The 72,089-nt window shown below is 32.5% G+C and overlaps 2 protein-coding genes across 4 annotated transcripts in view; one reads left to right on the top strand and one right to left on the bottom strand.

Moving 5' to 3' along the window:
• The first annotated feature begins 14,239 nt into the window (after window positions 1–14,239).
• On the top strand, window positions 14,240–38,084 carry LOC145270946 (uncharacterized). 3 transcript variants are annotated; one of them, XM_080126493.1, is made up of 3 exons: window positions 14,241–15,321; window positions 27,091–27,269; window positions 29,563–38,084. In XM_080126493.1, the coding sequence occupies exon 3, from the start codon at window positions 32,438–32,440 to the stop codon at window positions 34,175–34,177; it is 1,740 nt and encodes a 579-aa protein (XP_079982619.1). In that variant the 5' UTR covers window positions 14,241–15,321; window positions 27,091–27,269; window positions 29,563–32,437; the 3' UTR covers window positions 34,178–38,084. The 3 variants fall into 3 exon arrangements, with proteins under 3 accessions (XP_079982620.1, XP_079982619.1, XP_079982621.1); XM_080126494.1 differs by lacking the exon at window positions 27,091–27,269 and having other exon boundaries at window positions 14,240–15,321; XM_080126495.1 differs by lacking the exons at window positions 14,241–15,321; window positions 27,091–27,269 and adding an exon at window positions 28,760–28,884.
• A 24,088-nt stretch (window positions 38,085–62,172) lies between these two features.
• The window catches only part of LOC145271333 (uncharacterized), a 13,213-nt gene continuing 3,296 nt past the window's right edge, over window positions 62,173–72,089 (bottom strand). Inside the window, exon 3 of the mRNA XM_080126881.1 lies at window positions 62,173–68,059. Within this exon, the coding sequence (XP_079983007.1) occupies window positions 63,996–65,738 (1,743 nt within the window). The 5' untranslated portion in view covers window positions 65,739–68,059 and the 3' untranslated portion in view covers window positions 62,173–63,995. The remainder of the gene's footprint in view (window positions 68,060–72,089) is intronic.

Genomic DNA, 72,089 nt, shown 5'->3' with positions numbered 1-72,089 from the left:
ACTTCGAACTTTACAGATAAATTTCTAAAAAAAACACTACTTTTTTTGTTTTAAATTTGAATATATCATTTATTGACCTTTTCTCTTCAATTTGTGATATATAAAACTTTGGTGAGTAAATTAATTATTTACTTTTTAATAGACACTTGAAAATGGGGAGGGTCAATTTAAAAAAAAAAACATTTGTCTAAAATATTATATTCAGTTTATTGGAAAGAGCATAAAATTTCACATTGACCCTGAAAATATCGTAAAAATAGGATCAATAGAAACATTTTGATAGATTTTTGAAGTTTAAAAATTGAAAAATATTGAGTTCGTAAAATTCATTACTGTTTTTTAAAAAATAAAAAAAAAATATTTCTATTACTTTTAAAACAACTTTAATAGTTTATTTTGGAAGTATAATCCATAAAGAAAATAAACAACCCACTTTTAAAAGAGAAATTACGAGTTTTTTATATTTTATTCGCAGTTTCGTGTTAGGGGTGTGAAAAATTCCTGCAAAAATTCTGATACACTTAGCGAGGGGGTGCCGTTAAACGAAAAGTGATCAACAAAGAACAAAATGAAAAAGAAATTTTAAAAAGGATAAATAAACGCTGTAAAATAAGTGAAAAAAAACCCCTAAAATATTTACCCAAGTATTTATTCTGCTCACGTTTCAAAATAATCTCATCAAATTTGGACAAGCTTTAAGCAGTGATTAGAGTTATCTCCCCAGGCGCCCCCTCCTCACCCGTGAAATAAACAAGATGGCCGTGACACGATCAGTCTCATGAAAGTTTGGATAATGTCCTTCATGCCTGCCGTTTTTTAGTTGCACTTCTTGTGTTATCAAAATAAATATTTTATAAAACGTTTATTAAAATGAATAACTGCAAGGGTTGCAGCAAAGCATTTGCGCTGAATGTATTTGGACCCACTCTTTCTCGCCACATGAGTTCGTTTAGATATGACGGAAATAAAGCTTCGGATGTACCGTAATATGGGCACAGTTTTCTCTTTGCCTTAATTAATGTATTTTTGATTAATTGGGTGTTAATCGTGGATATCCGGCATAATCGCGTTGACACACCGGTTCTAGTCAGATCACCGAAGTTAAGCAACGTTGATCCTGGTTAGTATCAGATGGCTGACCATTTGGGAATTCTAGGCGCTGTATGTGCTCTCCGCTTATCTCGGCATTTGTTTCCAGTTGTCCTGTACTTCACTTGCCGCTGGTATTAAACAAAGTCGTCTCAGGATAGTTGTGGTTGGAGATTGCGCACCCCCTGCCACAAAAAATTTCATGTGCAAGCAACCCTTCGTGGGTATCCGTAGTCTGTCCAAGACTGAAGGAGCCTGTTTTTTTAATCATGGAATCATTGGGGGTCTACAAAATTCCCGTCGTGAACAACAATGTTGTTTCGTAATAACACAAGTAGTGTTAAAACTAAAGTAATTTTTTTAAATAAATATACTAAAGTAATTTTAAAAAATAAATATACTAAAGTAATTCTAAAAAATAAATATACTAAAGTAATTTTAAAAAATAAATATACTAAAGTAATTCTAAAAAATAAATATACTAAAGTAATTTTTTAAAATAAATAAACTAAAGTAATTTTTTAAAAAAAGTATACTAAAGTAATTTTTTAAAATAAATATACTAAAGTAATTTTTTAAAATAAATATGCTAAAGAAATTTTTTATATAAATATACTACAGTCATTTTTTTACATAAATATACTATAGTAATTATTACATAAATATACTAAAGTAATTTTTTAAATAAATATACTAAAGTAATTTTTAAAAATAAATATACTAAAGTAATTTTTTAAATAAATATACTAAAGTAATTTTTAACAATACATATACTAAAGTAATTTTTTAAAATAAATATACGAAAGTAATTTTTTGAAATAAATATACTAAAATAATTTTTAAAAATAAATATACTAAAGTAATTTTTTGAAATAAATATAGTAAAGTAATTTTTTAAATAAATATACTAAAGTAATTTTTTGAAATATATATACTAAAGTAATTTTAAAAAATAAATATACTAAATAAATTTTTTAAAATAAATATACTAAAGTGTTTTTTAAAAAGAAATATACTAAAGTAATTTAAAAATAAGTATACTAAAGTAATTTTAAAATATAAATATACTAAAGTATTTTTTGACATAAATATACTAAAGTAATTTTTGAAATAAATATACTAAAGTAATATTTTGAAATAAATATACTAAAGAAATTTTTGGAAATAAATATACTAAAGTAATTTTTTGAAATAAATATACAAAAGTAATTTAAAAATAAGTATACTAAAGTAATTTTAAAATATAAATATACTAAAGTAATTTTTTAAATAAATATATTAAATAAATTTTTTGAAATAAATATACTAAAGTAATTTTTTAAAATAAATACACTAAAGTAATTTTTTGAAATATACTAAAGTCATTTTAAAAATAAATATACTAACTTAATTAAAAAAAAATATACTAAAGTGTTTTTTTTAAATAACTATACTAAAGTACTTCTAAAAAATAAATATCCTTAAGTAATTTTTTTAAATATACTAATGTAATTTTTTTAAATAAATATACTCAAGTATTTTTTATAATAAATATACTAAAGTATTTTTAAAAAAATATACTAAAGTAATTTTTTGAAATAAATATACTAAAGTAATTTTGAAAAATAAATATACTAAAGTAATTTTTTGAAATAAATATACTAAAGTAATTTTTTGAAATAAATATACTAAAGTATTTATTTATAATAAATATATTAAAGTATTTTTTATAATAAATATACTAAAGTAATTTTTTGAAATGAATATACTAAAGTAATTTTTTAAATAAATATACTAAAGTAATTTTTAAAATAAATGTACTAAAGTAATTTTTTAAAATAAATATGCTAAAGTAATTTTAAAAATGAGTATACTAAAGTATTTATTTTGAATAAATATACTAAAAGTAATTTTTTGAAATATATATACTACAGTAATTTTTTCAAATAATTATAGTAAAGTAATTCTTTGAAATAAATATACTACAGTAATTTTTTAAAATAAATATACTAATGTAATTGTTAAAATAAATATACTAAAGTAATTTTTTTAAATAACTATACTAAAGCATTTTTAAAAAATAAATATGCTACAGTAATTGTTAAAATATAAATATACTAAAGTAATTTTTTTAAATAAATATAATAAAGTAATTTTTAAAAATAAATATACTAAAGCAATTTTTTTAATAAATATACTAAAGTAATTTTTTGAAATAAATATATTAAAGTAATTTTTAAAAATAAATATACTAAAGTAATTTTGAAAAATAAATATACTAAAGTAATTTTTTGAAATAAATATACTAAAGTGATTTTTTTACATAAATATACTAAAGTAATTTTTTTTAATAAAAATTCTACAGTAATTTTTTTAAATAAATATATTAAGGTAATTTAAAAAATATATATACTAAAGTTATTGTTTGAAATAAATATACTAAAGTAATTTTTAAAATAATATACTAAAGTAATTTAAAAAAATAAATATACTAACTTAATTTTTAAAAATAAATATACTAAATAATTTTAAAAATAAATATCCTTAAGTAATTTTTTTAAATATAGTAAAGTAATTTTTTAAAATAAATATACTCAAGTATTTTTTATAATAAATATACTAAAGTATTTTTAAAAAATAAATATACTAAAGTAATTTTTTGAAATTAATGTACTAAAGTAATTTTTTGAAATTTATGTACTAAAGTAATTTTTTTAAATAAATATACTAAAGTAATTTTTAGAAATAAATATGCTAAAGTAATTGTTAAAAAATAAATATACTAAAGTAATTTTTTGAAATAAATATACTAAAGTAATTTTAAAAAAACAGATACTAAAGTAATTTTTTTAAATAAATATACTTCAGTAATTTTTAAAAATAAGTATACTAAAGTAATTTTTTAAATAAATATACTAAAGTAAGTTTTTAAAATAAGTATACTAAAGTAATTGAAAAAATATACTAAAGTAATTTTTTGAAATAAATATACTAAAGTAATTTTTTAAATAAATATGCTAAAGTAATTTTTTACATAAATATACTAAAGTAATTCTAAAAAATAAATATACTAAAGTAATTTTTTACATAAATATACTAAAGTAATTTTTAAAAATTAGTATACTAAAGTAAGTTATTAAAATAAATATACTATAGAAATTTTTAAAAATAAATATACAAAAGTAATTTTTAAAATACATATACTAAAGTAATTTTTAAAAATAAATATACTAAAGTAATTTTTTAAAATAAGTATACTGAAGTAATTTTTAAAAATCAATATACTAAAGTAATTATTTGAAATAAATATACTAAAGTAATTTTTTGAAATAAATATACTAAAGTAATTTTAAAAAGTAAATATACTAAATAATTTTTTTTAAATAAATATACTAAAGTGTTTTTATAAAAATGAGTATAATAAAGTTATTTTAAAAATAAATATACTAAAGTTATTTTAAAAATAAATACACTAAAGTAATGTTTTTAAAAATAAATATACTAAAGTAATTTTTTAAATAAATATACTAAAGTAATTTTTTAAAGAAATATACTAAAGTAATTTTTTGAAATATACTAAATAATTTTAAAAATAAATATATTATCTTAATTTTTTAAAATAAATATACTAAAGTATATATTTTTAAATATACTAAAGTAATTTTTTAAAATAAATATACTCAAGTATTTTTTATAATAAATATACTAAAGTATTTTTAAAAAATAAATATACTAAAGTAATTTTTTGAAATTAATGTACTAAAGTAATTTTTTGAAATTTATGTACTAAAGTAATTTTTTTAAATAAATATACTAAAGTAATTTTTAGAAATAAATATGCTAAAGTAATTGTTAAAAAATAAATATACTAAAGTAATTTTTTGAAATAAATATACTAAAGTAATTTTAAAAAAACAGATACTAAAGTAATTTTTTTAAATAAATATACTTCAGTAATTTTTAAAAATAAGTATACTAAAGTAATTTTTTAAATAAATATACTAAAGTAAGTTTTTAAAATAAGTATACTAAAGTAATTGAAAAAATATACTAAAGTAATTTTTTGAAATAAATATACTAAAGTAATTTTTTAAATAAATATGCTAAAGTAATTTTTTACATAAATATACTAAAGTAATTCTAAAAAATAAATATACTAAAGTAATTTTTTACATAAATATACTAAAGTAATTTTTAAAAATTAGTATACTAAAGTAAGTTATTAAAATAAATATACTATAGAAATTTTTAAAAATAAATATACAAAAGTAATTTTTAAAATACATATACTAAAGTAATTTTTAAAAATAAATATACTAAAGTAATTTTTTAAAATAAGTATACTGAAGTAATTTTTAAAAATCAATATACTAAAGTAATTATTTGAAATAAATATACTAAAGTAATTTTTTGAAATAAATATACTAAAGTAATTTTAAAAAGTAAATATACTAAATAATTTTTTTTAAATAAATATACTAAAGTGTTTTTTTAAAAATGAGTATAATAAAGTTATTTTAAAAATAAATATACTAAAGTTATTTTAAAAATAAATACACTAAAGTAATGTTTTTAAAAATAAATATACTAAAGTAATTTTTTAAATAAATATACTAAAGTAATTTTTTAAAGAAATATACTAAAGTAATTTTTTGAAATATACTAAATAATTTTAAAAATAAATATATTATCTTAATTTTTTAAAATAAATATACTAAAGTATATATTTTTAAATATACTAAAGTAATTTTTTGAAATAAATATACCTAAGTTTTTTTTATAATAAATAAACTAAAGTATTTTAAAAAATAAATATACTAAAGTAATTTTTGGAAATAAATATACTAAAGTAATTTTGAAAAATAAATATACTAAAGTATTTTTTTTAAATAAATATACGAAAGTAATTTTTTTAATAAATATACTACAGTAATTTTTTGAAATAAATATACTAAGGTAATTTTAAAAATATATATACTAAAGTAATTTTTTTAAATAAATATACTAGAGTAATTTTTAGAAATAAATATGCTAAAGTAATTTTTAGAAATAAATATGCTAAAGTAATGGTTAAAAAATAAATATACTAAAGTAATTTTTTAAATAAATATACAAAAGTAATTTTTAAAAATAAATATACTCAAGTAATTGTTAAAAAATAAATATACTAAAGTAATTTTTGAAATAAATATACTAAAGCATTTTTTAAATAACTATACTAATGTAATTTTTAAAAATAAATATACTAATGTAATTTTTAAAAATAAATATACTAATGTAATTTTTAAAAATAAATATACTAAACTAATTTTTAAAATTAAATATACTAAAGTAAGTTTTAAAAATTACTATACTATTTTAAGTAATTTTTTGAAATGAATATACTAAAGTAATTTTTAAAAATAAATACACTAAAAAAAAATTTGTAATAAATATACTAAAGTGTGTTTTAAAAATAAGTATACTGAAGTAATTTTTAAAAATAAATATACTGAAGAATTTTTTTAAAAATAAATATACTAAAGTATTTTTTTTCAAATAAATATACTAAAATAATTTTTTGAAATATACTAAAGTAATTTTTAAAAATAAATATACTGACTTAATTTTTAAAAATAAATATACTAAAGTTTTTTTAAAAATAACTATACTAAAGTAATTTTAAAAAATAAATATCCTAAAGTAATTTTTAAAATAAATATACTAAAGTATTTTTTTAAATAAATAATTGAAAGTAATTTTTTTAAAATAAATATACTAAAGTAATTTTTGGAAATAAATATACTAAAGTATTTTTTAATAATAAATATACTAAAATTACTAAAATGCTATACTTGAAAAATAAATATACTAAAGTAATTTTTTTAAATAAATATACTAAAGTAATTTTTTTAAATAAATATACTAAAGTAATTTTTTGAAATAAATATACTAAAGTAAGTTTTTAAAATAAATATACTAAAGTAATTTTTTGAAATAAGTATACTAAAGTAATTTTTTAAAAATAAATATACTAAAGTAATTTTTTGAAATAAATATACTAAATTAAATTTTTTAAAATAAATATACTAAAGTAATTTTTAAAAATAAATATACTAAAGTAATTTTTTGAAATAAATATACTAAAGTAATTTTTAAGACAATCTCCAAAGTAAACGTTAGGATTATCTATTAAAAAAGAAATAATTCTGTGTCGGCAGTAAAAATGTTTTTTTGTTAAATATTATGACATGAGAAGTCATTTCGATTTTAACAAATTCGGTACTTGTACAGTTTAATCAATGCATTAAAAATGAAAATATATAAAAAAAAAAGAAGGTTATATTGAACATTGTGAGAAATTCCATACACAGTTGCCATCTTTCTTTTTGTTCAGCCGCCCACGCAGTTTAGTGATTGGCCGTCATTGGCTAAATTTTAATGTGTCAGGTGATTTCCTTGGCGCGCGCGCGTTTTGTATCATGTTTTACATTCCGGTCCACACAGAACTCGGCACTGGGATGGACTCAAACCCAGCAGCTCGCACTTGAGAGAGCTATGACAATTCCATCATATTGTAACACCAAACAGATGGTGAACAAGCAATCACGTCTCTACAAGCAGAGACTACCTCATACTGCTGAAACCATCCAAATAAAGGATGACATCCAAGAACTGTTCTTCATGTTTATTTACCAAATATTGGATCTTATCTCAATTCATCTTGTCCTCAGTGACTCACATTCTGCCTAATTATAGGTGCCAACATTCCCGCCGAGTTTACCGTGAACATTCATGGAACCTTTCGAGGAAGAAAGAACTAACATTCCAACAATAGGAATTCATACTACTGGCTCCAGGCGTATGGAGGCAAAACAGGCCACCGTTTTGCAAAAGGACAACACCAGAAGCAATAAAAATTTTAATTGCTGTTACTTCTTGGCTTGACCATTACTCCTGATCTTAAATGGAACACGTACATCAAAACTGTTGCCAAGGCCGCTGGAAAAATGGTGGGATCTTTCTATCGATCCTGTAGATATCTCACTGCTGATGCTATTCTCTATCTATATAAGAGCCAGGTATATCCAAGGATGGAATACTGTTGCCACATCTGGCTGTTACTGTTAGAAAACAACCGAATATATGTCAACTTATGTCACGGTAACATATATTGAGCGAATTTCTAACAGTATTTTGTCTAGTTTATTATCTATAATACCTTTTCCCAAACGTACCCTCTCCGAGAGACAGTCGGCTGCCATTTTGAATTTTCCAATACATCGGTAAACATTGCATGTTTTTCGAGCTGAATAAACATGTTACACTGAATAAAAACACGTGAATTATATCCAGTTAGGTAGAAAAGTAACTTATCTTGCCTTTGATAACATTTATTTGTTCTATATTTGTTTTTTGACAACTTTTTCGAATCTATGTGTACAGTAATACAAACCCAAGAACGGTTTTTTAGAAATTTACCTGTAAAGTCCGAAGTTTAAAACCTTTTTTTTAAAAAAAAAACACGTTTTTTTTTGTTTTGTTTTTTTTTTAATGAAACCTTGGTCCTTGCTCCTTTAATTAAAAAAAAAAAAAATAGGGGTTGAATTACATTTTTCGAGGAGTTATAAGCTTGGAAAGATGGGTAGAATTATTCACTATTTTCACGAAATTTCTGACACACCTAGCGAGACGATGCGGAAGAAATAGATGAGACACGCGATGAGAGGGTTTAAGAAAGCCCCCCCCCCATCTCCTTTTTTTTTCTTCTTTAAATATGAAAGTAAAGTTTGTAATCGATGAGATTAACGTGAACAACAAACAAAAAAAAAAGGATAAATTGTGGAATTTAGAGGTGGGGGCCAATTTCCTAAACGTCCGCCAAAATAAATTAATGACTTTTAAGAAGGGGGTTCACTTTCTCGTTCTGTCAGGGGTCAAATAAGTAGAACGTTATAACGAGAAAGTGAACCCCCTTCTTAAAAGTCATTAAATTTATTTTTTTTATCAATATTTTTTCTGGTTATATGAGATAGTTAAATCCGTATGATCATCATCGGGAAAAAAGTTAAAAAAAAAACAAAACAAAACAAAAAAAAAAACGCATGGCACTTCCACAGAATTGGGACGATATTTTGTAGTCGATAAATGGAATTTTCAGATAAAAAAGGGTTTGTTTTACCGTACACATAGATTCGAAAAAATTGTCAAAAACAAATATATAACAAATAAATGTTATCAAAGGCAAGATAAGTTACTTTTCTACCCAACTGGATATGTTTTTAGTGTTTTTTATTCAATGTAACATGTTTATTCAGCTCGAAAAACATAGTGTTTACCGATGTATTGGAAAATTCAAAATGGCGGCCGACTCTCTCTCTCTCTCTCTCTCTCTCTCTCTCTCTCTCTCTCTCTACCAAACACTCTATAGCAGGCACGACAGGAAAACAAATGAACATATATCTAAAGTAATGGCAGAAACACTAGAGGATGACCTCCAATCAGTAGTGGAATGGGGACAAAAATGGATGGTCACGTTCAATGCCGCCAAGACAAAACTGGTTTCATTCAATAATTACAAGAAACCTTCTCTACCACCTAACGACTCTTTATCTGAGAGTACGTCTCTCAAGCTCCTTGGCCTAACGTTCACAGGAAACATGAGCTGGAACAATTACATCGAGAGCATTGCCAGGGCCGCTGCGATGAAGGTGGGCTCTCTCTACCGTGCTAGAAAACTACTGACACCCGAAAGTATCCTGTATCTCTACAAGGCCACTATTCGCCCATGTATGGAGTATTGCTGTCATATTTGGGCTGGTGTATCGGCTACTAGTCTCTCGCTCCTTGACAGGGTTCAAAAGAGAGTCGCAAATCTGATAGGCCCTGAACTGGCATCTAAGCTTCAGCCTCTGTCCCATCGTCGAAACGTTGCATCCCTCTGCCTGTTCTACAAGTATTATAATGGTGAATGCTCTGATGAACTGCAAGCACTTGTGCCCCCACGACGTAAACACCCTCGACAGACCCGACAAGCTGCAAAATCCCACCCCCACACTGTAGAGATCCCTAGATGTAAAAGATCTTTCTACTCCAGTAGTTTCTTCCCCAGAACTGCTAGACTTTGGAATTCCATTCCAGGTCACTGCTTCCCCAACTGTACTGACATGCATAAGTTCAAGTGCAACGTGAACCTACATCTCGCTGCCCAAATCCCTACATAGTACCCCAGTAGATGTTTCCCCTGATAGTAGCCCCCTACACCAAAGTGGCAATGTGCCTTGTTTAGGGTGAAAATGTAATAAAAAAAAACAAAAAAAAAACAAAAAAAAACTTACCGCCTCAAAGAGAGAGTCGGCTGCCATTTAAAATTTTCCAATACATCGGTAAACACTGTTGTTTTTCGAGCTGAATAATCATGTTACATTGAATAAAAACACTAAAAACATATCCAGTTTGGTAGAAAAGTAACTTATCTTTCCTTTGATAACATTTATTTGTTATATATTTGTTTTGTGACAACTTTTTCGAATCTATGTCTACAGTAAAACAACCAAAAAAAAAACAATGGTTTCAACTGATTTTTTTTTTTTGTCAATTCTAATAAGGGCACTTCTGCATGACAGTGACATGTGAAGTGAATGTGTGTATTTTAGTTTCAAGAACGGCCGGTAGAGGGCGTGTGTCAGTCGAACAAGTGGTTAATAACTCATACCTTTCTAAAAAATCTGTGCAAAGACAATCCCCTAGAGGGGATTTTTGGACAAATAAGGCAACGCTATCCCTTGTAATTGTGCAAAAACACTATGTCCCAAAAAGGTTTAAATGAAAATCACTCATTGAAAATAAATAAATAAATAAATAAATAAAAATGAAAACAATATTATTTTAAAAAATTCTATAAATTTTTATTAATAATTTTTTTTTATTAATAAATAAATAAGTAAATAAATAAATAAAAAAACTTCTATATTAAAATTATATTTTGCCACATTGACAAACAAAAATTATATTTTGATGTATGGTTTGATTATTGTTTATACAATCTGACTGTAAAAAAACTATCTTTGTGTAAATCGTATTTCCATGTTTATTTAAAGTTTTATATGTTTTTTTTTTTATTATTATTCAATTGTAAGGTTAAAGTACAGAATAGGTACAACACACCCTCCCCATGTTAAGAATGGCTTTTTAAATAATAACGTTATTATTTCAGCATGGTCACTCTCTGCATGAGTACCAAAAAATAAATAAATAAATAAATAAAATACTTGATGAAATTAAGTGAAATTTTTTTTCCGGAGAACTTCGTTCCATAACGGATACGTACAATATAACCTTTTTTTTTTTTTTTCTCGATATTTTCATTTTTTAATGTCTTGATTAAACTGTACAAGTATCGAAATATATATATATTAATATAGGCACCGCCAAAACTGGGGGGGCAGGTCAGTACTTTTTGACGGACCGTCTTTTTAAAAATCTACCAAAAATCAGGTAATTATCCGATCAATACGAAATTTTCAGCGATTATTAGGAGAAGAATGAACTTTATAACAGTGTACTTATTTTTCATAAACGATATTTATATATATATTTTTTTTTGCTTACAAAACCCCCCCTTGTTTTGAAGTGGGAACAAATATGCTTAAAATAATCATCTGAAACTGAAATCAACATATTGTGTTGTTGTAAGGGACAGAATTATAGATTAAAAAAAAAAAAAAAAAAAAAAATTGTTTGCATACCTTATTTTGACGTCTGAATATCAGAACTTCGATTGTGTTTAATTATCCCGCTTTTGAGTTTTGAAGTGTGAAATTCGGTGAATATGTTAAGTAAAATAATTAATTTAAGTTAAGCAAAACAAAAAAAAAAAAATTTTAATATTTATACGAAAAAAGCTATTTTAAAATTTTTGATAAATAAATTAACAATTTTTTTTTAGCGAGCCGAATAATGCATGACCATTATTAAACAGGGCATGCTTTGAATAATCGATACCAAAAAAAAAAATTCGATAAATATTGTGCCCTTTGTGTTAAAAATAGCATCATTTTTTTCGATCCCGTTTGAAAACGTTTGCCGCCTTTCGACTACGGTGGACCAAACGCACTGAAATAATTTTTTTTTATTCAGCTTTAAATTGCCCCCCCCCCATTTTGGGGAGCCTGCCCCCCACACACATACACATTAAAAACCAAACGCATACAAATGGTCACCCATCTGGTACTGGCCAGCCTCAGCTTAATAATACATTGAAATTTTCGTCACTGAAAAATAAGTTTTTTTTGGCCTGTTTGGTCTTCCATAGTTTTTTTATCATCAAAAGAAAACGTAAACAGACTCGATCTGAACTCTACGTCAACGCGAAATATTTGGTTACCTATATGAATAAGTGGAATTATTTGAAATTCAGGTACTTATATTATAATATTTTTGCATATTCTCTTAGAAAATCATCCTAAATCTTAGTTAGATAATAAATAAATTAATTAATTATTTCAAAAACCCTTTTTTTTAAATATTTAAGTACGTTTTTTGTGCAAGCCAAAAAATGTTAATTGTTAACTTTTTGGGAAAATTTAACATTTAAAATTGAATTAAAAATAGTAGAAAAAGTTTTACATTATTCTGTTTTCTATATGATAAAATTCAGGGTTTTATCTTTCTGGAAAAAAAAAGTTACTCAGAAATAATGGATTTTAATAAATGTAATTTCGTTTTAAAAAACAACAACAACTTGATTTTGCGGCCATTTTTGGCGGTGCCTATATTAATACATTAAAATTATATTTTGATACATTTTTTTATTCAATAAATGTTTCAATTTTCATGTATTTTTGTGTTATTTATTTCGTTATATATTTTTGCGTTATCATAAACAATTTTTTTTTATATTTGAAGTTCACATAATGACCGCTAGATGTCATTTCTCTTCCGACGAACGGGAATCGATAACTCGTCTCTCTTGCTAATATGTCACTCACTGTCATACAGAAGTACCCTAATAAGGTAGCTTCCAGATTATGCAGTCGAAATTACCTGAATATTACTGAATTATTAAATAAAACAACTTTAATCGTGTTAACAAGTGCAAAATTGCCGCCTTTTTGTTTAAATCAAAACGGAAAATTACCCGCTTTTTGAACTCTCCCTGTGTCACGATCGTTTTCATCAAATTCTATTCTCTTTATTTTCTTGGTCGATGTCAAGTTTCTTTCCAACTCCTCAAAAAACTTTAAAATGACGACTCCGGAGGTTTTCGGTGGTGTGCGCTCGTGCTGAAAACGAATATCACATTTAAATTTAGGTCAGATAAGTAGTTTTCATGATATGAAGAAATTACTTTTTCTAAAAGTGAGGGATCATTTTCTTATATAAATTTGACGTAAAATGAGCCCCCACTTTATGTCCACCTAGTAATTTCTTCATATCATAAAACAAATTTAAATGTGATATTCGTTTTTAGCAACCCCGAAAACTGGCGCTGTTTTTTTTTTTTTTTTGTTTTTTTTTAATTTTTTTTACTAAGAGATTTTTCATAAGTTAGGACGCTAATTAATGCCTTCAGTAAGCTTACACAAGCGGTTTACAAAAATATACTTTTGTTTTTCGTTCGTTTTTTTTTTTTTTTTTTTTACACAGTGATCACCACTTATCAAGGTCCGGAAGCCACTCAGGGATAAGGGTTATTGCAAGTACATTACGTTAGTGTGGAGATTTGATGAAGTGTTTACTTAAGGGGGCGGTTGGTTCATTAGGAATTTGTTAACATTGGACTTGAAGACATCCAAGTTGTAGTCCGGTGGGAAGCAGGCAGACGGAACAGAGTTCCACAGGCGTGCGTGCAGTTATTATAGAACTTTTATAGTTTTTAATAGCTGCTTCTGTAGTTTAATTAACCGTTTTTCCGTAAGTAACGTGCCGACATTAACCATTAAAGCAGAATCGTTAAATATTTCACAAAAATTCTGTTTACATAGGGGGCAGTAGAGGGGGTGGGTGTTGCGGCCGCCACAACACCACCCGCCCCTCCAGTGTCCCTAATGTAAACAGAATTTTTGTGAAATATTTAACTGCAGAAATACTTGTTAACAACTATACAAGTTCTATAATGAAAAAAGAACGAAAAACAAAAATATGTTTTTGTAAACTTACTGACAGCATAATTAGCGTATTAAATTATGAGATAAAAAAAATGAACGAATCGCTTAATAATAATAATAATAATAATAATAATAATAATAATAATAATAAAAACAGCGCCGGTTTTCGGGGGTGCTGAAAAAGAATATTACAGTTCAATTTGTTTTATGATATGAAGAAATTACTAGGTGGCCAGAAAGTGGGTGCTCATTTTACGTTTAATTTAAATAGGAAAATGATCCCCCACTGAAAATAGGAAAATGATCCCCCATTGAAAAAGTGATTTCTTCATATCATGAAAACTACTTATCTGCCCCAAATTTAAATGTGATATTCGTTTTCAGCACTACCGAAAACCTTCATAAATCGTCATTTTAAAGTTTTTTTGAGGAGTTGGAAAGAAACTTGACACTGACCCTTTTCTTTTTAATAAATAATTTTCTACCTTATCGATTTTCGTAATTCTTGGCTATTATCACCTTAAAAATACGAGTATTACGTGGATACCATTGTTTTCATGTGAAATTCGGTATTACGATTTCCGAAATTTCGTCCCAATAGTGTAGAAGTGCCAAACACATTTTTAGGGGAGGGGCACTCTCGTACAGGTCCGCAAAAAAAAAAAAAAAAAAAATGTTTTTTTTAATTAGGTTTAATTCTAAATAACCAAAATAATAATAGGTGTATTTATTTGCTTCCCCACGAAAGCAAATTAGACACAAGGTCGTTTTTAATGTGGGGGGACTGGGGGGAAAACCAGCTCCTCCACAAAAGGCAGTATCCCAAAATAGTAATTGTCTCAGTATAAAGGGTTTCCCCTACATTGAATAATTAACTTAATTGAAGTGAAGAATCAGAACAGATACTACACTCTGACCCGAAGGCCAAGAACAATACACGCGCCACCGAGGTAATAAGTTTAAATTAGAAAAAGAAAGAACTTGTCTGTGAGAGAGAGAGAGAGAGATTGGTTTGCTGATTGACGCAATGACGCATGCGCTCTAAAAAACATGAATCTAACGTCAAATACGCTCTGTTATTCTGCCATCCACACCGACCGACCGACCGACCGATGTAAAAAACCGGCAAATTACAACACACAAATCGAAAGAAGATTATATAAAAGTAAGTATAATGTTAATTGGGTACTTGTGTATAAATTGAACCAGACGTAACTCAGCTTCCGATCGACTTTGCTCGGAACAGGACGTAAAAAAAATTAAAAAAATAAAAAATTGCTTATCTGTTTTTTTTTTTTTTTTTGGTATTTTTTTTTTTTTTTACGAACTGCTCCAGCGTAGTATAAACCACCCCAAACCACCACATGTTAAGAACGGCTTTCGGAATAAACACTCCCTCGCCCCCATGTTAAGAACGGCTTTCGAGGTTGGCAAGTGTATATTCCGAAAGCCGTTCTTAACAGGGTGGGGGGTGGGGAGATTGGGGCGTTTATAATACGCTGGGCAGTGGGAGTGGGGTACGTGGTAAAAGTTTACCTTTTTTTGTTTGTTTGTTTATTTCTTCTGTTAAAATTATTATGTTTACATGTTTCCTTTATTTTTATTTATTTATTATTTATTTATTTTTTTTTTAGTAGCATTTGTTCCGTTTTCATAATCGGCGACGCTCGGCAGTTTCCGCCATGTTCCGAGCAAAGCCGATCGAACGCTGAGTTTACGCCTGGTTCAAATTATGCACAAGTACTGCGAATTGAATTAGTTTAGCTTTTTGCACTTATGCAGAATACGGATTGTGCTGAAATAATAACGTGGTTATTCAGAAACACATTCTTAACACCGGGGGGGGGGCGTTTGTAAAAATATTCTGTACTTTCACCTAACAATTTTATAAACAAAATACATAATAAAAATTGAATTTAACTTGAAAACTCGGGCATTTTTTTAATGTCCACAGCCCTTCGAAAATGTGGTAAAAAAACAAAACAAAAAAAAAAACTCAAATATATAATAAATAAATGTCACCAAAGGCAAGATAAGTTACTCTTCTACCTAACTGGGTAGGTTTTAATATTTTTACTTACTGTAAAATGTTTATTCGGTTCGTTTTCAAAGAGTACGCGACTACAAAAAAAAAAAAAAAAAAAAAAAAAAAATGGCCGCATAAATACATTGTGGACAGTTTTTTCTTGTGCTCGTGAACCCTTTGAACTTGTTTTTTTTCCGAGCCGATTAAACATTCTACGTTTTAGTAAGAACACTAAACTAAAACCTACCCAAAAACCCTATCTAAAAACAACAGGGTCCGTATTTTGTACGCACATGCACATACACACACACACACACACACACACACACACTATATATATATATATATATATATATATATATTTTATAAATTACTATATATATATGTATATATTTGAGTGTGTGTTATAATTGAATTTATCTTGAAAATCCTATCATAAAAAATAAACTGTTTTCTGCATAAGTAACTAAAAATAAACTCCAAAGAGTTGATATGCCGTTAAAACAGATAAGTCATAAACTTTTAGGGTACCAGCGCACTTATTGATCCGTGCTGAAATAATAACCTTATTATTTAGAAAATCATTCTTAACATAGGGAGGAGAGGGTGTTTTGTACCTATTCTGTACTTTAATCTTACAATTTAATAACAATAAAAGATATCATGAAACATGAAAATACTATTTCAAAAAAAAAGCACGGATCAATAAGTGCACTTAGGAATCACTTCTACGTTTTTCGGGGCTTATGCAGAATACGGACCGTGCTGAAATAATAACGCACCGTTCCGAGATTTAAAAAAAAACTACCGTAAAAACAACAAACGGATTACCTGATTATCTCTCCCAGCAACAACATGGGGGGGGGGAGACATACTGATGATGAAGCTTTGCCTCGAAATATATTTATGAATTTCAACATAATTTTCAAACAAAATAAATGTCTGTTTATTTTGTAATAATGCGTTGTTTTTGGTTTCAAACGTATATAATACATATTTGGGTTTGTATTACTGTACACATAGATTCGAAAAAGTTGTCAAAAAACACACATATATATATATATATATATATATATATATGTTATCAAAGGCAAGATAAGTTACTTTTCTGCCAAACTGGATATATTTTTTGTGTTTTTATTCAATGTAACATATTTATTCAGCTCGAAAAACATACAGTGTTTACCGATGTATTCGAAAATTCAAGATGGCGTCTCACACCCTCTTTAACACCGTAAGTATGGAAAAAGGTGTTATAAATAAAAAACTATACAAAATACTATTAAAAACCCGCCGAATATATGTCAACCTATGTCACGGTAACATATATTGAGCGAGTTTTTAACAGTATTTTATCCGGTTTTTTATTTATAACATCTTTTCCCACACTTACCCTGTTAAAGAGAGTATAAGACGCCATCTTGAATGTTCCAATACATCGCTAAACACTGTATGTTTTTTCTAGCTGAATAAACATGTTACATTGAGTAAAAACACGAAAAATATATCCAGTTTGGTAGAAAAGTAACTTATCTTGCCTTTGATAACATTTATTTGTTATATATTTGTTTTTTGACAACTTTTTCGAATCTATGTATACAGTAATACAAACCCACATATTTATTTTATTAATAACGTTATTATTTAAAACTCCATTCGTAAACTGGGGGTTGAGGGCGTTTTGTAACAATTCCGGGTGGACCTGAATGAGAATCCCCCCACCTTCCCAAGAACGACTCGGAATAAACCCCCTCCAACCTCCCCATGTTAAGAACGGCTTCTTTTGGAATAAACTCTTCCAACCTTTCCATGTTAAGAATGGCTTTCCGTTTTTTTTACCATTTTTTTTTTCAATGGATTATTATTGAATGGATACTAATGTATGGGGGGGGGTTCTCATTCATGTCTGCCTAATTCTGTACTTTCACCTAACAATTTTATAAACAAAATATATCCTAAAAATCGAATTTAACTTGAAAGTCCTATCTAAAAACAAACAAAAAACAACAAAAGCAAATTCATATGTTTTTATTCTCTGTAAAGATATCAGATTTTTACTTTTAATTTTTGGGCGATGTTTCCTTATTTTTTATTTTTTTATTTTTACAAAGTCGTCACCACTTATCAAGGCTCGAGGGCCACTCGAGAATAAAGGTTAATAAGTGTACAGTCGTCAAGAGGAACATGTCAGTCATCGATAGTAGTGGAAATTTGATAAATTGGATTACTTAACTGCTCATCAAGAATTTGTTTACATCAGACTTGAAGACAATCATATTGTAGTCAGTTGGAAAGCAGGCAATCGGAACAAAGTTCCACAGCTGTGCTGCCGTTCTAAGAAAAAAAAAGCCTTTGTTCATGGAATCTACATTTAGATTTAGGCACAGATAAAGAGTGGGTCAAATTATTGATAGTGGTTTCAGCTAGACTCCTTTATGTCTCTATGGCAACGTGCCTGACTTAATTAATTAGTCCACAAGATGGCGGCCGTAAACGGATGGAAAAAGTGGAAGGGAATGCAAATTTTAGCAAAACGAAATTAGCGAGTTGACTAGCAAAAAAAATAAAATAAAATAAATAAAAAAAAAATAGCAACAGCTCGACTGCTGATAACAACAATAGTTTCTTTAACCGATTACTAGGGCTATGACAACAGCATATTCTTTTCCTTGTTTTGATTCTCAGGTATATATCCATTGATATCTTATATGTTTTTATGTAGAGTGATGTGGTTCTCGGTTGATTAACTGTATCGGATATATACTCTAGAGTAAAAACAATGAAAAGAATTTCGTTTTTCTATTAGTCAATGTGCGTTCGGCATGTACGATAACTGTCTTTAACTTGAACTGGCATCTCAAATTAACACATATTGAATAGTATGTTTATGAGTTATCTCCTATTTGGCCCCTTCATTGTTTTTATGTTTTTCTTTCTAGCAAATCTATATATCTATAAAAGTGCGTCTGTGTACATTTCCCTACGCAATAACTCTGTCAATTTCTAGTCTACAGACTCCAAATTTGATATTCAGGGTACTGAGAGTTGGGGAAAATCGATGTGATCGGTTTTTGGCCAGAAATTTGGCGATTAAGAGGGTCAAAGTTCAACGATTTGACCTTTGAGAACTCTACCAAACTCCTCCGAAAATGTTGGGTCTACATACTTGAAATTTTAGATATAGGTTCCTTGGACATGGATCTAACTTAATAACTCGATTTGAGCCCAAAACAATAAATTTTAAGGGATCATAATAGGGGTCAAAGTTTTAAAAAATTTACCGCTTTTTTTTTTTTTTTTTTGCTCAACATACATCTCCAAATACCCGGGCAATGCCGGGCACCCATGCTAGTATATATATAAATGAAAAGTTGAATGCTTCACTATAGATAAAAGCTGATTTGAGTTATTTTCATTACAAAAAATATGCAAACTGGTAAAAACTGACAATTTATTTAGGAAAAATGGCTTGTGACAATTCCTTTAAAAAATAAATAAATAAAATTTTTATATATTTTCCATATTATATTCGTGTGCGTGTTTTTTTTTTTTTTAGTGAATATGTTTATAAGTTGAATGATTCACTATAAATAAAAGCTGATTTGAGTTATTTTTATTACAAAAAATATGCAAACTGATAACAAATGACAATTCCTTTGTGACGTGACCGTCCCAAGGGGCGATTGGGCTCCCCATGGGGGGGGGGGGTCAAGTCTTCTGAAATGCTGGAGAGGCCAGGCAGATATGACTTGTTTTAATCTTTAATTATCATTGGTGTGCCTGAGTGATGGCAAAAGACCTTGCTGAGAGAAAGATTGGTTTTGTGATTTTCATTATGACAATCGACAACAATATCTTTTTTTTTTTTTTTTTTTTTTTTGTAAATTGTAATCCGAAAATGGAATGACTCAGGGTGCGAGACTAAGGATGTTTCTAGTTTGAGTACAAGGCGTGCAACCCAGAGGTTGCAGGAGTGACTATTCAGGGCATGAGAATGCTTGCAGACCCACAGGTGCACTCTGGGAGGCAAGGATCTCCCTTGGGGTGACATAACTGGATATGATTGGTCCAGGGAGAATATGAACAGGATGCAGAGTCGAAAGGGTCAGTTGGAGCAGAGTTAAAGCACAGTTGAAGTTGAAATTGGAGTCCGACTGTATCTCAACTTGTAAAGAGTCGCCACACCCCTTTCTTCCTGCATCAGCCCTACTGCAATACTAAATGATAAATTTTGAAGTATTTATCAACGCACCGTGCTGGTTTGTGAGGGCAAGCAGTACATACATATTGAGTCTTGCGTTTTTGTTTTTTCTTTGTACAAACTCTGCATGGTTTTGTTGACCTTTGTTTTTATTCTGTACTTGGAATAGTTTCCAAATAATGACATCTGTGATGGACTAAGGCTTGATTTTGGAATTCTATCACCAATAAGATAAACAACTTTGAATTCTAGGAATGATATTTTGCCATTTTGTTTGCAATATAACAGATGTGCATTATGCAGCAAAATATCCAAGATGGGAAGACCTAACTTCTTGTCCCATTGTATGGTCTTTCTCAGAGGGGAATAATATGAAGATCATCTGGTCTGCTCTATCAATTGTCATTGTTATAGTCTCGAATAGTATTGTTTTTTTTTTTGCCAGTTTACCATTTCTGTTTGTAATATCTACTATTTCAATTTTTACACGTATTGCTGATCGTCAAAACATCTCGTTTATCTTTCAATTTGCAGAGCACAACTTCATCTGATCTCATCCAATCTGCTTTTCCAAGTTTCTTATTCACTAAATCTTTGGAATTCTCCTTTCTCTCAAATCTCAAAGTTCCTCATAAGTATGTAGAATGACCAGTTTACTCGTTAGTTAAGGACACTGAATTGTAATAATTGTAAGTAGATATAATGTATTCTTTGTTCAAAAATTTGTCCATTACGCGAAGAACGACTTGAGCTGCATGGCTAAGATTTAATTTCCGTTCACTTGATTTTCCTGCATAAACCATAATTTTTAGAACCAAGCCCCTTGATTTGCCGAGTTAATACCACTTTATACCATATTTGTGAGCCTTATATGTATATAATATTTTGATTGCAGAAATTCCCCTCTAGACCAAATTACCATAGGTGCCACATACAAATTTATTGTGTCCATACTATTAACACTACATTATCTAAGTTTACAACTTCATTAGTGACAGATTTAGATCTTATAATAAAATCCTACAATTCATCCTAGGAGAGAAATCATCACTATCGCCAACACTATTAGAGGAAGTATTTCCTATTTTTCTCTTTTTTAGAATCTAGCCCTTTGACTTGCAGAGTTCGTGCAATTTTATACCATATTTGTGAGCTTTATTTCTGATATATTGCTTGAATGATAAGCATCCATACCAAAGAACCATGAAATGGGGGTTCTGGGGTTGGTATGTCCACGAAAGGCTTTTTGGCTGGGGGTTCTCGGGTTGGTATGTCCACAAAAGGCTTTTTGGCTGGGGGTTCTGGGGTTGGTATGTCCACGAAAGGCTTTTTTTGGCTGGGGGTTCTCGGGTTGGTATGTCCACAAAAGGCCTTTTGGCTGGGGGTTCTGGGGTTGGTATGTCCACGAAAGGCTTTTTTTGGCTGGGGGTACTCGGGTTGGTATGTCCACAAAAGGTTTTTTGGCTGGGGGTTCTCGGGTTGGTATGTCCACAAAAGGCTTTTTGGCTGGGGTTCTGGGGTCGGTATGTCCACAAAAGGTTTTTTGGCTGGGGGTTCTGGGGTTGGTATGTCCACGAAAGGCCTTTTGGCTGGGGGTTCTGGGGTTGGTATGTCTACGAAAGGTTTTTTAGCTGGGGGTGTAATTCAGGGAGTATTTTTGTTATCCTTCCTAGATTGTAATATTTCAGATTTGCAAACGGACATTGTCTCTGTCTTCTTTTTTTGATCGAGTTTTAAAAAAGTTTCCTCCATGCAATCATTTTGAGTGTTTGTTTTTTTTTCATATAAATAAAGCGAAACTAATCAAATGCAACTACCAACTCCCGGCCTCCACCCAGGTAGTATCTGTTCTGTAATTGGTCCTTGGTCAATGTAGAGGAAACCCTTCATACTGAGACAATTGCTATTTATTTGGATACTGCCAGAGTGACCCCACATTAAAACGACCTTTGTGGGAGGCTTAAAAGCAATGCCATTTCTGCAAGTCATCTTTTTGATAACGCTTTACACTTTCGGATGCGTCATGAAGTAGGTGTTAGATATCAGATTTTCTTTCACTTTCTTTTCTGCCTTCACATCATGGGTTTGAGCCTTCCTGCCTACTACCACTTTTTTTTACACGCGGGCAATGCCAAGCACTCAGGCTAGTCTATACATAAGTCTCGCTCAGGAGAGTAAATATGTGGTACTATCGCTCCCCAGGAGGGTTACTTGGTTATGGAACGTCTTGGGAACGCAACCAGCTCCCCGGGTAATAAACGATATTCAACGATATCTAAATGATAGAGACATGCTGGAAATATCAACGAAAACGGGTTGATACGTCGTCGACTATAACTGTCTGGCATGGGTCGCATTATGTGTGGTCATTGCAGGCATCTTCCCATTGTCGGCATTAATGGCATGCTGAAATCGAATACTTGTATAAAAATAGCGACAAATGCATTTTTATAAAAATTATACAATTTATTTAACAGTTAACAAGTAGGAAGCATATTTAGTCGACCCATCACGTATAGAGAGCAAATCTCAACTGTTTAAAACAATACACTCATATTTTAATTCTCTCTTTCTTCATTGAAAGAGAGAGAAAGGGAGTGAATGAGAGAAATAGAGAAAGAAAGAGAGAGAGCGAGAGAGAGAGAGAGGGACATAAAAAGAGAGAAGATATATTCATACAGGTTAAACATTGTTTTGTTTTCGAATGCCTCTTTGACGAGTTCCCCTAGTTTGACCTTTCAATCTCTAAGGTTTTATATCGTTTTGCCTTGATTCAATTTTATAAACAAACTCATTTTTGGCTTGAGTCATTGCAGAACATTTTCAAAATCACAAACACCTGTTTTACACAATTGCACCGCACTGAAATGTGTGTGTATGTGTGTTTGCCTCCACATAATTGCAGGCCAAGTTAGACACAAGGTTTATTAATATAGAAGCCCTTAGCTCCCTTAAAAGGGGCTACGTCATTGTGCCACAAATATGTTCCATTATATTAATGCAGTAGTCTAACAAAGGTTTAATTTTCGAAAAATGATCACCATTATTTGAAGAATGTAAGAATTGAAGCAATAACTGAAAATGATTCCTTGACATTGTTGGAGACCAAAGGTCAGACTTGTATAACATATCTATGAACCAATAATACCCACAGATGGTTTTTGAATCGTCCACATGTGTAAGAGTTAAGCCAATGAAGTACTTGATTTCAGTCACGTTAGTATCATTCCATTGATTCAATCTATAAGAGCTAAGAGGACGCTGTTTTTCGAGTGAATGAGAGAAATAGAGAGAGAGAGAGAGAGAGGGAGGGACATAAAAAAGAGAGAAAGTATATTCATACAGGTTAAACATTGTTTTGTTTTCGAATGCCTCTTGACAAGTCCCCTAGTTTGACCTTTCAATCTGTAAGGTTTTATATCTTCCATAGGAATAGCTGGCCGAAACGTTGTGAAAAACAACAACCAATAAAGATGAAAACGACAACTAATAAAGATTAGAATAATAGTCTGAAATAGAAATAAATTAATATATATAATGCTCATCTCAAAAATAAATTTAATAAAAACAATCAATCTGATAGATCCCAACAAAATCGTGGATGGTCAAACTGACCAATGAGAAGCCTGCTTATTTCTGCAGAATTTCTTACATTTCATAGGAAAATAAGAAGTTAGCGTAGTTGAAGACATTTAACCGATCTTCATATTCTTACCTAAGAAAGAATATAATTAGGTACCTAGGCACATACATGTAAACAAATTTGTGTCTATGCTCAGTATAAATTTTATACATGCTATTCGTGTTAATTTCTATACATGAAATAAATAAAAAAATTTGAATTGAAGGATTGATTTAAATTCCCATATCTTCACATCTAAAAGAAAAATGTATTTCTTAAAATGTTTTTCAAAGATCTACAAAAAATACAAATAACAATGGCACTGTCGCTAGCTCAAGTAAGCAGTTCCAAACGTACGACGCTGATTGTATGTTTGGAACTGAACGATGAATGAGACATCGATTCCGTCGTAAAAGTGAGCCAAACATACAATTATTCAGAAAAACCTGGCATATCACAAAAAAAAATGGTTCACATGCTAACTATGAGAATATTTGTATCTGCCACACTAAGATATTTTCTTATTTAATTCGCCAAATATGGTAATATTTTAAATAATACAAATTGCATGAAAATAACGATAAAGCAAAGAAAAACTCGCAACATCTCTTCTGTGAGATAGAGGTTGCAGGAAAGAGAGAAGGGCATCTCCTAGGCTGCAGAGTCTATTTTGAACTCTATCAAGGCAGGACAAGTCCTTTCTAGCAGCTCCTGCCCAGATGTGGCAACAGTACTCCATCCTTGGACGTACCTGGCTCTTATATAGATAGAGAATTGCATCAGCAGTGAGATATCTATTGGATCAATAGAAGGATCCCACCATTTTTCCAGCAGCCTTGGCAACAGATTTGATGTATGTGTTCCATTTCAGGAGTAAAGATCAAGCTTAGAAACTTGTCAAAACATGAGGCCCCCCCGAAGACGAGAGCCATTTATTTCAATTGATGTCAAATAGGGTATCAGAGCGTTGATGATGTAAAGATAGAAGCTTGGTTTTAGATGCATTAAAAGTAACCAGCCACTCCTTTCACCATTGTACCACATGTTCAAAATCATAAGAGAGCGAATTGGGGAGAACTTGGTCGTTTACGGTCTTAGATGTGCTACCATAGATGGTAGTGTCATCAGCATAAATGTCTACAAATGATGTAAGGATGTGATTTGGAAGATCGTTAATGTAGATCAGGAATAGAGTTGGGCCGAGGATTGACCCCTGAGGGTCTCCAGCATTAATACTGTGAGCTTCTGATTTTTGCCCCTCAACTACTATTCTTATGAACCTATCAGAAAGAAATGATTTAATAATTGAGAAGAGATTTCCAGCTATATCATAGCTGGAGATCTTGTGAGGTAAACCTTTATGCCATACCCTCTCAAAGATATGTCAAGAGCAACTGCCCTAGAAAGGTTGCCTCCATCGAGAGATTCACTAATCCTATGAGATATAACTGTAAGCACATCTGTTGAAGATCTAGCAGAACAGAAACCATATTTGTGTCACTAAGAAGATTATTTTTGCTGAGATAGTTGATTAGTTCTCAATTAACACAATTTCTAGCAACTTATAACATACAGGAGATTATTGGCCTGTACTGAAGGGGATGACCGACCATCTGAATTCTTAAATACAGGGCATACTGATGAGATTTTCCAGGGTGATGGGAAGCAATTCTCCTTAAGACAAAATTTAAACAGTTTTGTAAGTATGGGCAATAGTTCAAGTTAAAGTTTCTTGAGTACTATAATTGGAATACCGTCTTATTCTTGTGAGATGTGTAGCACATATTTATGAATTCACACTTAGAAAAACAATTTTTTGTAAAGTGCTGTATGTTCAAACATTTGAAAAGTCAATATGTGAAGCTTGTTCTTACTTTTGGCAGTCTTCATCCTATGTTGGTTAAGCTGCCTCCTTCAAAAATGTGTTCCTTAGCATTTTCAGTCAATACAATTTTTAAAATATATAGAAAATATCAAATTTTGGTTTAAAATACACTTCAAAATATAAGGGCATTTTTTCAAGGCAAATGAGCCACTAATCTAGCAAAATAATTGCACATCTAATTTGGTTTTGGTTAGATGATTGGTTTGGAACAACATTGAGGTGAAGAAAGAAACTTGATAGTGTCTGGTCGCATCTGATTAAAATTGAATATTGAATAAAAAAGGTCCCCCATCACCTATATATCCATCACTTAAATATGTATCCACTTTAATTCAAGGAAACACTGAAACACAGAGTCCAAGTTTCAAAAGTATCTATGCATAACACTGAGAAATTTCATACTTATAAAATTTGTGTCAACATTTTTAAGAAATAAACAAGAAGTTTTTATACTAAATTAAACATGCAATCAGAAATTTAAGAAGTTATGAGATATAACTATAAGCACATCTGTTGTAGTTCTAGCAGAACAGAAACCATATTTGTGTCACTAAGAAGGTTATTTTTGCTGAGATAGTTGATTAGTTCTCAATTAACACAGATTCTAGCAACTTATGGCACACAGGAGATTATTGGCCTGTACTGAGAGGGAGATGACCGATCATCTGAATTCTTAAATACAGGACATACGGATGAGATTTTCCAGGGTGATGGGAAGCAATTCTCTTTAAAACAACATTTAAACATTTTTGTAAGTATGGGCAATAGTTCAAGTTGAAGTTTCTTTAGTACCATAATTGGAATACCGTCTTATTCTTGTGAGATGTGTAGCAGATATTTATGAATTCACACTTAGAAAAACAATTTTTTTGTAAAGTGCTGTATGTTCAAACATTTGTTAAAATCTTGTGAAGTTTGTCCTTAGTCTTGACAGTATTCATCCCCTGTTGGTTGAGCTGTCTTCTTCAAATGAATACACAACATCTTGTGATAAGTCACTGGATGTGCATTGATTTGTTGAAACTGTGCAGTCATGTCGTAATGCTTATGCAATTATATAAGTCTATTTATTATTCTGTATGACCACAGCTCTAAATAATGCAACATTTAGTGTTTAAATATAAACGAAATACATCTGTTATGTAATTGTCATAGTTTTTTATTATTTTTAAGATTTGTATTTCCATTGTTTATTTGCAGATTACTGTTACAAAGGAGAATAAACTCATCTAGTTAACACGAAATAACATGAAATTTTGTTCTTTTGACCTAAATGAATCAACATTCTCATTAATTTCTCATTTAAAAATATATAAGAGAATGGCAGCAGTGAAGTACATACTGGAACTAAAATGGTTTTCTTGTTAAGCATACGAAATGTAAGTAACACAGATTCCCCATTTAACAGACTTTATCAAGAACATTTATTTATGAATAAACACTTGGAAAAATAATTTTTGTCATGTGCAATATGTTCAAACATTTGTAACGACAATCTTGTGTAGTGTGTTCTTACTCTTGGCAGTAATCAAACGAATTAACTGCATCCTATTAAGTGTTTTGCTTTGCATGAAACATAAAGGGTACAAAGTTCCAAAGTATCTATAAAAACACTGAGAAATTTCATACTTATAAAATTTGTGCCGACATTTTTAAGAAATAAATGAGAAATTTTTATACTAAAATAAACATACAAACCGAAGTTGAAGAGAATCCTTATACTTGCAAGATTTGTAGTACATATTTATGAATTCACACTTAGAAAAACAATTTTTTATAAAGTGCTGTATGTTCAAACATTTGTTAAAATCTTGTATGCAGGGAGTTTTGCTTTGGAAAATCGGTAAAATCATGAAAGAAACTGTATAGTGTGGCTGCATCTGAGTGATAGCGAATATCTGGCTGCATCTGAGTGATTATTATTGAATAAGAAAGTGGGTCACCATCTTCAAAGGAAAGCCCCAAATATCTTCATTGCCAAATATGCATCTGTCAACTTTTAAGGTAGCACTAAATTATAAAGGAAGTTATTTAGTGATTGTTGTAAATCTTGGCACATCTTCAAATGTTGAAAGTTGAGATTTTCCAAAAGTGTTAAGTTTTTGTTGTACACATGGGTCAAAATAATAATGAATTAAGGAGCACTTTAAAATTAAAATTTAACTGTCAGCAAAACCAGACAAGTGCAATTTTTTTAAAAATAAATATTTATTAAAATTCGTATTTTGCTAATAAATTCAAGTTCTTATAAAATAATGGAATTCCTATTATAAAGGGGATTGTTTTGTAGACTTTGCTTTTGACGATAACAGAATTTTATATGAAAGTTTCATTTTGGCAGACTGCTTCTGGTAAAACATAGACAAACGGATATTTTCTATCATTAGCCTATCAACACTCAAAGTAGTTTGAATTATTATTCTGTATGACCAATATGTTGTGTGTCATTACTTTTGGCAGTCTTCATCCTATGTTGATTGAGCGGCCTCATGTGCAGTCATATCTTAATGCTTATGCAATTATATGTCTATTATTCTGCATGAGCACAACTCTATATAATGCAAGATATTGTGTGTACATATTAAAGAAATAGATATGTTATGTAAAGGAGAATAAACTCATCTAGTTAACACAAAACAATATGAAATTTATGTTGTTCTTTTGACCCAATTAAATCGGCATTCTCACAAATTTCTCATTTAAAAAAAATATGTAAGAGAATCGCATGAAGCTATCAAGATAAGAACTAGTATGGTGAGCCGTTTATACCTGCCAAATTTGCTTTGTCTAGATCAAACACACAGACACAGAACAAGCTGTGTGCAGTAGCTTATTAACACTGGAAATAGTTTGAATCATCTTTACGTGCTAAGTCACTGGGTGTGCATTGATTTGTTGAAACTGTGCAGTCATGTCCTAATGCTTATGCAGTTATAAGTCTACTCTAATGCAAGATTTGGTGTTTAAATGGTTTTCTTATTAAGCATATGAAATGTAAGTATTTAACAGACTTTATCAAGAACATTTGTGAATAAACACTTGGAAAATATTTTTTTGTAATATGCGATATGTTCAAACATTTGAAAAGTCAATATGTGAAGGTTGTCCTATGTTGGTTGAGCTGCATCCTTCAAAAATGTGTTGCTTAGCATTTTCAGTCAATACAATTTTAAAAAATATATAGGCAAGAAAATATCAAATTTTGGTTTAAAATACACTTCAAAATATAAGGGTATTTTTTCAAGGCAAATGAGCCACTAATCTAGCAAAATAATTGCACATCTAATTTGGTTTTGGTTAGATGATTGGTTTGAAACTAGTACTAAGTCACTGGGTGTGCATTGATTTGTGGAAACTGTGCAGTCATGTGCTAATGCTTATGCGGTTATATAAGTCTATTTACTATACTATATGAACAGAACTATATAATGCAAGATTTAGTGTTTACATATAAACGAAATAGATCTGTTATGTAATTGTTACAGTATTTTTATTATATTTTAAGATTTGTATTTCCTTTTTTATTTATTTGCCGATTACCATGACAAAGGAGAATAAACTCATATAGTTAACACAAAATAATATGAAATTTAAAAACATACATGTAAAAATATATTTAGGAAAAAATATTTTTATTATATTTTAAGATTTGTATTTCCTTTTTATTTGCAGACCACCATTACAAAGGAGAAGAAACTCATCTAGTTAACACAAAATAGCGTGAAATTTATTTTGTTCTTTTGGTCTGAATGAATCATCAATTTCTCATTAAAAAATACATAAGATAATGGGCGCAGTGAAGAACATACTGGGACTAAAATTGTATTCATGTTAAGCATGTGAATGTAAGTAAAACGGATTCCTCATTTAACAGACTTTATCAAGAACATGTATTTATGCATAACACTTGGAAAAATAAGTTCAAACATTTGTAAAGACAATATGCAAACTTACTCTTGGCAGTATTCAAATGAATTAACCACGTCCTAAGTGTTTTGCTTTGCATTTTATGGCAAGTTAAAAATATATGTGCAAAAACATACATGTAAAAATATTTGGGTTTATATTTAGAAAAAAATATTTTTGAATATGCATGGAGTTCCATCTCAGCAGGATTTTTCTGGCAAAACAACGAAAAATAAAAAATTTTGTATAAATAATGAGAAATTTTGATACTAAAATAAACATGCAATCAAAAGTTGAAAAGAACCGTTATTTTTGTGAGATGTGTAGCGGATATTTATGAATTCACAATTAAAAAAACAATTTTTTATAAAGTACTGTATGCTCAAAAATTTGTCAAAATCTTGTGAAGCGTGTCCTTACTCTTGACAGTATTCATCCCGTGTTGGTTGAGCTGTCTCCTTCTGATGAATTCATTCCATCGTAAAAGGCAAGTTTAAAAAAATTTACATGCAAAAACACCAGTGAAAAATATATGGGTCCATATTTTAAAATTTTTTTAAAAGATATGTCCGTGAATAAATATCATTATTTCAGTTGATGAAATTCCATCTCAGTAGATAGATAAAAAAATTTTGTATAAAGAACTTTATTTCTCTGACACACTGTCTTTTGTAATAAATATAAAAAAATGTTTGAAAAACATTTTTTTATGAAGTATTACTAAAGAACTTTATTCTTCTGGCACACTGCATTTAAAAAAAAAAGCACATCGATATAAAAGTCACAAGAACACTGAATTTTCAAAAAAAAGCACATCGATATAAAAGTCACAAGAACGCTGAATTTTCAAAAAAAGCATCAATATAAAAGTCACAAGAACACTGAATTTTAAAACAAAAAAGACCTTAAAATCTGTTGTAGTAATGGTTTGGCTTTTAAAGAGTCGTCTAAAATAAAAAATAAGCATGGAATCTGAAGTTGAAGAGAACCCTTATACTTGTGAGGTGTGCGGCAGAGGATTTGTAACAAATTCACAGTTAAAAATTGTGAAGTATGTCCTTAAAACAAAAAAGACTTTAAAATCTGTTGTGGTAATGGTTTGACTTCGACTGAAGTAAAATAAAACAAAAGAGAAACCTTATTCACAGTTAAAGCCAGAAAAATCACACTAAATTTTAAAACTAAAAAAAGATTGTAAAATATATCATGGCATTGTTTGGAGTCCTCTAAAATAAATATAAACATGCAATCTGAAGCTGGAGAGAACCTTTACTCTTGCAAAGTGTGTAGCAGAGGATTTATCACAATTTCACGGTTAAAAATCCATATCCGAACACACACTGGATAGAAACCTTATTCACAGTTAAAAATCCATATGATAACACAGAACTTGAGTGCCTACTAGACGCTTTCCTCGGGTGTTTAAGATCTCTCTGTACAGGGGTTTGTCAGAACAATCTGGCATGAGGATACTTTTTCCAGAGAAGTAAACCCTGACCAAATATTCAAAATCACATAGTATGCACAGCCCAAATAAGATCTCACTACGGCTACCCCACAGCTTTTCCGAGGAATGGTGCACCTTCTCCAATTGATATAACCTCAAGTAATAGCAAAAAGCTGGATATTCTACCAGACTAGATAGATTCTTGTCCTGGAATCCAGTAAGACCATGAGACCAACATGAAAGATATACTACAAGATATAAAAATAGTTAATTGGGGAGAAGAAAATTATGTTCTCAATTTCTTAACTAACTCAGTGCTTGAGAGATAAAGAACTTTAATGGGACATTCGAATATCTATGTATCTCATATAGACTTCAAGTTTAAGCCCCAGGTAGTGGGCCCCTTGATTTCTGAGAACTTCGACTGAAGTAAAATAAAACAAGAGAGAAACCTTATTCACAGTGAAAAATCCATATGATAATACAGAACTTGAATGCCTACTAGACGCTTTCCTCGGGTGTTTAAGGTCTCTCTGTATAGGGTTTGCCAGAAAAACCTGACATGAGGATACTTTCCCCTAGAAGTAAACCCTGATCAGATATTTAAAATCACATAGTATTCGCTGCCTAAATAAGATCTCCTCGCTATGGTTAACCCACATTAGCTTTTAGTGATGTTACTGAAAGTAATGGCACAAAACTGAACACTCTACCAGACTAGATAAATTCTAGTAAAATCAAGAGACCAAAATAAAAGATATGCTACAACATATGAAAATCACAAAAAAAAAAAAATCAAAGAAAAAAAATCAATATAAAAGTTACAAGAACACTGAATTTTAAAACAAAAAAGACTTTAAAATCTGTTGTGGTAAAGGTTTGACTTACAAAGTCGTCTAAAATAAAAATAAGCATGCAATCTGGAGTTAAAAATTGTGAAGTACGTCCTTACTCTTGACAGTATTCAAATGATTTAACCGTATTCCACCATTATTACATCATTATTTCAATTTATTAAGTTTCTTCTGAACAGGATTTTTTGTAAAGTAGTACAAAAGAAGTTTATTCTTGTGACACTGCATTTTCAACAAAAAATCCCATCGACACAAAAATCAAAAGCACACTAAATCTTAAAACTAAAAAAAGATTGTAAAATATATCGTGGCATTGTTTGGAGTCATCTAAAACATAAACATGCAGTCTGAAGTTGAAGAGAACCCTTATACTTGCGAGGTGTGTGGCAGAGGATTTATAACAAATTCACAGTTAAAAATCCATATGATAACACACACCGGAGAGAAACCTTATTCTTGTGACGTGTGTAACAAGGGGTTTTCGACAAAGACTCATCTAAAAATTCACACACGAAGACATACTGGAGAGAAACCATATTCATGCGAAGTATGTAACCAATCATTTTCAAAGAAATCAAACCTCAACAGACATACTAACACACACACTGGTAAGAAACCTTATTCTTGTATGGTGTGCGAAAAAGCATATCCGAGGAATTCTCAGTTAAAAAAACACATGCAAACACATCCTGGAGTGAAACCTTATTCTTGTGAAATATGTGGTGCAGGATTTCCGATAAATTCAGAGTTAAAAGTACATATGCAATCGCACAATGTATATCAGTCTACTTCTTGTAACATATGTGGTAGATCATTTTCGACAGGTGCTCATTTAACGGTTCATTTGAGAACACACACTGGAGAGAAACCATATTCTTGTGAAGTATGTGGCAGAGCATTTTCAAGAGATTTTCATTTGAAACGACACATGTCAACACACACTGGCGATAAACTCTATTCATGTGAAGTGTGCGGATCAGCATTTTCAACGAATTCCTATTTACAAATACACATGCGAAAACACAGTGGTGAAAGACCATATTCTTGTGAAGTGTGTGGCAGGTCATTTTCGAGTAAAGCTATCCTAAAAAGTCACATCCGAATTCATACTGGAGAGAAACCTTATTCTTGTGAAGCCTGTGGCACAGCATTTCCAACGAGTACTCACTTGAAAAGTCATATGTTAACACACACTGGAGAAAAACCTTATTCATGTCAGGTGTGTGGGAGAGAGTTTTCTGCAAGTTCTAGCCTAAAAGGTCACATGCGAACTCATACTGGTGAAAAGCCATATTCTTGTGAAGTGTGTGGCAAAGCATTTACTATGAATTCTTATTTAAAAATTCATATGCGAACTCATACTGGAGAAAAACCTTATTCTTGTACAGTTTGTGGCATATCCTTTTCAAAACGATCAAATATAAAAAGACATATGCAAACACACACAGGAGAAAAACCATATTCTTGTAACGTTTGTGGTCGAGCATTTTCTATCAATTCTTACTTAAAAGTCCACATGAGAACTCATACAGGTGAGAGGCCTTATTCTTGTAAGATATGCGGTTGGGCATTTGCAAGATATTTTAATTTAAAATCACACATGTCAACACACACTGGAGAAAAGCCTCGCTCTTGTGACGTGTGTGGCAAGTCATATTCAGGCTCATATTTAAAGATACACATGCGAACACATACTGGTGAGAAACCTTTTTCTTGTGAAGTGTGTGGCTCTGCATTTTCAACAAATTTCCGATTAAAAAGACACATACGCAAACATACTGGAGAGAAACCCTATAATTGTGAAGTTTGTGGTCGAGCATTTTCAACCAGTTCTAATTTAAAAATTCACAGCCGAACTCACACTGGCGACAAACCATATTCTTGTGAAATTTGTGGTAACGCCTATTCCATGAGTGCTCATTTAAAAATACACATGAGAACACATACTGGAGAGAAACCTTATTCTTGCTTGGTGTGTGCGACTGCATTCTCTACAAGTTCTCAGCTAAAAGGTCACATGGTCATACATACTCGAGATGCAGAAAAACGAAGGCTGGGGTCAAAGCAAAATGTATGTTGATAGGACAGAGACTTTCATGAAAAACAACAATCAATGATAAATTGATAAGGAAGCCTTGAAACAATCGTACAATAATGACAAACTTTCATTTGATGATGAATGTCAACACCACACATTGTGTGCAGATTACAAAAAAAACATTTCCTATGGTTTGGCTTTTACAGAGTCGTTTAAAATAAAAATAAGCATGCAATCTGATGTTTACAAGAACCCTTATACTTGCGAGGTGTGTCGCAGAGGATTCAATTAAAAATCCATATGATACACAGAACTTGAATGACTACTAGATTCTTTCCTTGAGTGTACAGGGGTTTGTCAGAACAACCTGACATGAGGATACTTTTTCCATAGAAGTAAACCCCGACATATATTCAAAATCACATAGTATTCGCTACCCAAATAAGATCTCCTCACGATGGCTAATCCACATTAGCTTTTATGAGGAATGGTGCACTTTCTCCAAGTGATGTTACTTCAATAAGCAGCACGAAGCTGGATACTCCACCAGACTAGATGAATTCTTATTCTGGAATCTAGTAAGACCATGAGACCAAACCAAAAGATATACTACAATGTATAAATAATTAATTGGAGAGAGGAAGATTATGTTCTCAATTTCTTTACTAACTCAGTGTTTGAGAGATAAAGAACTTAAGTGGAACATTCGAATATCTATGTATGTCATATAGAGTTCAAGTGTTAGCCCCAAATTGTGGGCCCCTTGATTTCTGAGAACTTTGACTGAAGTAAAATAAAACAAAAAAGCGTAAAACCTTATGCTTGTAAAATATGCGGTTCAGAATTTTCATCAGACTCTGACTTAAAAAGGCACATACAGACACACACTGGAGGGGAGAACTTGAATGCCTACTAGACACAATCCTCGAGTGTCTAAGGTCTCTCTGTACAGGGGTTTGTCAGAACAATCTGGCATGAGGATACTTTTTCCAGAGAAGTAAACCCTGACCAAATGTTCTTTACTAACTCAGTGTTTGAGAAATAAAGAAGTTTAATGGAACATTCAAATATCTATGTATCTCATATAGAGGTTAAGTGTTAGCTCCAGATAGGTTTGTCAAATAGGATACTTTTCTCTAGAAGTAAACCCTGACCAAATATTCAAAATCACATAGTATTCGCAACTCAAATAAGATCTCCTTTCTATGGCTAACCCACATTAGCTTTTATGAGGAATCTTGCACCTTGTCCAAGTGATGTTACCTCAAGTAATAGCACGGAGCTGGATACTCTACCAGACTAGATAAATTCATATCCTGGAATCCAGTAAGACCAAGAGACCAAAACGAAAGATATACTACAACGTATGAAAATTGTTAATTGGGAGAGAGGAAAATTATGTTCTCAATTTCTTTACTAACTCAGTGTTTGAGAGATAAAGAACTTTAATGGAACGTTCGAATATCTATGTATCTCATATAGAGTTCAAGTGTTAGCCCCAGGTTGTGGGCTCCTTGATTTCTGAGAACTTTGACTGAAGTAAAATAAAACAAAATGTAAAATATGTGGTTCAGAATTTTCATCAGACTCTGACTTAAAAAAGCACATAAGGACACCCACTGGCGACAAACTTTATTCCTGTCAAGTGTGTGGTTTATCTCATGTAGACCTCAAGTGTAAGCTGTTGTTGGCCACTTGATTTCTGAGATGTTTGAAGTAAAATAAAAAAAAGAGAAACCTTATTTTTGTGATGTGTGTAAGTCATAGTTTACATCGACCAAACGTTGTGAAAATGACACTCAAGATGAGAACAGTACTTTGATGAATCCAAATAATACGAATACCTAATGCTCATCTCAAAAATTCAGGAAAATCATATAAATTACATTGGTAATTTATTATCATTTTTCAGAATAGCAAAAAATGTTGATGACTTAAAGAATAGCAAAAAAAATGTTGATGACTTAAAGAATAGCAAAAAAAATGTTGATAAAAAAAATGTTGATGACTTAAAGAATAGCAAAAAAATGTTGATGACTTAAAGAATAGCAAAAAAAATGTTGATGACTTAAAGAATAGCAAAAAAAATGTTGATGACTTAAAGAATAGCAAACAAAAATGTTGATGACTAAAAGAATAGCTAACAAAAATGTTGATGACTTAAAGAATAGAAAAAAATTGATTACTTAAAGAATAGCAAAAAACATGTCGATGACTTAAAGAATAGAAAAAAAATGTTGATGTCTTAAAGAATAGCAAAAAAAATGTTGATTACTAAAAGAATAGCAAAAAAAATGTTGATGACTTAAAGAATAGCAAAAAAATTGTTGATGACTTAAAGAATAGCAAAAAAATGTTGATGACTTAAAGAATGGCAAAAAAATTATTGATGACTTAAATAGCAAAAAAAATTTTTGTTGACTTAAAGAATAGCAAAAAAAAATTGTTGATGACTTAAATAGCAAAAAAATGTTTATGACTTAAAGAATAGCAAAAAAATGTTGATTACTTAATAGCAAAAAAATTTTGATGACTTAAAGAATAGCAAAATAAATGTTGATGACTCAAAGAATAGCAAAAAAATGTTGATGACTTAAATAGCAAAAAAAAATGTTGATGACTTAAAGTATAGCAAAAAAGGTTGATGATGTAAAGAATAGCAAACAAAAATGTTGATTACTTAAAGAATAGACCAAAAAAATGTCGATGACTTAAAGAATAGAAAAAAATTGTTGAATTAAATAGCAAAAAAATGTTGATGACTTTAAGAAGAGCAAAAGAATGTTGATTACTTAAAGAATAGCAAAAAAATGTTGATTACTTAAAGAATAGCAAAAACAATGTTTATGACTTAAAGAATAGCAAAAAATGTTGATAACTGAAGAATAGTGAAAAAAATGTTGATGACTTAAAGAATAGCAAAAAAAATGTTGATGACTTAAAGGGTAGCCAAAAATTGTTGATTACTTAAAGAATAACAAAAAAATGTTGATGACTTAAAGAATAGCAAAAAAAATGTTGATGACTTAAAGAATAGCAAAAAAATTGTTGATGACTTAAATAGCAAAAAAATGTTGCTTACTTAAAGAATAGCAAAAAAATGTTGATGACTTAAAGAATAGCAAAAAATGTTGATGACTCAAAGAATAGCAAAAAAATTGTTGATGACTTAAAGAATAGCAAAAAAATGTTGATGACTTAAAGAATAGCAAACAAAAATGTTGATGACTTAAAGCATAGCAAAAAAATGTCGATGACTTGAAGAATAGCAAAAAAATGTTAATGACTTAAAGAACAGCAAAAATTGTTGATGACTTAAAGAATAGCAAAAAATGTTGATGACTTAAAGAATAGCAAAAAATGTTGATGACTCAAAGAATAGCAAAAAAATGTTGATGACTTAAAGAATAGCAAACAAAAATGTTGATGACTTAAAGCATAGCAAAAAAATGTCGATGACTTGAAGAATAGCAAAAAAATGTTAATGACTTAAAGAACAGCAAAAAATGTTGATGACTTAAAGAATAGCAAAAAATGTTGATGACTTAAAGAATAGCAAAAAAATGTTGATGACTTAAAGAATAGAAAAAAAATGTTGATGACTTAAAGCATAGCAAAAAAATGTTGATGACTTGAAGAATAGCAAAAAAATGTTAATGACTTAAAGAATAGCAAAAAAAATGTTGATGACTTAAAGAATAGCAAAAAAAATTGTTGATGACTTAAATAGCAAAAAAAATGTTGATGATAGCAAAAAAACCCACTGAAAATTGTTTTATACATGTTTTGTTATTTTTTTTTACTAAGTAATGTTTGTGTAGATAGATATTTCTATCTCTATAAATAAATGCAAATGAAGGGTCATTTACATATATATTTTTATAAGCAATTGCATATCTATGCATTTGCATTCAGGCAAATGTTGCTAATAATAACAGCTTTTATGGATCGTTTTGTTTTTTTCTTTTTTCTCCAAATTATCCATTTGGTATTGTGATCAATCTTTTCTTCTTTTGTTTTGCTATTTTTGTCTAATTCGTTTATGTCAGTTCTATGGGTTTCTTTTTTCATATTTTCACGAGGCGCATCAAATCATTAAATTAATCAAATGAAAATTGTTCGTGATAGTATAGGATAAATAAACCCACAGATCTTGAATCCGAGAGTGGTTTCAAAAGTAAAGCCTCCTATTTTTTCTAACTCAAAAAATTGAAAAGCTACAAAGATGAGAGAGGTATCATTAAAATGAGCGATCTTTACTTTTTCTACATAGTTTCCAGCATTCTCAATGCACTTTTGCTAGTAGTTCAATAACGTATTTCTACTTCTAATGAACGTTCATGACAGAAGTTGCTTTCTCCAAGTCTCACACTGTCATTAACTGCAACAGAGAGACGAAATTTTCAGGTTATGAACGCATAAATTTAGTGACTATAACAATGCAATTTGCAATCCACTTTGATCCATTCGGGTGAAAAAAAATAGGAAGCATTACGTGTTTGCCAGTAACATTTTTCCCTCTTTTCCGCTTTCACATTTCAGGAACAAACTCAGCTGATGTGGCTCATTTTTTTTTCTCAGTCACACGAGCAATCACTACTAATTTCATTGATTGGGGCGATTCCGTTCTATAATGTTTTTGATGTTATTGTTTATACACGTAGATAAATTAACATAATCAAAAATTTGAAGAGCTACAAAGACGAGAGTGGTACCATTAAAATGAGCAACGTTTTGTGCTTCAAAATCTATTTTTTCCACATAGTCGCCAGCATTCTAAATGAACTTTTGCAAGCCTCTTGATGCCTTGGTCATTAAAGTCCAGAGCCTGATTTTGGACACAACACGAGAAAACAAAATGGCCGTTCCCACGTGGGGAAATAAAATCAAAGGGCGCGAAAAGGATTCTCCGACGAGAAGCACTACTATCTGAAGGGGGTTACGTCAACAAAATTCGAAACTCAATTAACAAGGAATTTAAACTCATAAGAAAAGTTCAGACTGACATTCGACAACACATTTCAACAATGAATCAATTATAAATTCAAGAATCAATATATAATTTTTTTTCATACATTATTTAAACGATTACAATTATCGTAAAATATTTGAAAGGTATTTTTTTTTTTTACAAATTAAAACTTGAGTTTACAATTTACATGAAATATTTATTTTCAATGAATAAGTTCTTTTATGGACCATTACAATTTAATATAAAAATGAATATTCAATATATTATTTTTTCGTTAAAGCACATGGTCTTTTAAGGACCATTACAAATTAAAATAAAAATGAATATTAAATATATTAATTTTTTTAAAGGCGACACAATTAAAGGAAAAAAATCCAAAATAATGTGGGGGAGGATCGAAATCTTATGCAATAAAACGTTATTACTCATAAGAAAAAAAATTGTCAATACTCTGAGATCGACAAACACATCTAACTTGCTTCACAACTGCATGCACAGCTGCCCCTACATGGGGCATCCTTCATCTTTTGAGACTAAACAGAGGCAGCAATAGAATTGATATAATCCACCAACATCAATACTTAGACGATGAAGATGTGAGGTAATAATTATAAAAAAATCTCTAAAAGTAAAAACATTCTCTAAAAAGCTGTTTGGTATGAATGTAACTCATAAAAAATCAAGTGTAAACCCAAGGAATTAAACAAAACTAATTGAATACAAAATATATGATAAGTACAAGTTGCGATATTTAACCCTGAAAAGTTCGACACATCTATATCTATAAAAGCGAAAATGTGTTTGTGCGTTTTTATGTATGTCCACAAAAGGCTTTTTTCCGGGAAGCGATCGGTCGGCTCTCTCTTTAAAACTTTTTATATCACGTCTAAATCATAATATCTACGAGTTAACAGTGGGGGTCGTCTGTCTATTTAATTTGCTCGACTTTAAAAAGCTAAATATTCCACATTTTTGGATCGCCATGTGTTGATTCGGTTTTTTTCGAAACTAATTCAAAGCTTAAAGCTTGTTCTCGGCACGATCGCCGGGAATATCCAAAAGCAATCAGCTTCGATCAATGCAGAGTTTCTCCTTATATCAGACAATTGCTATTCAATTTGGACAATCCCCTTTTTATGGGGAGCTGGTTCCCCCCCCCCAACATCTTGGCGGGAAAAAAAAATCTTCCCACCAGTAAATAAAAAAAACTGTTCCACAGTGAAAATTAGGTCATTAAGTACGGGCACCTGCCAATTCTTAATACTTAAATAAATTCAAGCATCTTTCCGTTACTACTTCTTGCTGGCCGAGCGGTTAACATTGCACATTTTTTTTTTCACACTTTATTTTCCAACTTCGCCTCAAGGCTTCTGGTTCGATCCTTCCTACTTAGCTACCAAAAGTTTTTTTTTAAACTCCCCCCCACCCCACCCCGACAAAAACACCCGGGCAACGATTTTTTTATCATTCTTTTGTTTTGATCTACCCAAAACCACACACACCTCTAAACACCCGGGCAACACCGGGTAGCCCCGCTAGTCTATTATATAAATCTCACCTGTCTGTTTAAATGTATGTATGTTTGTATGTCTGCCTATAACTTGCGACAAAGGCAACGACTTTTCACGAGATCAGTATTGTTTTGAAGCTCAACCCTTTGGATGACAAATATAAAAAAATTTGGCTAAAAACATTCATTTTTTCACCCTTAACTGGGAACTTTTCATCAAGGAGGGGGTCGATTTTTTTGCTGACAGTTTTGCAAGTCATTCAAACCTTGCGTCAATGACGTCGCAGAAAAGACGTTATTTCGACCACCCGTTATGCCACAATCACGGTGGGCACATCGATAAAACCGTTTGTTTTTTGGGGGTTTTTTCACCTCCTTTTCCTCTGGCACGTTACGGGTTCGACCTTGCTTACTCCTGTTTTCTTTTTTGTACTCGCGATTTTCCTTTTCTTTTTTTTCTCAATCAATACCCTTACACACACCTCGACTTTCTTTTCTGCCTATGCGTCACGGGTTTGAGCTTGCTTGCCTACTAATTTTTTTTTTTTTTTGCTCAACACACCCCTACAAACACCCGGGCAATGCTGGGCACCCAGGCCAGTCTAATAAACAATGAAAAGCAGAGATTGTCAGAAAAGAATATAATCAATGTTCCATCCTTCGGGACAAGATCAGAGTGTAGTATCTGTTCTTCACATGCTGCACTTCTATTTCTTTGTTCTCTTTCGGTGGAGGAGAAATCCTTCACGACTGAGACAATTTTTATTTTTGTACCTTTTCTCCACGTTAAAAAACGACCCTGGTGTCTAACTCTGTCCCGTGGGGAGGCATAGTAAATAGGTACATAATAATGATAAACTGTCATAAAAGAAATGGGTTTAATACCACATAATCACTTTGAGACATCAAAGTTAAGCAACATTGAAGCTGGTCAGTACTAAATGAGTGACCATTTTGCAATACCAGGTGCTATATTTGCTCTCTGTTTATCTCAACATTATTTTCAGTCATCCTGGACTTTTCTCTGCCACCAGAATAATGCAGTGTCTATTCAGGAGAGGCAGGGTTGGGATTGCACAACCCTTGCTTTACAATTACATATGCAGCTACCCATAAAAAAAAAATCAAGTGTCAACCCAAGGAATTAAACAAAACTAATTGAATAAAAAATATATGACTAGTACAGGTTGTGATATTTACCCTGAAAAGTTCGACCCATCTAATATATATAAGAAAATATCACAGTCTACCAGCAAGTGTTGTGTGTAAGAAAGCATAAAAAAGGAAGTTTAGATTCGTGGAATTGGAATCTACGAGGAGAAGATGCTGTTTATCATGCTTTATACCCTCCGTCTGCCTGCTTCCCTCCGGACTATTACTTGGATGTCTTCAAGTCTAATGTTAACAAATTCCTAATGAACCGCCCCCTTAAGTAAACACTCCATCAAATCTCCACACTAACGTAATGTACTTGCAATAACCCTTATCCCTGAGTGGCTTCCGGGCCTTGATAAGTGGTGATCACTGTGTAAAAAAAAAAAAAAAAAAAAAAAAAAAAGACATGGACTGTCTACAAAATACCTGAACACAAAGTCCAATTAATATGTCGCTAAGTGTCTCCCATATATCCTCATGATTATAAGGTAAGTTTTTATCCTGTACTTTTATTATATTTTTTATACGTCTATTATAATAAAGCTAAGTTAATCAATGTTTGTTTCTGTAAAACTTGTTGGTACTTATGCATAATTTGAACCAGACGTAACTCAGCGTCCAATCGACTTCTTACAGAACATGACGTCAACCGCCAAGCTCCGCCCATTATTGAAGCATAACAAATGCTACTCAAAAAAATACTGAAGGAAACGTAAACATAATAAAATTAATAATATATGAATCAAAGTAATGTTGAGATCGTAGACTGCTTCAGCCATTTCCAGGACTAATTCCATATCCCAACCACTGTTAAAAATATACAAGTAACGTAATAAATTTTGAGATCGTAAACTGTTTCAACCATTTTCGGAATCGATTTGATATTCCACAACCCTCATTTAATCCTGGGCAACGTCAGGCCTTCTGCTAGTATATATTTCCATCTATCTCATTCAATCCTGGACGATGTCGGGTCTTCTGTTATATTGTCTCTAATATAACGGGTTGTGTGTTTGATTATCATAAAGGGAATCGTATGTGTGACATGTATTTTCAGAACCTACCTCTGCTTCTTCGATGTTGGACCATCTGGAAATTTCTCATCCTGGAGGGAGACTTGATACCTGTTTTTGGATGAAGATTCAATCACTCCAAGACAAGGAATTCTCTAACACTTCTCTAACACTTCTGCTACTATATATAATAAATTCCACAGCCAAACAACGTCGCAGCCCACAAGAGCCATGACAGTCAATGAACCAGAAGTCCAAGACTCGAGTTTCACCCTCATTTGGGCTCATCAGTTAGACACATCCGAACTCAGGATTCGAAACCCGAGCCTCTTGCATGCGAGGCAAGCATTCTACCATACAGAGCAAACGCCCCGCACACAAGAATTTCAATTCACCAACACAGATCAAGCAAACCACACCGAAATCCGACTGTGAAATGAACCTACTTCGTCTCGACAAGGGACGCGGTCATCCAACCAGCTAATAATCCCAAGTTTTGACTTTATTTTATATATATGTGAATAAAAATCAAAGAAGTTCAGGAAAGAATAGAATCAATGTTCCATTGTAATTTTAAAATACCAGGTGCTGTATGCGCTCTCTGCTTATCTCAACATTGTTTCCAGTCGTCGTTTGATAAATAATTCTCGTTCATTTTACTTTAAAAAAAGAAAAAGATTTGAAACATTCTGTCTGACTACATATAGAGAGAATAGCAAGGAAACTCGACAATGCCCGGAACTGAATAAGGATCCGCGAATGTTTCACATTTCCAATACTCTTATCGTCATTGGAATCATTAGAATGTTAGGCTGTATAAAGGTGTTAACTTTAGTCAAGATCGGGCTGTTCATTATTTAATCAGAGTTTTTTGAGTATCAATATTTTATCGTCATTGGAATCAGTGAAATCGATCATTTAAATCAAATGGATTAATTGCCTGCTCGAGTCAGGGATCCACTCCAGTGCACCAGGAGGACGTTTCACATACCTCCCCACAATGACTTAGTCCACAGTACATTGTTGCCTACATTGCACTGTAGAGAACCTACTATTGATTTTATAAAATCATTTTTATATAATGGCTTTAATGAAATTTTAAATACAAAAGTCAAATATCATGGTTTAATTGTGCTCTAAACAGAAATATTCTTTTCAAATGAATTACTGTCTTATCAAAGAACCTACTGTTGATTTTATATGGCAGGCTCCTTTGCTTGTGCTGTGATAAAATTTCTTAAATGCACTTGTAATGTTAGGCTGTATAAAGGTGTTAACTTTAGTCAAGATCGGGCTGTTCATTATTTAATCAGAGTTTTTTGAGTATCAATATTTATCAGACGCATTCTGTTACAAATCTATCTAAGAACACTCCCAGGCATGTAAAGTAAATTTTTCTGAAATTTAAAATAAAATCGGCCCTACTTTTTTGGTGCCAACAAGAAACAACAAAAATTGGGTAGTAAGTCCTCCCAACCCTCTCTAAATAATAGACCACCCACTGTTTTTCAGCTTGCCGAAAACATGTAGTTCAGTCTCTAAGTGAGAGTAGGATCTAAGTGTGGGTGAAAAGAAAGAGGTGGTGGAGGACTGGAGGACGGTAAGTAAATAAACAACTTAAAACGAAATCTGCATTTTTTTATTTTTTTATTGAAGTACAAAAAGCTACAGGTGTTAGGTCACGGGTCATCAAAGGTCGAGAAAAACTTTCGGAGAATATGCTAACACCCACGTTGACAATTAAATGGTTATTAATGAAAGAGTACTTCTGAATAAATAAACATGAAGAAAAAATCCATGAAAGTTGAATGAAAAAAGAAAACATTCTTCAAGCATGCGTGCATGCGCGTGCGAGCACACACACACATGCACACACATATATTTAAAAAGATTTTTATGGGTACATAATTTTATAAAACACTAGCAGTTCGACCTGCCTTTGCTCGGGCCCTATGTATTGTTCATAACTTGATGTGCATATGTATGTATATTAAAACTCCGACTCATGTCCAGGTAACCTACATCTAAAATTTCAAGTGTTTAGACCCAAAATTGGTGGAGGAGTTTGGTGGAGTCTGCAAAGGTCAACTCTTTAAACTTTGACTTCTTGGCAGCCAAATTTTCGCCCAAAAACTTATTAAAAACTTGCTGCATTTCTGAATACCCTTTATCTAAAATTTCAACTATTTAGTCTCAAAACTGGCTGAGGTGAAATTTTTTTTTTTTTTTTTTTTTTTTTTTACTTTGAGCTCAATTTTTACCCCTTAACATTTATTGTTTTGGGCTCCAATCAAATTAAAAAGTTTTATCCATGTCCAAGTAACCTACATCTAAAATTTCAAATGTTTAAACCCAAAATTGGCAGAGGAGTTTGGTAGAGTTCTCAAAGATCAAATCGTTGAACTTTGACCCCTTGATAGCTAAATTTCTTGCCGAAACGGATTAAAACGATTTTCCCAAATCTCAATACTCCTTATCTCAAATCTCGAGTCTGTAGACTGAAAATTGACAGAGTAATTTGGTAGGGAAATGTACACACACACACACACACACACACACAGACAATTTGATTTTTATAGATATATAGATTTGAATGACCATTATTGCTGAAGGTTTGCTTTTTCTTTCTATAGTTTTGTAGCAGACACAAATAGACCCCTTTTCTTCTCGCGCATTCGCTTCCTCTGAGTGAGTGATGAGGCGTTAAACTGTCCAATCTGAGGACTTGCACACGAATACAAATTAACCCCTAGGGACCAGACAGCTTCCGGTCCCAGAAGAAAACTCTCTCTTACGCTACCAGCCTTCGTCGGTGCTAGACGCCTGTTCTCTTCGCTGCTCCTACTAAAGGTATTGACGACAGCCGCGGGCTGTAACTACCTCGTAAGGCAGTGGAGACCCGACTCTACTTTCTTCCTTCAGTACGCTTTGCAAATAAACCTTTCCCTTGTTAAGTTGAAGAAGTTGTTTGTCATTGTTCATAGAATTGTGTTATTTTATTTTATTAGGGAAACTCCCTAAAATTGTGACTCCGTCGTGATAACACATTTCCGAACAGACACTTCTTTCGCTTTTTAACAGGGTAAGGCGCGCATTTTAAAAACCAGCACATGGTTTCCCACCACACACATAAACAGACAACGGATTCGGGAGAGCACATTTAAAACTTAAAAAAAAAACAAAACAAAAAAACAACAACAAAAGAAGACGTTATTTCCCTCTCTTCCTTATCGTTTTTTTTCCCGTTATATATATATATATATATATATATATATATATATTATAAACTAAGGAGCATACAAAAAAACAAAAAAAAACAAAAACAAACAAAACAAAGAAAAAACACCCTTTTCTTTCACAACGGCGGGCTACACACAAAAAAAAGAACGCCAACCTACAAAAAGAGGTGACACTTTCTTGGTGTACGAAAATTCTTATACCAAACTTGAACTTCTAATGCTATCTTTTTTCTACCTCGAACATTTCTGCCGTGTTAACGCGCACCGCGCATAAGAAAAAACTCAACAAAAAAAAAAAAAAAAAAAAAAAAAAAAAGAACTTTCACGAAGTTTTTCCGCATTAGCACTCTTCGGCCAAAATGTAAGTACTTAAAGAGTTCATTTATCTTCAGGTTCACACACATTTACAAAAAACCCATATTGTCCACATTTTTTTTTGCTTCACGGCTCTTCCTGATATAATTTTGTTTTAGCTTTATTTCATGGTAATTTTGTTTCTTTCTTCTCCTCCCCCATTAGCCTGTTAAAATTTTTTTTTGTATTGTCTCTGTTTAAAGATTTTCTCCATATTTCTCCTTTCTTCTCCACGTGGTCCATATTCGGCGTCCTTTCAGATTTCGGATACATTATATATATATATATTTTTTTAAATATTTGGTATCTACTTTCGGTAGTGACGATGACAACATTGCCTGCCTTCGCTGGTGACGTCCGGGTTTGGTTTGCTCAACTCGAGTCTTATTTTGCGGCGAACAACGTGTCAGAGCAAGCGAAGCTGCACATTTTATTCAGTGCCTTCCTCGCGTCATTGACTCCTGCGGTCAAGGACTTAATAACGGACACCCCGTTAAACTCCACTTACGATAGCATAAAACGGGAGGTGCTACTACGAACGTCCGTGTCGGCGGAAAAGCGTTTTCAAACGCTGGTCCATGACGAGCACTTAGGTGACCGCAGGCCGACGGAACTACTCCGTAGAATGAGGGAACTGGCAGAGGACGTCCCTCCTGACAGTGCCTTAATTAAGCAGCTCTTTTTCTCAAGGCTGCCGGCGCAGGTAAAGGCCATACTTGCGCCAATGTTTGAAAAACACACCGTCGATGTAGTAGCAGCATCGGCGGACAAGGTCATGGACTTTGTGAGGGGGCCTACCACCGCGGCGATTCCACAACAGCCTGCTGAGGTACCCGAAGGCACCGCAAATGTAAGACAGGATGCTACATCGGTGGCTATACTAACGGCCATCGAACGCCTCACTAGAGAGGTGAGCAAGCTCAATATGGGCAGGTCGCACTCACCCAGACGCCGCTACAAAAGCCGCTCATCTTCCCCGCACCACCGTCACCGTGCAAACATGCCGGGACTATGTTTTTATCATAGTCGCTATGGCGCTGAAGCACGGAACTGTAAAATGCCCTGCACTTTTAACAACCAGGGAAACTAAATTGTGGAAAGACGAGCACGGCAAACTTTCCACAAAATGCAAATAACCGTGCCTATTTCGTCACTGACGTAAAATCTCAAGCACGATGCTTGGTAGACACTGGCGCTGCTTGTAGTATATGGCCACTTAGGCTACTTAAAGAAAGGCCACCAGTGTCATTGATAACACTGCAAGCGGTGAACCATTCACCTATCCCCACGTACGGTTAAATTTCACGTTCTCTGGACTTGAATTTACGGAGAGACTTTATGTGGGTTTTCACTGTAGCAGATCTACCGTACCCCATACTAGGCGCGGATTTCTTGCATAATTTTAATTTAATGGTCGACATGCGCAGACGCCGGCTGATAGACGCTAGCACGGAACTTTCCGTCCCTGGCTCGTTATCTAATGCCCCATCTATCAGCCCGGTATTTTTCATTGCCGCTGCAAATGACCCATACCATGAGGTGCTACACTCCTACCCGGAGTTAACCAATTTAAATTTTGTGGTGAGCAAACCCACGCACACCACAAAACATCACATTGAGACCACAGGTGCTCCTGTGTTCTCACGCCCTCGTCGCCTTCCTGTGGATAAACTTAAAGCAGCGAAGGCAGAATTTAATCATATGCTACAGTTGGGAATTATACGCCCCTCGTCCAGTCCTTGGGCTTCCCCTCTGCATATGGTTCCAAAACGAGACGGAGATTGGCGTCCAACTGGGGACTATAGACGACTCAATGCCATGACGGTACCTGATCGTTACCCAATCCCGCATATTCAGGACTTTGCTTCCTCTCTGCATGGTTGTAAGACTTTCTCTAAGCTAGATCTGGTTAAGGCTTACCATCAGATCCCGGTGAATCCGGCCGACATACCCAAGACTGCGGTTACAACTCCATTTGGAGCGTTTGAATTTCTTACTATGCCTTTCGGCCTACGTAACGCTGCCAGTACTTTTCAGCGCTTTATGGATGAAGTAGTGCGTGATTTATATTTCGTCTATAACTATATAGATGACATTCTCGTGGCTAGTGCCTCACCTGAGGAACACGTCACTCACCTCCGCCTACTTTTTGAACGGTTTCAGCAATACCAAGTGAGGATTAACCCTGGTAAGTGCGTTTTCGGTGTTACGTCACTAGTTTTCCTGGGCCACATTATCAGCCCAGACGGTATATCTCCGTTGTCGGAAAAGGTGAAGGCTCTACAAGACCTTCAACCGCCCACTTCACTTCGCCAACTTAGGCACTTCCTTGGTCTGTTGAATTACTACAGACGCTTTATCCCACGCTGTGCGGATCTCTTAGCTCCTCTTTCCGACCTGTTACGTAACAGGAAGAAGAAAAACGAGCAGATCTCACTTAATGAGATCCAACTTAGAGCATTTGCTGAAGTGAAAAATAAACTAGCGACGACATCTTTGCTGGCACATCCTGTACCCGATGCCCAGTTTTCACTGGTCGTTGATGCATCGGGCACAGCTGTAGGTGCAGTGCTGCAACAGCAGCACCAACAACAGTTACAACCTCTTGCATACTTTTCGCGACAGCTGAAACCGGCCGAACAACGTTACAGCACGTTTGGCCGCGAACTACTGGCAATGTACCTCGCAGTGAAACACTTCCAACATTCACTCGAGGGCCGACAATTTGTGATCTACACCGATCACCGTCCGCTTACATACGCACTGCGTGCTAAGCCGGACAAATATTCTCCCCGCGAAACACATCATTTGGACTTTGTTTCGCAGTTTACTAGTGATATCCGACATATCGCGGGTGAGCAGAACGCAGCAGCAGACGCATTGTCTCGCCTGCCCATCAATTCTCTGTCCTCACCATCGGATATCGATTTGCAACAGATGGCCTTAGACCAGCCAAGTCTGGACACGTTGGATCCATCGTCACCTGAATTCGGGACTTGCAAATTCGCATATCTGCCCGTGCCTACTTCTGACACGCAGATCATCTGTGACACCTCAACGGATTCACCTCGACCATTCGTTCCAACGACCCACCGTAGAGTTGTTTTCGACACTCTACACAACCTGGCACACCCCGGACGCAAAGCCACAGTAAAGCTGATTACAGCTAGATTTTTCTGGCCTAACATGAGGCGTGACATCATTGCTTGGTCACGTTCCTGTGTATCCTGCCAAAAATCAAAGGTGCACGAGCATATCCGCGCACCCCTTGGAACATTCAGCACTCCAGACGCTCGGTTTAGCCATGTTCACATTGACTTGGTTGGACCATGGCCGGTCAGTCAGGGATTCACTTATCTCCTGACCTGCATAGACCGTTTCACACGGTGGCCAGAAGCCATCCCACTTAGTGACATTTCGGCTGAATCTGTAGCGCGAGCCCTTATATCAGGCTGGATATCGCGCTACGGAGTTCCCACTACAATCACCACTGATCGTGGTGCACAATTCGAATCCCACCTATTCCGGGAACTGTCCAAGATCCTCGGGATCACTCGCATTCGGACAACAAGCTATCACCCTGCTTCAAATGGGATGATAGAACGCTTCCATCGCCAATTGAAAGCTGCATTACGCGCTTACCCTGATCAACAGTGATGGAGCGAGTACATACCGGTCATCCTTCTTGGCTGTCGGGCATCAATCAAGGAGGACCTGGGATATTCCGCAGCCGAACTGGTCTATGGAGCACCTCTATCGTTGCCAGGTCAGATGCTGACCCCGATAGAGGATATATCAACTGACACAGCTCTATATGTCAACAGACTACGAGCTTATCTCAGTAAGCTACCGCCGATGCACCCTAGGGAACAGACCATTAAATCTTTGGTTCCGAAGGACATAGCGACATGGACTCACGTGTTCCTTAGAAAGGACGCAGTAAAAGCCCCCCTAACTCCACCTTACACTGGCCCTTATCGCGTGCTTTCACGCACTGATAAAACTTTTATCCTAGACATTAGTGGTAAAAAAGAGACAGTATCGGTAGATAGGGTAAAAAGAGCCTTTCTGGACACATTAACACCTGAGCCACACATTCCTCCAATATACACACAGCATAATCATACACCTGAGGTAAATGTTCCACGTGAGAACAATTATGTGACCACTACACGTAGTGGTCGACGGGTACATTGGCCGAAGAGACTTTGCAAAACAGTGTATTTCTGTTGAAAAAGAACATTTTTTCTTCTCTCCTTTTTAGAAAAGAACGTTTTCTGCAAATATTCCAACTTTTCACAGAAAAGTAAGAACATTTTTTTTCTGCAAGAAAATAACCTAAAGAGACGGACATTTCTTATTGTATTTTTCTTTCTGCTATTTGTTATGCTACCTTTGTCTCTGTCGGCTTTCAGCCTAAGCAGGGGGTTATGTAGCAGACACAAATAGACCCCTTTTCTTCTCGCGCATTCGCTTCCTCTGAGTGAGTGATGAGGCGTTAAACTGTCCAATCTGAGGACTTGCACACGAATACAAATTAACCCCTAGGGACCAGACAGCTTCCGGTCCCAGAAGAAAACTCTCTCTTACGCTACCAGCCTTCGTCGGTGCTAGACGCCTGTTCTCTTCGCTGCTCCTACTAAAGGTATTGACGACAGCCGCGGGCTGTAACTACCTCGTAAGGCAGTGGAGACCCGACTCTACTTTCTTCCTTCAGTACGCTTTGCAAATAAACCTTTCCCTTGTTAAGTTGAAGAAGTTGTTTGTCATTGTTCATAGAATTGTGTTATTTTATTTTATTAGGGAAACTCCCTAAAGTTTATTATTATTATATAGTTTATTATTATTATTATGATTATGATTATTATTATATAGCTTATTATTATTATATAGTTTATTATTATTATTATATAGTTTATTATTATTATATAGTTTTTTTATTATTATAGAGTTTATTATTATTAATATAGTTTATTATTATTATTATATAGTTTATTATTATAATTATATAGTTTATTATTATTACTATATAATTTATTATATAGTTTATTATTATTACTATATAATTTATTATATAGTTTATTATTATTACTATATAGTTTATTATATAGTTTATTATTATTATATTATTATATAGTTTATTATTATAGTTTATTATTATATTATTATATAGTTTATTATTATAGTTTATTATTATTATTATTATTATTATTATTAAAGAAGAAAAAATTTTAACAGATAATGGAAATCCAAAATAAACTTCTAAAATATATTTTTTCTCTTTAGCTCTAATTGTATGTTCAAAACAGAGATTAGACAAAATATGGGTAAATAAGGAGTAGAGTAGAAAAAATCTCTATCGAGATGTCTTTCAGCTGACACTTTTCAAAATTAACGTCGGCAATGGGGGGAAACATCGTTTAAAAACGGGGTCAAAAGACCATAAAGTATTAGCGGGGGTAGGAAAAAAATATATTAGGTTCGTACAAAAATAATATCGTTTTTTGACGTTCAACTATATATAAAAACGACATTATTTTTGCACAACCTAATATATATATTTCTCCAAAACCTCCGGCCTTAATGGAGGGGGGGATTAAAATTTGCTACTATGGTTTCAAATGATCTGAAATAACAGCAAGGTGAGACTTGATACCAAGTATTCCTCATCTGTTATAGCTCCCCTCTTTTGGAAATAGAGTACGGTTATGAATATCTCCAGTATCATATAATCCTTATACACTGTGAAATTTACTTTATGTATGAAAACCAACGAGGATGAGATATAATATGAGAAATATTAGGAATCAAGTCTCCCCTTGCTGTTATTTCAGATCAATTGAAACCATTGAAGCAAGTTGTACTCTCCCTAGATCAAGGTCAGAGGTTTTGGGGAAATATCAGATATTTTGTAATACATATTCAAAACTAGGAAAACAAATGACTATGATGGAAACATTTTATGGCTGTAAAAACGTGCCAAAAATGAGATCTGGATGATAGATGATCCCCTTAATGTGCGACTTTAATGGCAAATGTCACATAGTTCACTATGCAGTTCAGGTCATTACCTTTCTAACGAGCCTTTATTTGTTATATTCTGATCAATAGTCACTGCGATTCGAACTTGAAAATTTGCCCCAAAAAGGTGGCATTAATAAATTTATACTAGTAGCCAAATTGAATATTGAAATGCTCATATCTTTGATTCTATGGGACGAAACTACATGAAAATTTGAAGGCTTTTTGAAGATTATAATACTATTCTATGGTTAAAATTTAATGACAATTGGTAAAAAAAAAATCGGTGAAAGTGCACTGGCGGATCACCCAAAGAGTAACCTGAGTTAATTATGGGACGGTTGAAAATAAGAAAATGCCTTTTGGAGTAAACAGCCACAACCTCCCCATGTTAAGAACGGCTTTCGAAATAAACAGCTTTTGCAGCTTGGACAAACAGTGCACATTGACCAAAAATACCTATATTTTCAAACCAATAAAATGTCCAAATTTCCTTACATTTGTATATATAGTGTTCTGCAGGCCAGCTTCAGTTTTGCTACTTCGGTTGTCTCCCCTGTGTCCTTGCCAGGCCACTAATATATATATATATATATATATATATATATATATATATATATATATATAAATTTAATAATTTAAATTCTGTGACGTGAAATGGTTAAATTTCAAATCTAGAATTTTTATTACATACAAGACAAAGAATACATTTCAATAACTATATCTCTTTAACCTACAGGTTTTCGATATCTATCCATTCCTCAGGGGTCCATCCTGGGCCCAACTCTTTTCCTGATCTACATTAATGATCTTCCAAATCACATCCTTACATCATTTGTAGACATTTATGCTGACGACACTACCATTTATGGTAGCACATCTAAGACAGTAAACGACCAAGTTCTCTCCAATTCTCTCTCCTCTGATCTTGAGCACGTAGTACAATGGGGAAAGGAGTGGCTGGTTACTTTTAATACATCTAAAACCAAGCTTCTCTCTTTACATCATCAACATTCTAATCCACATCTGGCATCAATTGAAATGAATGGCTCTCGTCTTCAGGAGGCCTCAAGTTTTGACAAGCTTCTGGGCTTGACCATTACTCCTGATCTTAAATGGAACACGTACATCAAATCTGTTGCCAAGGCTGCTGGAAAAATGGTGGGATCTTTCTATTGATCCGGTAAATATCTCACTGCTGATTCTATTCTCTATCTATATAAGAGCCAGGTACGTCCAAGGATGGAATACTGTTGCCACATCTGGGCAGGAGCTGCTAGAAAGGACTTGTCCTGCCTTGATAGAGTCCAAAATAGACTTTGTAGCCTCGTAGGAGATGTCCTTTTCTCCTCCTTGCAACCTCTATCTTACAGAAGAGATGTTGCGAGTTTGTCTCTGATGTATCGTTATTTTCATGGAAAGTGTTCGACTGAGCTTCAATCTATGGTCCCCCCTCGCCAAACTTTCACGAGAAACACTCGTCTAGCTGTAAACACTATCAATAATTCCCCCCACTCTTTATCTGTGCCTAAACCAAAACGTAGATTCCATGAATAAAGCTTCTTTCTTAGAACTGCACGCCTGTGGAATTGTCTTCCGTTTTCCTGCTTTCCGGCTGACTACAATATGGTTGTCTTCAAGTCTAACGTAAATAAGTTCTTGATGAGCCGTTCCATATAAGTTATCAAATTTACCAAATTTTCATTACTAATGATTACTATATTGTCCAATTTCTACTGTACACTCTTTAACCCTTATCCTTGAGTGGCCTCTTGGCCTTGATAATGTGGTGATGCCTATGTAAAAAAAAAAAAATATTCGCAAATATTATAATCATTTATAGGGGAACCTGGGGAAAAATGAGATAGCAGGGTAAAACGAGACACCACAGATAACTGAAACAGAGAGAGAGAGAGAGAGAGAGAGAGAGAGAGAGAGAGAGAGAGCTCTTTCGTGAGGAGTCTGATCAAGAGATCACGTGGTAACGCCTTGCCGCCAACGTCTACCATTGTTTTATTCAGCCCCGTACATCAAAAAGGGGTAAGTATTCAAAATTTATCTATTTCGATCTGTGCCGAACTGTACTCTGAGAGTGCAGAAAGCTGGGTGGCATGTCAAGGGGACTGTAGGAAATGGGCACACTACGGCTGTGGTGCAGGTCTCTGAAGACTGTGAGCTCTGTGAAGACTGACTTATTCGGACCAAGATTCGTCTCGTTTTGCCCCAAGCATGGCGGCAAAACGGGACAATACAGTTAGCTGAATAAATCATCTGTATTTCTTTTGAAAATAATTTCTCATCTTTTTGTTTTGTTGTGACATTGTTTTCCAATACTTTGAATGTTCAGTACAAAGAATATGGTTTATATGTCAATGCTACCTTTGACTCGACGGTTCTTTTTCCCTTAAGTATCTCGTTTTGCCCCAGGTTCCCCTAACTGATGAATCGATTATATGAATGTTTTTATAATCATACGCCAATATTGTCACATCCAATACACATGGGCGGACAACAAACCCACACTATAATGTCAGTCGATCAAGCAGTTATTGATTTCTTGCGTGAACGACCGCCACACAGAATTCCACCTCTCCATCCCTCCAGATCAATTTATGGTAAGTAAAAAATTACTATAGCTGTTAACATCCAAGATAAGAACATTAGAAAAAAAAAAAAAATAAATCCTCACAAAAAAAAATTGTTAAACGAATATTTCTCATAATATAATTCTCGGTACTTGTATAGTTTAATCAAGACATTAAAAAATGAAAATAGCGAAAAAAGTTTAAATTCCGTAGCCTGTCAAGGAAATGGGCACACTACGGCTGTGCAGGTCTAGGCGAATGCAACAAGACCCCAATCTTCATTTGTGAGCTCTGTGAAGACTGACTTATGCAGACCAAGATTCGTCTCGTTTTGCCCCAAGTATGAGTTCAAATACAGTTACAATACAGTTAGCTGAATAAATCATTTGTATTTCTTTTGAAAATAATTTATCATCTTTTTGTTTTGTTGTGACATTGTTTTCCAATACTTTGAATGTTCAGTACACAGAATATGATTTATATGTCAATGCTACCTTTGATTCGACAGTTCTTTTATAGGGGAACCTGGAGCAAAATGAGATAGCAGGGTAAAACGAGACACCACAGATAACTGAAACAGAGAGAGAGAGAGAGAGAGAGAGAGAGAGCTATTTCGTGAGGAGTCTGATAAAGAGATCACGTGGTAACGCCTTGCCGCCAACGTCTACCATTGTTTTATTCTGCCCTGTACATCAAAAAGGGGTAAGTATTCAAAATTTATCTATTTCGATCTGTGACGAACTGTACTCTGAGAGTGCAGAAAGCTGGGTAGCCTGTCAAGGGGACTGTAGGAAATGGGCACACTACGGCTGTGGTGCAGGTGCTGCAGGTCTCTGAAGACTGTGAGCTCTGTGAAGACTGACTTATTCAGACCAAGATTCGTCTCGTTTTGCCCCAAGCAATACAGTTAGCTGAATAAATCATCTGTATTTCTTTTGAAAATAATTTCTCATCTTTTTGTTTTGTTGTGGCATTGTTTTCCAATACTTTGAATGTTCAGTACACAGAATATGGTTTATATGTCAATGCTACCTTTGACTCGACAGTTCTTTTTCCCTTAAGTATCTCATCTTGCCCCAGGTTCCCCTACATAATTTGCTAAAAGCAATAAACATAGAAAATCATAATTTAAAGTTTTTAATTTAGAAATTATACATTGGTTCAAAATGAAAAGGTTCTTTTCCTTTCCAGTCCACGATGAACACTCGGCATGAAAAGACTCACCAAAGGGCAGCTCCGAGAAGAATGTCTTATCGAGAACGGAGCCGCCACAATTTCTTCACGTTATATCACCTAAATGTTTGATGAATTAAAGGACTTGAAATCTCAATAAGCAGAGACACCTTTAAATGTGCCGAAGATATCCCAATTAGAGGATGGGCTCTTTTGTAACATTTCTCAATTTAATTAGGGTCCCAAGGGACTCGATTTATGCCTAATTAAAGGCACCAGAACTCTTGCCGATAACGCCATGAATTGCCATGGATCCTATCAAAGGAAATATGAACTACCACTCGACCATTAGTAGTTAAACTACTGGCTCTCTATTTGAGAGGCAAAACTGGCCCACCGTTTTGCAATGGACTATACCAGGACCAATAACTTTTCTTTGCTGTTATAACTGAATAAATTTGGAGTTTAAAGGTATGGCTTTTGTAATTTGTGGATTTATTTGCCTCTGTTCTTTTGTTTGTTTGTTTTTTTTTTTGCGTTTAAATTATCCAAATAAACAATTATTAATAATGTCTGACTTTTTATATCGTTCATTTCTGTATTACGTTTAAGTTATTTTAACGCATTTTTTTTTACAAATAATCTACTTTAACCCATTGACAGACATAAGAGCATTTTACAATGGCAATTTTACTCACAGCCTTCCTTTTTTTTTTTACATTTTCTTCTCCATTTTTTAATAAACTTATAACCTTTTTTATCTACACTCTTAGCATAAATAAATAAATCCGAAAACATTTTTTTTGTAATTTTTCGTTACAAAAAAACATTTCGCCCATAACACGTTCATTAAAATACACCATAATACGTTTCTGACGTCCCAAATTCATACAATAACTGCATAAACACACGTTCTTTTCATCAATAGTTTTTATAATTGTTTATTTTTGAAGCATAATCTCCTGCCGTCGGCATCCGATTCGTAGGAAAATTATGTTTATTTTTCGATTTTTGAGCGATTATTTGGAAAAATAGGTAATTTTACACGATTAGGAAAGATATTTTTTTCCATGTGTAAGTAAACCGTCTGGATGCCATTACTCCGAAAATGTTTTTTTTTTTTTTTACATATTTTCTCTCGTTACAAATAATCAACGCGAAAATAAAACGTATTGTTTTACTGTGTACGTTTTCAGCATCCCAATTGTTTTTTTTCACGTTTAAATTATCCAAATAAACAATTTTTAATACTTTCTGCTTTTTATTTTTACATCGTTCATTTCTGTATTACGTTTAAGTTATTTTAGCGCATTTTTTTTTTTACAAATGAAACTACTTTACCCCCGTTGACAATCATAAGAGCATTTTACAACAGCGATTTACCCACGGCCTTCCTTTTTTTTCTTTTTTTTTACATTTTCTTTTCCGTTTTTATTGACCTTATTATTAACATATGAATTATTTTACACAATGGGTAATGAATGCTTGTTTAAATTAAATGAAAAAGTTACATTTTATTTTCATTTTCTATTTAAAAAGCCAATCTTAACATGGGGAGAGTGTTTTCTTTTTTTAAAACTATTCTGTATTTTCAACTAACAATTTCATTTAAAAAAAGATATATCAAAATGTGAATTTAACTATAATAAATATTATGGTATCTGTTCAGTGCACATTTACCTATAAGTATGGCCAACCACTTATAATTCAGTAACTGTAAATTAAAAAAAAAAATAATCAATTATAATAAACAGAACGACTCGTAGAAATCTATCTATATTCTTTTTTCATTTTAATATACTTTCATAGAAATGTTTGTTATGTAAAAAAAAAACAATTTTCTTTACGTCACAAGTGTCACACTCATACATGAATTCCATAGCTAATATAACATACTAACCCAACGGGTCACGGGTAGTCTAGTATATCTATATATACCTTACATGCATATATATATATATATATATATATATATATATATATATATATATATATATATATATATATAATCCCCGAAACAGTGTTTCATGGTAAACAACTGATGATCCATTGAAAAATAAAAAAAATTGGTATTATAGTAAATTCAAGAGCGAGTTGATGCAGTGATTGCAGGTGATTAAATGACTTACTGACTAGATGGGTTTTTTTTTAACGAATGATAAAAAGTAATTTTTTGTATAGTTTCAAATGTTAAAAACTTACAAGACTATATATATATATATGCTTTAAATGCCCGTATATATATATATATATATATATATATATATATATATATATATACATATACATATATATATATATGCCTTACATGCATGTATATATATTTTTTTTGTTACATGAGGTCACCACTTATCAAGTCCCGGAGGCCACTCAGGGATAAGGGTTATTGCGTGTACAGTAATCAATGAGATAGTATTGTAGTAAGCATTAGTATCAGAGATTTGATAGTGTGTCTTACTTAAAGGGGCGGTTTGTCAGGAATTTGTTTATGTTGGACTTGAAGACATCCAAGTTGTAGTCAGGTGGGAAACAGGCAAACAGAAGAGAGTTCCACAGTCGTGCACTTCTGAGAAAGAAGCTCAGCTCATGGAATCTACATTTGGATTTAGGCACAGATAAAGAGTGGGGAAAATTATTGACAGTAGTTTCAGCCATACGGGTGTTTCTCATGAAAGATTGGCGAGGGGAGGCGAGAGATTGGAGCTCAGACGAGCATTTGCCATGGTAATAATGATAAAACGATGACAGGCTGGCAACGTCTCTTCTGTGGAAGAGAGGTTGCAGGGAAGAGAAAAGGGCATCCCCCACTAAGCTACAAAGTCTATTTTGTACTCTGTCAAGGCAGGATAGGCTGTTTTTAGCAGCTCCTGCCCAGATATGGCAGCAGTATTCCATCCTTGGAAATACTTGGCTTTTATACAGATAGAGAATTGCATCAGTAGTGAGATATCTTCCGGAGTGGTAGAAGGATCCCACCATTTTCCCAGCCTCCTTGGCAACAGACCTGATGTACATGTTCCATTTAAGATCAGGAGCAAAGGTCAACCCCAGAAGCTTGTCAAAACATGGAGCCCCCCCCCCCCAGACGACAGACATTCATTTCAATTGATGCCAGATGGGGATCAGAGTGTTGATGATGTAAAGATAGAAGCTTGGTTTTTGATGCATTAAAAGTGATCAGTCACCTCTTCCCCCACTGTACCACGTGCTCAAGATCTGAGGAGAGAGAATTAGAAAGAACTTTGTCATTTACAGCCTTTGATGTGTTGTCATAGATGGTCGTGTCATCAGCATAGATGTCAATGAATGATTTAAGTATGTGTTTTGGGAGATCATTGATGTAGATCAGGAAGAGACTTGGGCCAAGGATGGACCCCTAAGGGATTCCAGCATTAATACTGTGGGCCTCTGATTTTTGCCCATCAACCATTACTCTTATGAATCTATCAGAGAGAAATGATTTAATGATTAAGAAAACATTTCCAGTGATACCGTAGCTGGAAATCTTGTGAAGTAGGTCCTTATGCCATACCTTATCGAAAGCCTTCGATATGTCAAGAGCAATTGCCCTAGAAAGGAAGGCTTTGTCAAGAGATTCACTAATCCTATGAGATATAACTCTTAGCACATCTGCTGTAGATCTTGCGGAGCGGAAACCATATTGCATGTCATTAAGAAGGTTGTTTCTGCTGAGGTGGTTGACTAATTCTTTATTTAATATGGATTCCAACAACTTACTCATGACACACAGGAGACTTATTGCTCTGTACTGAGAGGGAGATGACTTTTCACCTGAATTCTTAAATAAAGGGCATACTGATGAGGTTTTCCAGGGTATTGGAAAGCACTTCTCCTTAGGGCAACGCTTAAACAGTTTTGTAAGTATGCGGGCAAATTCTGGTTGGAGTTTTTTCAGCACTAAAACTTGAATACCATATAAATAAATATATATATATATATATATTTATATATGCCTTACATGTATGCATATGCATTACATGCATATATACATATATATATATATATATATGTTACATGCATATATATATATATGTATATATATATGTTACATGTATATATATATGTATATATATATACATGTAACATATATATATATATGTTACATGCATATATATATACATATATATATGTTACATGTATATATATATACATATATATATATATATGTTACATGTATATATATATATATGTATATATATATACATGTAACACATATATATATATGTTACATGTATATATATATGCCTTACATGCATGCATATGCATATATGCATTACATGCATATATTTATATATACATATATATATACATGTAACATATATATATATACATGTAACATATATATATATATTACATGTATATATACATGTATATATATATATGCATTACATGCATATATATATATACATATATATATATACATGTAACATATATATATATATGTTACATGTATATATATATATATATATGTATATATATATGCATTACATGCATATATATATACATATATATATATATACATGTAACATATATATATATACATGTAACATATATACATATGTTACATGCATATATATATATATGTATATATATATATGCATTACATGCATATATATATATACATATATATATATACATGTAACATATATATATACATGTAACATATATATATACATGTAACATATATAAACATGTAACATATATATACATGTAACACATATATATATATATGTTACATGTATATATATATATGTTACATGTATATATATATGTTACATGTATATATATATATGTTACATGTATATATATATATATGTTACATGTGTATATATATATGTTACATGTATATATATATGTTACATGTATATATATATATGTTACATGTGTATATATATATATATGTTACATGTGTATATATATATATGTTACATTTATATATATATATGTATATATATATATGTATTTATATATATATATGTATTTATATATATATATATATGTTACATATATATATATATATTAGTGTTGGGACGGGAATCGGAATCGGAAGTTGTTGATGTATTGGAATCAGAATCAGAAAAAATTGTGCCTATTTTCCATTGCCTAAGAACAGGGAAAATAACAACTCTATAGTTAAATATTTAGAGATTTATAAAGAATTGGAATCAGAATGGGTAACTATATTGGAATCAGGAAAAAGATTGGATCGTCCCATCACTTATATATATATATATATATATATATATATATACTATATATATACTAGTAGGCCACCCTGTATCCGAGACGTAAAATCCATTTAAATATATTTTAAATTAGATTTCGAAAAGAAGGAAATAAAAATACTCAGTTACTTAAGAAACTGTTTATTTCTATATTACATTAAAGAAAACTTTTTCTCCAACAACAATCGCTGGAACTAAAAAAATAAAAATCGTTGGAACTAAAAAAATAAAAATCGTTGGAACTAAAAAAATCGTTGGAACTAAAAAAAATCGTTTGAACTAAAAAAAAATTGTTGGAACTAAAAAAATAAATCGTTGAAACTAAAAAAAAATCGTGGGAAGTAAAACAAAATCGTTGAAACTAAAAAAACATTGGAACTAAAAAAAATCATTGGAACTAAAAAAAATCGTTAGAACTAAAAAAAATCGTTGGAACTAAAAATAAAATCGTTTGAACAAAAAAAATCGTTTGAATTAAAAAAAAAAAGTCATTTTTTGTTCTTTTAGTTTATCAAACGAATTTTATCTTTCTTGCAAAAATTGCTTTGGGTTATAGAAAATCTAACATGATTATTTGAGGTTATCCAAAATTTCTTGAACTTCTTATCTAGTAAGTGTACTCCTTGCTTTGGTAAGCACTCTTTGTAATGTACCCAACAACGATTCTATCTGACCATTATTTCCCGCATGGTCAATCAAAATTTTGACAAAATGTTTTAAATTCAATAGACATGAATGAAGATGTTTTCTAATGTAATACAAAGACCAATTAATAGAAAAGAAAATATTTATTTTCATAATGCAAACAACAGCAAAGACGCCAGGTTTTTTTCACATTCTTTGCCTTCTTCGTAGCATGGGTTCAAGCCTGCCTTCCTATTACCACGTTTTTTTTTTATTGCTCAACGCACACCTCCAAACACCCGGGCAGCCAGGCTAGTTAAATAGATAAGTTTGTCATTGTAATATTGCAGTGGAGATTCCTTTGTAACAGAGCATGTGTGCGTATAAGACAGCTGCAGCAGAGACAGCTGTAGGCAAATGACCGAGCTGTGTGCAAAGTGACGTCACAGCAAGGAAGAAGAAGAGAAAAATGTGGCCAAGGAGAGATATAGATGTTTTACATATGTGGCTCAAGAGTGTCAGGGGGAGACTAGCTGAAACCACTGTCAGTAATTTTCCCCACTCTTTATCTATGCCTAAATTAAAATGTAGATTCAATGAACAAAGCTTCTTTCTTAGAAGTGCACGCCTGTGGAACTCTCTTCCGTTTGCCTGTTTCCCATCTGATTACAACTTGGGTGTCTTCAAGTCCAACATAAACAAATTCCTGTTGAATTGCCCCCTTAAGTAAAACAAAGAGTAGCACGTATTCAACACAGCTGAATCTTGTTAAGCACATCAGAGTACATGAAAACCTTTTAACAAAAAAAAAGGTGAGTCAAATTTTTTCCCTGTCGTTTTTTCCTAGCTATAGTCTGCATACAATGTGTGGTGTTGACATTCATCATCAAATGAAGGTCTGTCATTATGTAAGATTGCTTTCAGGCTTTTTTTGTCAATTTAACATTATGGTCTTTCATGGACATCCCTGTGCTGTTGTCATATGTTTTGCTTTGGATCCAGCTTTCTTCTTTTCTGTATCTCGAGTATGTATAACCATGTGACCTTTTAGCTGAGAACTTGTAGAGAGAGACCTTAGACACTCGAGGACAGTGTCTAGTAGGCATTCAAGTTCTCCCATCCAGTGTGTGTCTGTATGTGCCTTTTTAAGTCAGAGTCTGATGAAAATTCTGAACCGCATATTTTACAAGCATAAGGTTTTACGCTTTTTTGTTTTATTTTACTTCAGTCAAAGTTCTCAGAAATCAAGGGGCCCACAATTTGGGGCTAACACTTGAACTCTATATGAGATACATAGATATTCGAATGTTCCACTTAAGTTCTTTAGCTCTCAAACACTGAGTTAGTAAAGAAATTGAGAACATAATCCTCCTCTCTCCAATTAATTATTTATACGTTGTAGTATATCTTTTGGTTTGGTCTCATGGTCTTACTAGATTCCAGAATAAGAATTCATCTAGTCTGGTGGAGTATCCAGCTTCGTGCTGCTTATTGAAGTAACATCACTTGGAGAAGGTGCACCATTCCTCATAAAAGCTAATGTGGATTAGCCATCGTGAGGAGATCTTATTTGGGTAGCGAATACTATGTGATTTTGAATATATGTCGGAGTTTACTTCTATGGAAAAAGTATCCTCATGTCAGGTTGTTCTGACAAACCCCTGTACACTCAAGGAAAGAATCTAGTAGTCATTCAAGTTCTGTGTATCATATGGATTTTTAATTGAATCCTCTGCGACACACCTCGCAAGTATAAGGGTTCTTGTAAACACCAGATTGCATGCTTATTTTTATTTTAAACGACTCTGTAAAAGCCAAACCATAGGAAATGTTTTTTTGTAATCTGCATACAATGTGTGGTGTTGACATTCATCATCAAATGAAAGTTTGTCATTATTGTACGATTGTTTCAAGGCTTCCTTATCAATTTATCATTGATTGTTGTTTTTCATGAAAGTCCCTGTACTATCAACATACATTTTGCTTTGACCCCAGCCTTCGTTTTTCTGCATCTCGAGTATGTATGACCATGTGACCTTTTAGCTGAGAACTTGTAGAGAATGCAGTCGCACACACCAAGCAAGAATAAGGTTTCTCTCCAGTATGTGTTCTCATGTGTATTTTTAAATGAGCACGCATGGAATAGGCATTACCACATATTTCACAAGAATATGGTTTGTCGCCAGTGTGAGTTCGGCTGTGAATTTTTAAACTAGAATTAGTGGAAAACGCTTTAGCACAAACGTCACAATTATAGGGTCTCTCTCCTGTGTGTGTTCGCATATGAACTTTTAAGCAAAAATTTGTTGAAAAAGCTGAGCCACACACTTCGCAAGAATATGGTTTTTCTCCAGTGTGTGTAGCCATGTGTCGCTTTAGTGAAGAATAAGAAAACGATTTGCCACACACTTCACAAGATCGAGGCTTTTCTCCAGTATGTGTTGCCATATGCCGTTTTAAATTATGGTCCCTTGCAAATGACCAGCCGCATATTTTACAAGAATAAGGCTTCTCGCCGCTGTGTGTTCTTGCATGTATTTGTAAATACGATTTGCTAGAAAAAGCTCGACTACACACGTCGCAAGTATAATTTTTCTCTCCTGTGTGCGTTTGCATGTGTTTATTTATATTCGATTTCTTGGAGACTGAAAGGCCACATACTTTACAAGAATAAGGTTTCTCACCAGTGTGTGTTCGCATGTGAATTTTTAAATAAGAATTCATTCTAAATGCTTTGCCACATACTTTACAAGAATATGGTTTTTCTCCAGTGTGTGTTCGCATATGAGCTTTCAAAAGCGAAGTAGCAGAAAATTTTCTATCACACATTTGACAAGAATAACGCTTTTCTCCGGTGTGAGTTAACATGTGGCTTTTTAACTGAGCACACGTTGAGAATGCTGTGCCACAGGCTTCACAAGAATAAGGTTTCTCCCCAGTGTGAATTCGGATGTGACCTCTGAGGATGGCATTGATTGAAAATGATTTCCCACATACTTCACAGGAATACGGCCTTTCCCCGGTGTGTATTCGCATGTGTACTTGCAAACCAGACTTGTTTGAAAATGCTGATCCACAGACTTCACAATTATGTGGTTTCTCTCCAGTGTGTGTTAACATATGTCGTTTTAAGTTATAATCTCTTGAAAACGATGAACCACAAATTTCACACGAGTATGGTTTTTCTCCAGTGTGTGTTCTCAAGTGAACTGTTAAATGAGCACGTGTCGAAAACGATCTACCACATACGTTACAAGACATGGAGTAACATATGTTGTGTGATTGCATATGTATTTTTAACTCGGAATTCGTGGTGAATTCTATGCCACATCTTCCACAAGTATAAGGTGTTACTCCGGGGTGTTGTTTCCGCATGTGTTTTCTTAACTGAGCATTCCTAGGATATTCCTTTTCACACATATTACAAGAATAAGGCTTCTTACCAGTGTGTGTGTTAGTATGTCTGTCTAAATTTGATTGTCTTGCAAACGCATGGCCACATACTTTGCATGAATAAGGTTTTTCTCCAGTATGTGTTCGCATGTGAAATTTTAAAAGAATCTTTGTAGAAAATCCCTTGTTACACACGTCACAAGGATAAGGTTTCTCTCCAGTGTGTGTTCGGATATGTATTTTTAACTGTGAATTTGTGATAAATCCTCTGCTACACACTTTGCAAGTATAAAGGTTCTCTCCAGCTTCAGACTGCATGTTTATATTTTAGATGACTCCAAACAATGCCGCAATATATTTTACAATCTTTTTTTAGTTTTAAGATTTAGTCTGGTAGAGTATTCTGTTTCGTTCCATTACTTTCAGTAACATCACTAAAAGCTAATGTGGGTTAACCATAGTGAGGAGATCTTATTTAGGCAGCGAATACTATGTGATTTTAAATATCTGATCAGGGTTTACTTCGAGGGAAAAGTATCCTCATGCCAGGTTTTTCTGGCAAACCCTGTACAGAGAGACCTTAAACACCCGAGGAAAGCGTCTAGTAGGCACTCAAGTTCTGTATTATCATATGGATTCTTAACTTTCTCTCGTTTTATTTTACTTCAGTCAAAGTTCTCAGAAATCAAAGGACCCACTACCTGTCGCTAACACTTGAACTCTATATGAGATACATAGATATTCGAATGTTCCATTTAAGGTCTTTATCTCTCAAGCACTGAGGTAGAAAAGAAATTGAGAACAATTTTCCTCTCCCCAATTAACCATTTTTATATCTTGTAGTATATCTTTCATGTTGGTCACATGGTCTTACTGAATTCCAGGACAAGAATTTATCTAGTCTGGTAGAGTATCCAGCTTCGTGCTATTACTTGAGGTAATATCACTTGGAGAAGGTGCACCATTCCTCGGAAAAGCTGTGGGGTAACCGTAGTAAGGAGATCTTATTTGGGCTGCGAATACTATGTGATTTTGAATATTTGGTCAGGGTCTACTTCTATGGAAAAAGTATCCTCATGCCAGATTGTTCTGACAAACCCCTGTACAGAGAGACCTTAGACACTCGAGGACAGTATCTAGTAGGCATTCAAGTTCTCTCCCCAGTGTGTGTTCGGGTATGGAGTTTTAACTGTGAACTTGTGATAAATCTTCTGCTACACACTTTGCAAGAGTAAAGGTTCTCTCCAGCTTCAGATTGCATGTTTCTATTCATTTTAGAGGACTCCAAACAATGCCACGATATATTTTACAATCTTTTTTAGTTTTAAGATTTAGTGTGCTTTTGATTTTTGTGTCGATGGGATTTTTTTTTTTGTTGAAAATGCAGTGTCACAAGAATAAATTTCCTTGTTTGTGTATTCCCATATTATTTTAAAAGACTTTTTAAAATATGGACCTATATATTTTTTTGCACATATATTTTTAAACTTGCTGTAAAATGCTAAGCAAAACATTTCAGATACGGTTAAATCATTTGAATACTGTCAAGAGTAAGGACGTTTTTTTAACATTTTTAACTCCAGATTGCATGCTTAATTTTATTTTAGATGACTTTGTAAGTCAAACCATTACCACACCAGATTTTAAAGTCTTTTTTGTTTTAAAATTCAGTGTTCTTGTAACTTTTATATTGACTTGAGTTTTTTTCTTTGAAAATGCAGCATGTCAGAGAGATAAAGTTCTATTTCTCGTCGTTTTGCCAGAAAAATCCTGCTGAGATGGAACCTCATCAACTGAAATAATGACATTTATGCACAGACATATTTTTTAAAAAAATTTTTAAATATGGACCCATATATTTTTCACTGGTGTTTTTGCATGTATATTTTTTTAAACTTGCCTTTTAAGATGGAATGAATTCATCAGAAGGAGACAGCTCAACCAACACGGGATGAATACTGTCAAGAGTAAGGACACACTTCACAAGATTTTGACAAATTTTTGAGCATACAGTACTTTATAAAAAATTGTTTTTTTAATTGTGAATTCATAAATATCCGCTACACATCTCACAAAAATAACGGTTCTTTTCAACTTTTGATTGCATGTTTATTTTAGTATCAAAATTTCTCATTATTTATACAAAATTTTTTATTTTTCGTTGTTTTGCCAGTAAAATCCTGCTGAGATGGAGTTTCATGCATTGACATATTTAAAAATATTTTTCCGAAATATATTTTTACATGTACGTTTTTACCTTCCCTTAAAATGCAAAGCAAAACACTTAATAAGATGCAGTTAATTCATTTGATTACTGCCAAGAGTAAGAACACACTACACAAGATTGTCGTTACAAATGTTTGAACATATTGCACATGACAAAAATTATTTTTCCAAGTGTTTATTCATAAATAAATGTTCTTGATAAAGTCTGTTAAATGGGGAATCTGTGTTACTTACATTTCGTGTGCTTAACAAGAAAACCATTTTAGTTCCAGTATGTACTTCACTGCTGCCATTCTCTTATATATTTTTAAATGAGAAATTAATGAGAATGTTGATTCATTTAGGTCAAAAGAACAAAATTTCATGTTATTTCGTGTTAACTAGATGAGTTTATTCTCCTTTGTAACAGTAATCTGCAAATAAAAAATGGAAATACAAATCTTGAAAATAATTAAAAAAAAACTATGACAATTACATAACAGATCTATTTCGTTTATATGTAAACACTAAATCTTGCATTATTTAGAGCTGTGGTCATACAGAATAATAAATAGACTTATATAATTGCATAAGCATTAGGACATAACTGCACAGTTTCAACAAATCAATGTACATCCAGTGACTTAGCACAAAATGTTGTGTATTCATTTGAAGAAGACAGCTCAATCAACACGGGATGAATACTGTCAAGAGTAAGGACAAACTTCACAAGATTTTAACAAATGTTTGAACATACAGCACTTTACAAAAAATTGTTTTTCTAAGTGTGAATTCATAAATATGTGCTACACATCTCACAAGAATAAGACGGTATTCCAATTATGGTACTCAAAAAAACTTCAACTTGAACTATCGCCCATACTTACAAAACTGTTTAAATGTTGTTTTAAGGAGAATTGCTTCCCATCACCCTGGAAAATCTCATCCGTATGTCCTGTATTTAAGAATTCAGATGATCGGTCATCTCCCTCTCAGTACAGGCCAATAATCTCCTGTGTGCCATAAGTTGCTAGAATCTGTGTTAATTGAGAACTAATCAACTATCTCAGCAAAAATAATCTTCTTAGTGACACAAATATGGTTTCTGTTCTGCTAGATCTACAACAGATGTGCTTACAGTTATATATCATAAATTCTTAAATTTCTGATTGCATGTTTAATTTAGTATAAAAACTTCTTGTTTATTTCTTAAAAATGTTGACACAAATTTTATAAGTATGAAATTTCTCAGTGTTTTGCATAGATACTTTTGAAACTTGGACTCTGTGTTTCAGTGATTCCTTGAATAAAAGTGGATACATATTTAAGTGATGGATATATAGGTGATGGGGGACCTTTTTTATTCAATATTCAATTTTAATCAGATGCGAGCAGACACTATCAAGTTTCTTTCTTCACCTCAATGTTGTTCCAAACCAATCATCTAACCAAAACCAAATTAGATGTGCAATTATTTTGCTAGATTAGTGGCTCATTTGCCTTGAAAAAATACCCTTATATTTTGAAGTGTATTTTAAACCAAAATTTGATATTTTCTTGCCTATATATTTTTTAAAATTGTATTGACTGAAAATGCTAAGCAACACATTTTTGAAGGATGCAGCTCAACCAACATAGGACAACCTTCACATATTGACTTTTCAAATGTTTGAACATATCGCATATTACAAAAAAATATTTTCCAAGTGTTTATTCACAAATGTTCTTGATAAAGTCTGTTAAATACTTACATTTCATATGCTTAATAAGAAAACCATTTAAACACCAAATCTTGCATTAGGGTAGACTTATAACTGCATAAGCATTAGCACATGACTGCACAGTTTCAACAAATCAATGCACACCCAGTGACTTAGCACGTAAAGATGATTCAAACTACTTTCAGTGTTAATAAGCTACTGCACACAGCTTGTTCTGTGTCTGTGTGTTTGATCTAGACAAAGCAAATTTGCCAGGTATAAACAGATCACTATACTAGTTCTTATCTTGATAGCTTCATGCGATTCTCTTTTATATATTTTTTTTAAATGAGAAATTTGTGAGAATGTCGATTTAAATAGGTCAAAAGAACAAAATAAATTTCATATTATTTTGTGTTAACTATATGAGTTTATTCTCCTTTGTCATGGTAATCGGCAAATAAAAAAGGAAATACAAATCTTAAAATATAATAAAAAATACTGTAACATAACAGATCTATTTTGTTTATATGTACACACAATATCTTGCATTATATACTTATATAATTGCATAAGTTTCAACAAGTCAAAGCACAAGCAGAGACTTAGCATCAAGATGCAGTGAATTCATTTGAAGGAGCTCAACAGGGGATGAATACTGTCAAGAGTAAGGACACACTTTACAAGATTTTAAATGTTTGAACATACAGCACTTTACAAAAAATTGTTTTTCTAAGTGTGAATTCATAAATATGTACGACAAATCTTGCAAGAATAAGGATTCTCTTCAACTTCAGATTGTATGTTTATTTTAGTATAAAAATTTCTCATTTATTTCTCAAAAATGTCGGCACAAATTTTATAAGAATTAAATTTCTCAGTGTTTTTTATAGATACTTTGGAACTTTGTAGTCTTTATGTTTCAGTGTTTCCTTTTAATAAAAGTTTATGCATATTTAGGTGATGCTGATTTATGCAAAGCAAAACACTTAATAAGATGTCGTTACAAATGTTTGAACATGTTGCACATGACAAAAATTATTTTTCCAAGTGTTTATTCATAAATAAATGTTCTTGATAAAGTCTGTTAAATGGGGAATCTTTGTTACTTACATTTCGTATGCTTAACAAGAAAACCATTTTAGTTCCAGTATGTACTTCACTGCTGCCATTCTCATAAACACTAAATCTTGCATTATATAGTTCTGTTCATATAGTATAATAAATAGACTTATATAACTGCATAAGCATTAGGACATGACTGCAGTTTCCACAAATCAATGCACACCCAGTGACTTAGCATGTAAAGATGATTCAAACTATTTCCAGTGTTAATAAGCTACTGCACACAGCTTGTTCTGTGTCTGTGTGTTTGATCTAGACAAAGCAAATTCGACAGGTATAAACGGCTCACTATACTAGTTCTTATCTTGATAGCTTCATGCGATTCTCTTACATATTTTTTTTAAATGAGAAATTTGTGAGAATGTCGATTTAAATAGGTCAAAAGAACAAAATAAATTTCATATTGTTTTGTGTTAACTAGATGAGTTTATTCTCCTTTACATAACATATCTATTTCTTTAATATGTACACACAATATCTTGCATTATATAGAGTTGTGCTCATGCAGAATAATAGACATATATAATTGCATAAGCATTAAGATATGACTGCACATGAGGCCGCTCAATCAACATAGGATGAAGACTGCCAAAAGTAAGGACACATAACATATTGGTCATACAGAATAATAATTCAAACTACTTTGAGTGTTGATAGGCTAATGATAGAAAATATCCGTTTGTCTATGTTTTACCAGAAGCAGTCTGCCAAAATGAAACTCCGTCATATAAAATTCTGTTATCGTCAAAAGCAAAGTCTACAAAACAATCCCCTTTATAATAGGAATTCAATTATTTTATAAGAACTTGAATTTATTAGCAAAATACGAATTTTAATAAATATTTATTTTTAAAAAAATTGCGCTTGTTTGGTTTTGTTAACAGTTAAATTTTAAATTTAAAGTGCTCCTTAATTCATTATTATTTTGACCCATGTGTACAACAAAAACCTAACACTGTTGGAAAATCTCAACTTTCAACATTTGAAGATGTGCCAAGATTTACAACAGTCACTAAATAACTTCCTTTATAATTTAGTGCTACCTTAAAAGTTGATAGATGCATATTTGGCAATGAAGATATTTGGGCCTTTCCTTTGAAGATGGTGACCCACTTTCTTATTCAATATTCTATATCACTCAGATGCAGCCAGATATATTCGTTATCACTCACATGTTATTTTTAAATAGGAAATAAAATATTACTTCAAACTATGGGTATCCCAATGGGGTTAGATCCTGCACCATTTTGGGCCAATCTGTACTTACATAGACTCGAGTATATATATAGGGTGTCCATACAGTCTGGCTGCATAATTTACACGGTGCCCACAAAGTCTGGCTGCATAATTTACACGGCGCCCACAAAGTCTGACTACATAATCTACATGGTACCCACAAAGTCTGGCTGCATAATCTACACGGTACCCACAAAGTCTGGTTGCATAATCTACACGGTGCCCACAAAGTGTGGCTGCATAATCTACATGGTACCCACAAAGTCTGGCTGCATAATCTACACGGTACCCACAAAGTCTGGCTGCATAATCTACACGGTACCCACAACAATTTGCCCCCCCCAAAAAAAAACTATTGTTGGAGTGATATAAAAACAATATGTTTTTGTAGACCAGCTGTGTT

This window comes from Euprymna scolopes, chromosome 46 (genome assembly GCF_053919585.1).
Source record: "Euprymna scolopes isolate OS-2025 chromosome 46, ASM5391958v1, whole genome shotgun sequence".
In the NCBI taxonomy this organism is placed as follows: Eukaryota; Metazoa; Mollusca; class Cephalopoda; order Sepiida; family Sepiolidae; genus Euprymna; species Euprymna scolopes.
The sequence above is the reverse complement of the archived record's forward strand: the minus strand, read 5'-3'. Positions and strand labels throughout refer to the sequence as shown.

Bases quoted from the DNA above. Each gene is read 5' to 3' on its own strand.
- LOC145270946 (XM_080126494.1), top strand. From the start codon at position 32,438: ATGCAGTCTGAAGTTGAAGAGAACCCTTATACTTGCGAGGTGTGTGGC.